The 72,089-nt window shown below is 43.4% G+C and overlaps 1 protein-coding gene across 1 annotated transcript; it reads right to left on the reverse strand.

Annotated features, from left to right (window-relative positions):
• Positions 1 to 6,748: 6,748 nt before the first annotated feature.
• Positions 6,749 to 53,780, reverse strand: CEMIP (cell migration inducing hyaluronidase 1). The gene is made up of 28 exons (XM_062501323.1): positions 53,705 to 53,780; positions 50,714 to 50,866; positions 49,920 to 50,058; positions 48,895 to 49,131; positions 48,336 to 48,515; positions 44,278 to 44,348; positions 43,435 to 43,530; positions 42,690 to 42,811; positions 40,413 to 40,554; positions 39,390 to 39,581; positions 31,345 to 31,520; positions 30,553 to 30,762; positions 25,001 to 25,206; positions 23,054 to 23,123; positions 22,162 to 22,290; positions 21,391 to 21,476; positions 18,560 to 18,691; positions 16,636 to 16,671; positions 16,318 to 16,473; positions 14,639 to 14,819; positions 13,171 to 13,386; positions 12,046 to 12,257; positions 11,404 to 11,589; positions 10,346 to 10,550; positions 9,525 to 9,611; positions 9,052 to 9,209; positions 7,501 to 7,601; positions 6,749 to 6,876 (listed from the first exon to the last, which is right to left on the reverse strand). Exons 1-28 carry the CDS (start codon positions 53,778 to 53,780, stop codon positions 6,749 to 6,751), a joined length of 4,083 nt encoding a protein of 1,360 aa, XP_062357307.1.
• Positions 53,781 to 72,089: the final 18,309 nt, after the last annotated feature.

Here is a 72,089-nt window from a genome sequence, read left to right on the forward strand (position 1 = left end):
CACTGCTCAGTGCCAGGCTTTAGCCAGGGACAGATGGGAAATGCTTTGTTCCTTTCCCGTGTGATGCACAACAGACCAGTGTTGATACTGCCTGGGTTATCAGTAGTGCTCTATCAATTGTTGCTGTGACAGGAAAAACAGATAGGTTAACTTAACAGTAATATGGTAATAATTCTTTTTTAATTGGTGTTATATGTGTTTATTACTATTACATAGACATTGGTATTTTGGGAGGGGAAAATGGGGCAGTTAAAGGAGCTTCAGCTTCATCCCCATCTTACGGGCAAAGGCTACAGCTTCTCAGAAGCAAAACCTTTTTTCCTTAGTCCAGAATTGTTGTGTCTCTGTTGCAGTGGGACAGAAGACACCCTTGTTTTTTTACAGAAGAGCATCTGGAATGTTCTAAATCATCGAGTTTATTCCCTTAGATAATTTATTGATACCTCCAAAAACCTGTGGGCCCATCTTTACTGCCTGTAACATCTGCTGCTTTCAAAGGTAATTTTCACTTGTGTCTGGGCAGAGGCTGGGCTTCTGTGTTGGCACCCTGCCCACTAATTCTGTGGGAAGCACTGACCAGAGCATTGAGCACTCATTAAATCATTAATATTTAAATGGGCTCGGCTGCCTTAGTCGATGGCAGCTTACATGTCATCAAGGCTCTGTGTGCATTGGAAAGAGGTGAACAGCAAAGCCCTGGAATTTGCAGGGTGTGAGGATTTAACAGCACCATGAAGTGACCTGCATCTTGCTGTAACTTTATATATAAAGTTTTCTCTGTAGGGAGGAAGGCTGAATTACACAGAAATAATTGTAGTGCAAGGGTGTATTGAAAACAAGATAATGGTTGACCATTTGCTGAGTCAATATAAAAATAAGCAAAAAGGTTTAATAGGTGTATTTATGTGAGCATTGCTATTATTTTGAGATTCATGCCTGCAGGCCATCTTGTATATTTGGGATTTTTCTAACTTGTCCTTCCTGCAACTATTTCATTCAACTTCTTTTTGCAAAAAAAAAAAACAAAAAAAACCCAGAAATTAATCATTTTCATCCCCTAATCTAAAATGATATTTCAGAAGTGTCTGAAATAGTGCATGTTTGAAATAACCTAAGACTTTTATATGAGTATTTTAATATTCATTCTGCCAGTTGTATCCACAGCCATACCCTGTGCCTTGCTAGCCCTTGATAGTCAGCTGCTGTCTTTCAGGTGCTGTACAGCATGTTAATCACTGTGTGGACTTTAGATAATTGCACTTATAATGGGATGGAGTTGCCAGGAGCTTAATGGAAGCACAGACATGCAAATGCTTTGGCATTTCAGACAGCAGTTGAGCACAAGACCTTGAAAAAACAACTGTCTTGCCTTTAATGTGGGTACCAGGTAGTTTGTTGTGAACTAATGAGCTGTGTAACCTAATGAGGGCAAGACCACTTTCCTTTTTATCACCACTCCTCTCAGCCTCTGTTCCCTCTTTAAGCCATACTGCTTAGTTCTCAGATATCCCAACTAAGGCTGTAATCTATTTCAGCCACGTTGCTATTTCTGGCAGTAGTGATAAGACAGGACGGTCTCACTTTCTGGGACGAGAAAATCAAGTTTAGATTTGTAATCAGAGCAGACCGTTTTCAAGAGATGTAGCTGTAGCACTTGAATATTGGTGCTGGTCTACAGGAAAGCGGAAGTAAATGAGCTGCATTCATTGCCTTGGGTGGTGCTGTCAGCTGACAGGCCCTTTGCTTTCAGGTGAGGTATCTGTGCTTTAAGAAACATTATCCTGTACTACTCACCCTACAGTAACATAGTAGGACGGGAGATGGGGTTATGGTGGGGCTGTAATTTCATTGTGATCTCACCTTACACCCTCTGGCAAAGGAAGAGAGAGACTTACTTGTAGGGGGCTTCCTCCTGAGCAATTTCCTGTCGAATCCTGTCACTTCTCACATCCCTTGCCATGTCCTGATAGTGCTGAAGCACTCCAGCTGAGCCTTACACTCCGAAATTGCAACTAGATCCGTCTGCAGATCTCCTGCAGGTGCTTTGTGAAGAAGCCACGTAAGAAGAAGGCAGGGTGGGGCCGCAGCCGTGGTTTGTGCGTGTCCCTCCCCATCCTTTGGTCACGGGGAGGGGCAGAACAGCCCCTGAGACAGCGGCTGGGATCGCCCTTCCAGGCCGGAAAAGCCAAACCACATCAGAGCAGAGGTGATGGAACGGTGCTCTGGAAGTCCGCAAGGGCTGCATAAAAAGCACTTAATTTGGGATCACGGACAAACAGAGTTTCCTCTGCTCCACAGGCTTGGGGAGAATCAAAGCTCTGTGGAGCATCCCTACAGCTCGCAGTGGGAGCAGGAGCTGTGACAGCTCCGCTTGGTGCTCGATGTCCGGGAGAGACTCTCGGGAACATCCCGGAGGGGCCGGGAGCCGATCCCGGGAGCGGCCACGAGAGGGCGCGCGGGGACAGGGAACGGCCTGGGCCGGCTAAAAATCGGTTTATTCTATTTATTCTATTCTATTCTATTCTATTCTATTCTATTCTATTCTATTCTATTCTATTCTATTCATCATATCATTTTCTCGACATGGTTTAGCAGTGGACTTTGGAATGCTTGGCTATGACTGTTGGACTCAATGAGCTTAGATGTCTTTCCCAAGGTAAACAATGCCATTTTCCTTTAGTCCATAATACTGTTTTAATAATTATACTATATATTATATGTTTTACATATATTATATATGATATAATATATTATCATATATTAATATATATAATTATATAATATATAATATAAATTATAAACTATGTATTTTAAAACACATTAAATTATGTTATATTTTTATGCTTTTCAGGTAACAGATCGACGTGGTCATCCCTAATCCCAAATACACAACTACACAGGCACACAGAGCAGCAATGGCTCAGCAGTGATGTCTGCCTGTGTGCTGGCAGGAGTTGAGGTGGGGGGGGACCCTCTTCACATTTCCCTTTGAGCTCCTTGTGTTGGGTGCATTTCCACTTTCCTGGCCTGTCACCCCGCCTGCCCCAAACACAGGCCTTTCCCATGGCTGTATTATCCCACTTCCCATTCCCATCTCCTTCCCTTCCTGTCCCACTCTCTCAGCTCCTGCAGCTGTGACAGGCACTGAAAGGTGCTGTGGTCTGTCTGGACTGGCCAACAAATACAGCCACGAGCTGCTTGGCCCATTTGGGTTTTGTCTTTTGAAATAAGTAGGGAGACAAAAATAAAATAAGAAATTTGCACTGAATATTTATTTTGATAAACATTGTGTACTCAGAACAACTACATGTTATTTCAGTTGTAAGCCACAATCTTTTGGAAACAATGTCCCAAGAGCTCTTGTCATCATAAACCAGACAGTCAATGCACCACCACAGTCTGTGGACATAGAGAGCTTTCAAGTGCAAAGCAGATTATCAGAAAAGACACATTGCCAACCTCCTTAACAAACTGGACAATGCTCAACTGCAGTAGAAATGCTTCATATGTCTGCAATTTAGTTGTCTTAGTGCCATTGTAATAAATTAATAGAAAATATATCTTTTTTTTCCATTGGAAAGTCTATAAGAAAATGTACAAACATCTAACTCCGAAAAAGGACCAGCTGTTTCGGTGACAGGTAAAACAAGCACTTGAACAGAGGCAATTAAACCCAAACATCCGAACAACAAAGAGACAAACAAACAAAATGCAATCAAAAAAAAACCACTCCACCAATGGCAACTGTGTATGCAAACATGGAAACATCTGCAGAAATAAAACCTTACAGAGAGGGTCACTGCAGCTTGTGCAGGGACTGTGTGGGGTGGGCAGAGGATGAGCAGTTGGGGAATTCACTGCTCAGAGTGTGCACGTGCAGTTTCTGGAACAGCCAGAGACTAAACAGGAATCGTTTGACACCAAGCTCTCCCTGACTGGCCACGGCCCCAGGCTCCATTCTGCCTCCAGAGGACACAGGGGTGGCTCCAGGCTGTGCAGGTCAGTGGGAGCCCTGGGCATTTCCCTGGCGTGGCTGTCCCTGCACTCTGCTCTCCCTCGAGCTGGCAGCCTGCAGTGATTCCCTACACAGCACAGACCCTCCCCAGCTCCAAAACAGGCCCCATGTGACAAACCCGGCATCACTGGACAAGCTGATTAAATTTTCTCTCTTAATAAGGTGAGATCTTTTAGGAAAGAAAAAGAAAAAAGTTTTTCCTAGAGCCAAGTCTTGTATTTTCACCCTGAGAATTCCCAAAACAGTAAAATCAGAAGCTACACTTCAGCACAAAGGCAGCATGCTCCTAGAAGCTGAACAAAATAGTCCAGGGGACAGACCCACCTGGTGGGATGCTCCTGGGTGTTTGCACACTTAGAGGGAGCAGGAGAGGGGAAATGGCCATGGCCAGTGGAGCACTGCAGAGGGCAACCCCAGCACTGGGGTTTGCACAAAGCCAGTTCCCACTCCAGGCACATCCCAAGCCTGGCTTTCCTGCCCACCATCTGCTAGGTGCTCATGAAGGAAATGCTCCTGCTTTGGTCCATCTCCTGGGAGCAAACGGGTTCCACCAACACTGCTGCAGTGGCATCAATGGCACTGGCTCAGGGCAGGGAAAAGGTTTAGATGACCCAAACTGCCAGACCCGAGGGAATTCCTGTTAGTCTCTTCCCTTGACTTCATGGATCTGGCACTGTTTTGGCTATCACAGGACATCAGATAAATGTTTTGGATTAGCATAGCTGAAATACCAGTGAGACTGACTCTTTCATGGAATAATTTGTGAAATTCCCAAACTGTCATAATTTTGCAGAACAAACAACCCAACTTACTTCCCTTTTACAAATGTTGCTCATTCACTCTGCAAATGGCACAAATGCCTTAAGGAGCATTAATTACCTGACTCTTATTGGAAAGCTGGGAGGGAACGCTTGGCTCTTCCTTTTTTTTCCTTTTTTTTTTTTTTTAAATATAATATACATGAAATTCAGTGAATTCAAAACAATTTTGTAGTTAAGTCTGAAAAGAACATTTCCAGTTTCAAAACCCAGGAGAGGCCTGAGGGGAATGTAATCTACAGTACTACCTAAATTTTTTCATGCTTGCTTTGACATTCAGAACAACAGATCTAAACCAACATCTGCCCAGCCTTTGGAATGACACACAAAATCCTTGCTTTTTAGTCTAACTTCAAAGTAGCATTTTTGATATTGTGGGGGGAAAACCAACTTAATTACGTAAACAAAGTAGCCATCAGCAGTTGGAATAATTTATGTGTCAGTGGGGACAGGCAGATATAAAGTGGGGAAACAAACCCAAGTCTTACTGGCAAGATTGACATTCTTTGAAAAGCTTGTCATGGTGTCTTTCACACTTCCCCCTTGCCTTCAGATTTCTTAGAACAGCCACAGCCTCCAGAAAGGCCTTTGTGGTATTTCTGGGCAACTGACAGAAATATCACCGAACACTAGAAATGCTTTCAGTGTTTTACAACATGTTTAACTTCCCACCTTCAAGAGATGTCCCTGTAAAGTCCTGATTCACTCTGATCTGCCTTCAGTATCAGGTATTGGTTTGAAGCAGGGGGAGAGGAGGTACAAGACATCCAACGAGTGCATTGGGCTTCCCACTTTAGTTCTTCAGCCACCTGGAAAGACCTCATCCATGTCTCATGTAACTCTTATAGAAAGACCAAGACATAATATCTTAAGCCTGAGGACAGGATCAGAAAGCAACACACAGCAGAGCAGTCTGATCTTGTTCCCTCTGATGTTCTGGGAAAGGTGAGGGCAGCTCACCCTATTTGATGCTGAATAAGGTAAGTCCCAGTATTCCTAGTCAAAAATCAGAAGCCTTGAATTGGGATGGCTTTAGCTGGCAACCATAAACTGATCCTGAATGTTGTTATACAGAGGGAAAGGCTGAATGGGAAAGGCTGAGAAAATACATTGACAGTGCTAATTGACATTGCTCTCCTTCTAGCCTGCAGCTGTTTGTTGATGGAAAACTTCCTATTTGCACAAACTCCTTGATCCATAGGAAAAATGCAGTTTTCTGAGGAAGCTGAAATAGGTGGTTCCATCAGTCTCTGCTGGCATGTTTTGTCCACTCCTTGTGTCATTTCTTCTCCAACTATGTGCCATGGGCTGCGTGTACAACACACACCCCGAAGAGCTTGATCAAACCTCACAGAAGCTTTAGGAGGAATGCTTACAGTCCCAGAATCCATTAAATCACTCAGATCCACCCTTTCGACCCCAGATTGCCAACCAGTCTTTGAACCAGCATCCATGTCAACTAGTTACACTATGGAAAAAAAAAAAAGTCTTCAGACAACTTAGAGGCTGGTAGAAGCAACAATCCATGACGGTCTTCAGACCAAGAACTCCCTTTCAAGAGGCAGCACAAATTTCAGTCTGTCCCAGGAGCAGTGATCAAAGCAGCACCTGGAGGAACAGCTCAGACCTTGCTCAGTCCCACCAGAGCTGGCCGTAGTGCAGGAGCCAGCCTGGGCTGGCCAGCACGGGGCACACGCTGGTCACAGGGAAGAGAGCCTTCCTGGCACGTGTGGCCACTCTAGCTACTTACAGTGAGATTTCTTTTTGAACAGCAACAACAACAACAGCGAAATGCTACACCGGTGGCGCAGGCGGGCGAGGTCTGCTCAGAGCTGTCAGTAGTCCGTCCATCCGTCTGTCCATCCGTCCGTCCCACGGGGCAGTGCTGGCGGCCAGCAGGCACAGCAAGGTGTCCTCACAACTTCATTTTCTTCACCACAGGAATTGGCAGTGCTTGGTAGATTTTAGCTGAGTCCTCGTTTGTGGCCAGCTTTACCCAGACGGGGCGGAAGCTGCCCTTGAAGCCAACAAAAGCCATTTTTTCTGCAAATCAGAGCAAATGTGTTTGGCGTGTGCCAGGACTGCACCAGCAGCCCACCTGTGTGCATGGCTATGCCTCAGGGCTGGAGGGGTGCAGGTGCACAGGAGCCACGTGTAAAACACACACACACAGAGATGGAATCCTGCCAAAAGCTCGTAGGGCTGGTTGCAGCAATGTGCACATGGAGCTGTATTCTAATGAAATATGGGACGCCCTGAAATCAATATGCTTTGTGCTATCAAGTCAGAATGTTTCAAGAGAAAACCAGCTACAAACAAGTTGAGACAAGGAAAAACCCTGGTTTGGGGCATTTAGTGGGTGAAAAGTCTCAATATTTCTATTATTAAAAGGTATTTATATCTAAAATTTATCTGGAAAATCAACCCCTCCCTGAATTATTTACTTCCAAGAGAAACTGCTAGCAGGTTTTTTCTATTTACAGTTTTATACAGAGCACGTTATCCAAAGCTGCAGCGGATACAACCTTTCTGAATAAATAAATTACTGTTTCCAGGATGTTTGAGCACATGCTAATAGAAGCAAGCAAGGCAAAGTTTAGAAGCAGAAAAAAAGTCCCTTTACTGGAATAATGGGAGGTTAGAAAGGATTTTTAAAAAACTGATTACCTTTTAACCTAAAAGCCTCTCCTGCTCCAAGTTTCTCCAGTACTTTAGTCCATGGTCCTCTTGAAATGAATCTTCCTTTAGATGTCACCAGCACTATGGAGCTGAAGGAAACAGGGAGATGTGTAAATGGATGAAGAGTCGGAACACGTTCCTTGCTTGTTTGTCCTGAGCACTGGTAACTCCTGCCTGTGTGTTCACACACCCATGAACTACAGTGGCTTCAGCTTTAATGCTTTTTAATGCTTTCCAACAGTTTGGTCATAGATTTTTTTTCCAGTCATGCAAAATCCATTAGAAAGCAGAGAAATCACTTTTAAAAATTATTGTTACACATGGTTTTCTAGGATGATTTAAATGTTTCCAACCTTCAGCTCCATCCTGCTTTGCTCATAGAGACCCATCTTCTCCCTGGGATGCCCTTAGCAAGTCTCAAGTAATTTCTTGTTCTTTCATTAGCAGATTGAACCTGAAGAAATTCACTTCTCTAAGACTTTTGTTGGCCTGATGTTTTTCCTTTCAGTGTGCTTCTGTTTAAAAAGTGTCTTAATATTATTACTACCATTCCTGATCAGGGACTGGATTTAGCCAGGATTGAGATTTTTGTAAAGCAGGGTGATGACCTCTCTGAAAAGACTTTTTATTTTTTATATGAAAGAAAAGTGAGAAATTACCATGCTTCCTTGAAGTAACTATGTGATGTTATTTTTGAAACCACTAGAATTATTTTAGAAAATAAAAACATGTGGGACTGCACCTGCAAGGCACTCAGCTCAAGCTTCCCCCAAGTCTCTAGAGTGAATGCCAGAACAATATCCTGTCAAACTGCTCACAGCTATTTCAGATGATTTGTCAACAAAGCACTCATATTTGTATTAAATGTTACACATCAGATTTCAAATCCAAACAGATTAAGTAACGATTAAATATATTCACTTCCCATGAGCTTTCCACAAGCTAGTGTGGGAACAACCCCTTTGGTTAATGGGTTTCTGATGTGGTTCCAATTCTCCTCCCAGCAGAACAAGCCATTGTCCTCGAAGATACAGGAACATCTTTTGGCTACTTACCACCTATTTCCAAAACTCTGCACTCCTGGCTGCCCATACTTAAAAGACAGAATAATCCAGCCTTTAGGTCTGGGCAGGGGAATGTGCAAAGGGGAATGTACTTTATTAGTTGCCATTACTTTATTAATTTTCTGCCATTTGAGAAAACATACATGCAGTAAAAAAGTGTGAGCTGTGCACATCTGTATGGATCAGTGCTTTGTGAATTTAAGTCTGCAGTTTGTCTGTAACCCACAACATAAATGTAGCTCTGCAGTTTGTTAATCACATGCAGCCCTGCAAATTATGTGGGGCTTAATCAGTCCCTGAATCAGAGTGCTGCCTGCAGGACATGCACACATTTGGGCTCTTTTGGAGCCGTCAGGCACAAAAATATATTGAGTGTAGTGCTCTGCATGTTGGGTGATAAAATCCAAGGAAAAACATGAGTGTTATGTAGCATTCTTGTACATTGCACCTTAGTGAGAACAGATTATTTACTCACTGATCTTTGATGTTGTTGACATAGTTCTCTATCTGTGCTGGGATTCCTTGTAGAATGGAGTTTTTGAATGTTACTCGATCAACAACTTTTCCATGGTGTCCATCAATCACAACCAGTTGGATACCTTCTTCAGTGAGAAAAAACCTGACACCATCGACCTGGGCAGGGGGCAAAATATTCTTGGTCTCTCACAGTAACACAATTGTAAACAACCACCTGTAAGAAACACTGGTAGTCTTGAGTCACAGGACTGCCGTTCGTTTCAAAGGGCAGAATTCCAGGTCTCTGAGGTCCTGCTATCCTGCCTAGTAGGACAAGATACAGCCTTCTTTTTCCTTTTTCTTTCCAAAATACAAAGCAGAAATTACCGGAATTTAACTAGCCGTGGTAACTTTGTAAGCAAGATTCCCATGAAGATAAAGCAAGTGGTATAGAATTGCACCCCACTGAGTTTGTCGAGAGGATTTGCTCACCTCAGTGTATGCAAAGTCATCCTTCAGGTGGAAGTACTGCTTATTGTAAGTTTCTATTTTCACTTCGATTAAGTGGTCCTTGCTCTTCTGTTTGCAAAATGAAATAAACAGGTTTTCTAGTGAAAATGTCCATTACCCGAATGCTGCATTTTCAATGAAAACATTTCAAACCTTGAAATTCAATCAACAAGGTAGCTACATAATAAGCACTGACTCGCCAAATTAAATTGCTAATGAAACTGGGCAGAATGGTGACCTCTCTGCTCATCCTGTCACCAGGTAAATTATTTCACCGAATGGCAGAGTGATTCTTACTTTGCAGAGCTGACACATAATTCTCCAAGGCTTTGCTGTGTATTCCTGTTTAAAGGATAATGAATGAAAAAGCCCAAAGAACAGATAAATACCCAATTTCCTCCCCCAGAACCCGACTGGGTATGGGAGATTGTGTTATGCATTATATAAATGAGAATAATTCGACTCCACTATTCAGTCCCCTGTCTGTCACTGCTGTTCTTACAGCCTGGAGGAGCTGGAGGCTCTGAAATCACATTCACTGGACCAACCTGTCTTCCAGCTCCCCAGTTTTCACCCTGTGCTCTCAAGAACATCAGAGCTCCAAAAGACCAATTATACAGCTTGCAGTGGCTCTCTGCACATTGCAAGAATCTGTTTAATTTAATTTCACCTGCCTGAACCATCCCAGAAAATTAGGCATCACGTCTTCTGACCCTGGCACAAAGTTTTTCTATGTCTGTGGGCACAATATGTGCCAAATTTACATGAGCAATGATTCTGTGATAAAAAATCAGCTGCTTTACCAGTTGTGCACTAGAGAGCTTCTTTGGCATTGGTACTTCCACTATTGGTGTCTCAATGTACTTGGGGTAAGCTGTGGCTTCACAGTCACTGACACCTGCTGTCTTTGGGATCACAGCTTTGATTCTTATTCGCTCACAGCCCTTTACAGAGCAGAAAGCAAATTTCTCCTTCTCATTTTGAGCTTTGAGTTTCAGGAAAAGCAGCCTGCAGGCAAGAGAAAAAACAAAAACAAACATCATCCTTCAAACTTTTTGTGCAAAAACATACTGAGTTCCTATGCTTTGCAATAATTTTCATTGCAGCCCTTGGTGCCATGTTTTATAGTGCCCAACATCCCACACACAAATAAAAGGGAGCATTCATCTCAGAAATGGTTCAGGGAGCTCATGGAAAGTAAAACAGAGAAATCAGATAGCACCTGAATGACTTCTGAGCTCTATTCTATAGTGATACATATATGTAGAAATACATCTTCTTTTCTTTTCTTTTCTTTTCTTTTCTTTTCTTTTCTTTTCTTTTCTTTTCTTTTCTTTTCTTTTCTTTTCTTTTCTTTTCTTTTCTTTTCTTTTCTTTTCTTTTCATTTTTCTTTTCATTTTTTTCTTTTCTTTTCTTTCCCTTTTTCTTCCTTCCTTCCTTCCTTCCTTCCTTCCTTCCTTCCTTCCTTCCTTCCTTCCTTCCTTCCTTCCTTCATTATTTTAATCCTGCTTCACACTTAGTTCCTGTGCATCCTGTCATGGTGTATATAAATTGTTGCTCAAAACAGTAAGAGCTGTGCATGTCTACAGTTAAGTTTCACAGTCTGCACATTGCTTTTGTCTTTCTTTCTTTTTTATTTGTATTCACTTGGAAAAGTATTTCCCAGAGTAATTGGAAGTGCAAGAGAGGCTGTGAATGACTGGCAGGCCTGGGAGTCCCAGTAAAATTAAACACTGGTCACAGTGCCAGAAAACCTTCCTGGTTTTGTTGCAATCCCTGCTAGTAGCATTAGCCAAACTGCTCACAATTCCAGCAGCATTCCCAAAGCCATGTCCAAACCAGCAAGGCCTGCTGTCTTACCCAGTGTCCTCATCCCAGTAGTAGTACCCTTTGGTAGGATATCTGTGCTCCAGTTTCTCCATCTGAGAGGTTCTGTAGAAGGTTCCAGTTTTGTATGTTTTCTTCAAGAGACGGTTGTGGATGTCTGAGAGAATGGAAAATGTCGTCCCTTTAGGATAGCAAAACCCTACTTGGATCCAGTCATTCCTAAAAATAGAAAAGACCCACATTGTAACAAGTTATAATGTAACTATTATTTTCCTCAGCATGCTAGAAGCCAAACTAAATAATTTACAGTAAGTTTTTTCCTGTCCAGTTAAAATTTTCATGGTTTAGAAGGAATAAATGCAACGTAAATTGGACTTAACAACCATGTGTGAGTTAAGCAATGTAGGGCAGATCTGCTCCTCACTTCTACACCTGTGACTTCCATGCACCAGGAATGAATTAGCTCTGAACTTCCAAAAATGGACTGTGTTATCTTACAGAGCTTCCTGGGGGAGGAAACAGGAACCTGAGATGGCTCATGAAAAGATGGTGAACTCAGTGGACTTCCTGTAGCAGGCATGTTCATTCTGGAAGAGCTCATGAGGTGATGACCTCACCCAGTAAAAATGTTCAGCTACATGACTGTACTGGAATGCTGGGATTCAGTTCACTCACTTGTTGAAGTTGATGAGCCATATGGCCAGCTCTTCAGGGGCTGTCTTGTCCCAATGGATGGTGTAGCCTTTCCTCAGAGTTATAACTGGCTGATACTGCTGGTAATGAGTGCTTTTGCTCAAAGCCCCTTCCAAGTAGAGTGGGTGATTGTGGTAGTCATTTTTTATTATTTTCATTTTCAGGTTGGCTGGCTTGTAGGCTTGGATGTATATCTAGATGGGGAAAAAAAACCAACCACCAAACAAAAAAAATCAGGAAGGGTTTAATAAAGTACAGTGAAAGGTTCAGATACTCAATAGATGTGAGCTAGTGCAAATCCTGTGTGCTGGGCAGGGACTGTGGGCTGTGCACTTATGTTCTGTTCCTTAGGCTTCCATTTCAACAAAACAAACTGCTTCCAGAAAAAAAATAAAATCCTTTCCTCATCCACTGAGTTCTGAGTTCAAGTGCATGTGCCAGAGGCTGCAGCAGGGCTGAGATATTCCACAGCATCCTGCAAACCTCAGCAGCAGGACAATATCTACCTCAGACATCTGACTTGTGCTGAACAAGGATCCTTCTGTCTGGATTTCAGAAGCCTGAAACCCGGCTCAGTGGTTAGAAATTGGCTGTGGTGGCACTACACACAAAAACCCCCAACTGTTGCAACACCCAAGACAAAACCAGGCACTCTCAGCAGAGGAAAGTGAGGACTCTCATGGCAGCAGGACTCAGGGCTCCTGTGGTGGGAAGAGTGGTTTGGTGGCCGCACACAGGAGGAAAGACCATGAAAGCTGAAGTCTAATTTCGACTCATCAGCACATTTCCCATAACACTGTGGGCAACACTTCCCTCCATAAATCAGGGAAAAATAACTAGCTGACAGCCCATGGATTTATGAATATTAATCTCTGAATGCTCATGGAGCTCTCAGGCAGAAGTTGCTGGAGCTGTCAGCAGCCAGGGCCAAGGTTTCAGAAAATGCACCACAGTATTTCTCATGTTCAAAGCCACCCGTACAGACATGCTGATAAGTAAACACTGAGCACTCTGAAGAAAGCCCATTTCTACAGGTCATGCTTTAAAGTGCCAAGAAATTTAAAATAAACCAAAGTGATAATGATACTGCAAGGCAAGCAGCCTTACCTGTGCAAAGTGCCCGCTGCAGATGGAGCCTCTCCAGTCAGGCACATCAATGCAGTCAGGGTGTTTGATTAACCAGTTATCTTCTTTGATCAGATATGAGCCTGGATATTCTGACACAGAACCATCCACATCATGAAAAACTGATGTTTTGTCACCATCCATATCCAGACCATTGAACCACGGACCAGGTTCTCCAAAGAAGACTCTTGAAGTAATCTAAAAATAAAAAACAACAGTGGGACAAATTTACATCTCCAGGAAGGAATTAATCACTTAGAGTGCAAGAAAAGGATGCCCTTGGTCACTACAGTGGCTCAAATTATCTCTTTTCTGACTTAAAACGTGTTTGACTTGTCGGGCAGAGCAGACACACATTTCCCTGCTGACCATGGGGAAAGGCTGAAAAACCACAATTTCAGCTTCACCAGTGGGAAGGTTTGTTATAAAATTCTGGAGGAAGGTTCAGGAGACAATTGCATGAGAGCCACTTTGCTCATTGTTTGCTAATGCAGTGTCAAAGTTCCAAGCCACATGAAGTCATACCCATGCGGGAAATAGTGAGCCCTGGGAAATGGCTGCTCAGGCAACTTCTGACTGGTATTTTTATCCAGAATAAATAAATACCATGTCACCAGCGTGCCTCATGCAATGTAAGAGTGACCAACCACCACTTCTAGGGGAATTTTGCCTTTCTCATCATATTTGGCACTGGTGAGCACTTTTCTGACCTGTGAGCAAGCCTGCTAATTTTTTGAAAATTAGGCAACACAAATCATTTCAGCCCAACCACTTTATTTATTTGTTTGTTTGTAATGTTTGGCAGCTGAATTTAACAGCTGCTAAAGGTGAACCTCAGTGAAACAGCACATATTTGTGCAGGCAAATACAAAAATAATTCAAAAGAACAGGTCCCAGGATGGGTTCAGACCAGCACCCAGAGGTTCACACTCCAATTCAAAATTTGGCAAACGCCTTTTGACTGGACTCTGCTCTCATTTATGTCTGCAGAACTGGAGTCTGGAATTACCCTGGTGTGCAGGGTTGCAGAATTATCCTGCATCAGCTCGGTTTCACTGGCTGTTCCCCAAAATCAGTATTTTCTGCTTCTAGGTCAGTCAGGTCTTTCAGAACAGACTTCCTTCTGTTGATTTAACATTATACCACTGTTGAAAATAAAGGGGGACTGATTCTTCAGTTTCTGAGTTGTACAGAAATAGAAATTATTTTCACTTCAACGTTGCTTTTTGGGTTTTTTTGTTTTTTTTTTTTTTATTTTTAACTGATGCCTTCACCTGTTTTACTGCAAACCCGACAGACAATTTTCCTGTTATTGCACCCATCATATTTCCTCTTTGTTTTCTGTTAGACTTCTGGCAAAGACGATGGGCAAGATCTTACATTTTCTCCTTTTTGCCCACAACCCTATTTCCAAGGCATTCTGGAGGGTTTTCTGGGAAGGGTGACTCACGGGGACATCCTGGAAGCGGATGCCAGTGACGTTGTTGTTGGGGCAGCTCTGCCAGGCGTTGTTGAGGCGGAAGGCGAGTGCGCTCGTGTGCCGCCCGTCCAGCGCCGCGAACTTGCGGAACGTGCAGTTCTGGACATTGATGGGCCCGTCGTAGAACTGAATCCCTCGGATAGGAAAATCCCTAGAATACATCCAGAGGAGACAGAGAGACTTGGTCATGACCCGTTAGCATCGGGAGGAGATGTATTCTAGACACGCACAGCCCCACCGCGCTTGTTTCGTGGCTGCTTTCATTTCTTGCAGCCCGTAGGATGACTCCTAAGTCCCTGCTTTAGAAGAGAAGGGATTTCCCTTCTCTCCAGCTCTGTAAAGTTCTCTTATCCTTGCAAGTTCAGCTCAAGTTCTCTCGTGTTGAACAGATCATCTTTATTTAGTCTGTACTTCTCCAGGGAAGGAAGTAACAGCAATGCCAGAGGATTGACCTAAAGATGAATAAATTCCTGTTTGCCATCAGAAATGAGTTCTGCAGCAGTGAAACATGAAACTCAGCAGAGCTGTGCAGACTTCTTGGGCTGAGTAATGGCAGGGCTAAAAGAAGTCCCACCACATCTTTCAAAAGGATTTGGAGAGAAGCATTGCAAATCAACTGCAATAAAAAAAAATGTTTTTGAAAACAAAGAAAGATCCTACAATGGATAGAGCTACGAAGAGTTGAAGGGGCAGATTAATTAATCTTTATCAGCCTTTTCTGATATCATCTGTAAGGTAAAGAAGACACCATTCTCACAGCAGTTAAATGAACAAGATGCTTAAGTAAGGTCTTTAAAGGGCTAAGATAAGACATTTCAAATTTCACTTATGATAACATAAATTTGATCTCTTCCTCATAATATCCCTTGGAGAATTCCTGCCTGCTGCAGTGTGTTTGTTCTGAGTTTCTGCATACAACATCCAAAATGAGGTATGTCCATATATGTATATGTGTAAAGGATATTAGGAGAGTCTTAGCAGAATGGGTTTTCATTATTGGTATAGTTTATAATAAGCCTCCAGCATCACTGCTGACAGTAAAACTGAGGCTTGCAAAATAGCAGAAAAGCATCAGCTGAGCTGTTTGCTCACTGTGGGGCTAGTGTAGGATAACTGAGTTTTTACAAAGCAAAAGCATTGCACTTGCAAACCAAACTGTAGGACTAAGGTCGAGGAAGAGGCCACACATGAAGTTCACTGGCCATTTCCAAACTGCTTAACAAAGGCATCAAAGTCCTTTGCAGGAGCACCAGTAACATCAGCACTGAGCACACCCATGACCACATGCAAGCCTAGGAAGGGGCTGCCATGAGCCTTCCTGGCAGCTGATGGAGCTCAGCTCATTGCTCAGCACTGCTGATCTCATGTACAGAGGTGCCCTGCTAGCACAGAGTACTCTTGCTGTCCTCTCAAATCCCCCTGCAAAGGGAAGGGAGGAGGAAAGAGGAGCTCGATCTGTCTTGGCAGCCTTCAAGGATGTACCTGCCAGCAGCAGCTGCACACTGAGGACTCTGGGACTGGGAGTCATGAAACAAAATCCTTTCTGTGTAATGGTTATTAAACTGAACAGTGCTGAGGAAACCACACTGGGCTGGAGCTGCTGCTGGGAACAGGAGCTGGGAGAGCTGTGATGTGCTGAGCTCACTTACGGGCCGATGGGCAGGGTCCTTCCCCTGTGATCCAGACCTCCAGGCCCCCAGATCTCATTGTCCATCGTCTCGGTGCCCAGGTTCCCACTCTCACCAACAAACAGGCTGTTCTTGATTTCCTGCTTTGAGCCATCGTCGTGAGGGAAGGTCCCACCACTGGGGAGACAAGGGATGGAGGTGAAAGGGCTGCTCACAGCCAGCCCCAGCACCCTGCCCAGCCTGTCCCACACAGCCTGTGTCACACAGCCTGTGTCACACACCCTGTCCCACACACCCTGTCCCACACAGTCTGTCCCACACAGTCTGTGTCACCCTTACCTCGCCAGGGTCAGCCCAATGCCATTGTCAGCAAACCTGCCAAGAGAAGAGAGATGCTTCAGAAAAATCTGGGATGCTTTGGTTTGTCATGCCAAACTGTAAGAAGCAAGCTAGTGAAGGACAGCAGTGTTTAATTTCATAGAATGCTCAGGGGGAACTCGGGTGTTTCAGACTTGTTCCCTGTCCAGTTTTAGAAGATCTCTTTCGGCACACCTTGCAGAATATGCAGATCACATGAAGCAGCAGACAGACACCTGATTGCTCCAGCTGGGGTTAAGGTGGTGATTACTAGCTATAGTTCACTTGCCTGATAAAGCTTTATCCCTTTGTCTAATGATCACACTTTTCTCTGGTAGATAAAAAAAAACAAACATGCTTATCTCCTACTCCAAGCTGCTTTTATTATTTAATGGTGCTTTGCCTTACACACTGTACTTCCCTGTCTTCATGTTTCACAAACTGCTTCCATAAAAGAGCTTTGCAAGGGGATATGAAAAGAGCAGCTTGGCTTCTCTTTCCTCAACAGAAATACAGAGATCAGAACTTCCTTTCTTCCTTATTAAAAATAAAAAAAATAGAATATATTTCTATTTTGCTGAAATTTCAAGATAACATAAATCACAGATGTTGGTCCTTGACTCCTGGTTAAAGAAATGCTACAGGGAATTGATAGTTTGAGTCAGTCTTGATGGTCTTCACACCAGCATCACTTCCTACATCTGTCACTGGTCCTGGCAGTGGTTTGGGAGCAGATCTCCTCATGTCCTGCTGTCTGTAGGTGGCAGTCCTTCCCACCCTATGGCCTCCTTGCTTCCTTGCAGGCCACATTAACGCTGGCCCTGTTAATGGGATACATAAATCTTTCTGTAGCAATAGAAATGGAAATGGCTCTGGCTATAAAGACAATTACACCTTGATGGCTGCTTCCTCCCATTCACACACACTCAGAGATTCGCTGCTGGAAAATCATGAAGCGCTTGGTGTTTGAGCACCCTCCACACTGCCTTTGCTCCATCAGCAATGAAAGTGTCCTAGTGACCTGAGTGGGATCTGTGAGGACAACGCTTGCTGGCAGTGGAGGGGGTGGATTCTCGTGGGGCATAAGAAACACAAACTGTATTGCTCAATATGACATTTCTGAATGTTCTACAGCCCTATTCTCACCAGGTCACTATTGGCAGCTTATCCACTGGGTGCTTTGAGAGGCTTGGGTCACTCGAAGGTAAGGCAGCTCTGGCTGGGAATTGGACACCAGATATCAGCGTGGCAGTCATTCCCACCGGGGTTATCACAATATGCCTCGGAAAGGGGCTTTTTCCTTTTTCTCCTCTTCGCTAGGATTGATATCAGGAGCCTGGCTCAGAAACAGAAACTGCAGCAGATCATCTGTTTCCAAGTTCAAAACAAATATCTTCTCTGGCCAGCACAGGAAATGGCCTTCAAAGAGCACAACACGCACTTGCCCAGACTCTCTCCCTTGCTGCTGTGATGCATAGTTTTATGTCTGCTTCATCAGTACCTGCTTATTCAGCATTACACTGAACCACATAAAACTGATCTGTGACCAGGCTGAGCCAGGAAAGGTGGTGCATTTCACTGTTTGCTTTTCAAAGCACCTAATATTTCATGTAAAAAAATAAAATTAGGTTTTATTTTTACTTATTTGCATCTGTGTGTGTGTGTGTATTGTGACCATTTATGAATGCTGGTCAGCATCACACAGAAAAACAACCTGAGGGATCCTCAGCTCAGACAAAGCAGGTTTTGTTTGTGTAAAATAATGCCTGTGGTGGCTTAACATTTCATCTTCATTTCCATCTTGGCCATAGGAAAGGTGCAAAGAGATATAAATAGTCTGAACCACAGCTATGCTCGCCATAAACACCAGGCTGAACTCTGAGAGTTGAAATAAGGCAAAACTCACTGGCAGTTGTCCAGCCACACATCTCCACCTCGCAGCCAGGCCCCGTGATCCTGATTCTTGTAGGCAATAAAGCGCTCAATTATTGCAGGTTCCCTGGGCTTCAAAGGATCAGCATCCTTGTGTGGGCTGTACCTGCAATCAGAAGGAGAGAGGAAAGGTTGGCGAGGGAAGGTGGCCTTGCTGCCTGCATGGCCCTGCTAAACATCTGGTTCATGGTAACTGAGGAACAGCTTTGGGACCACAGTCCATCCACGTAGCGTGTCTGCTCGAGCTGTGATGGCCAGACCCAGCTGCCAAAGCAAGGCAGGTCCAGGCACGGCAGTTGTTAAGAGCTGCTCCAAGTTTCCTTTCACCTTTCCGGTATTGTATTGCTGATATATTGCTGGAAGCATGGAAGGTTTATTATTGCTCCCAAAAGTTACAGATATTTTCTTTCTTACTGCTATACTTTAGCATGTTCCTGTTATTTAGATAAATATCCTTTTGTTTTCCCTTTTGAGCATTCTTATCTCCTAACTCTGGCTATACTGTGGCCATGAGTACCACTGCCAAATTTTTCTTGCTGTGGAAAGGAATTAAAAAATCTTGGAGAGGGGCTGCGAGTATGTCCTTCACTACTCCCACTACACAGGACACACGTACAAGATTTATTAACCCTGAAGTTCTCAGAATGATTAAATATTAGCCTGATTTGGTGAGGGAAAAAAAGCAGACAGAAGCAGAAACTGCAGCAATGTGTGCCCTCAGCTGCTCCCTGACAGCCACTGCTTGGGCCACAGGATCTGAGCGAGGTGATGCTGAGCTTGGCTGTCATTTACCCTGTCCTGGGGCACCACACTCCTTTCTGCTGTTGGAGAAACATCCTCCATCACACTGCACAGCTTAGAAAACCTGACAGATAAGTATCCAACTCAGTGCCAGCAATGGATGGTCCAGAGATTAAAATTCATTCTACACCATGGATAGCAAGGCCAAGCTGTCAAATTGCTAACAGATATTCAATAGCACTTTGCTTTGCTTAATAAGCCATCATATCAATCTAAAACTGAGCATCAGGCTGATAGGGTTTCAATAAATGAATATTGCTTTGGCAACTTCATCACTGTGAATTTACTTTCAGAGACAGATTTAGTATCAGCTCTTGTGAATTCCCCAGGCATTATTAAGTGCAGATATTTCAAGAAGGATTCCAATTTCATTCACATCCGTGATAACTGGAGGAACACTACAGGGTTCAGAACTTGACTTGGACATTTAATGCTGTAACAGAATGCAGAATAATCTCTCCAACTCTGTCACTGTCCAGCCTAGCTCACTATTTACTCCAGCCAGCCCAAGTTCAGTCCTTTATTTAACTCAGTCTTGACACATGAAAAGTGGAAAATGGGATAAATAATCTGAGCTGCAGTTTATGCTGGTGGGCAATCCCTGAGCCCATGAATGCATTGTGAATTATTTGGCTTCCAAGGGCCATTCCTGCCCTTGTATGACAAGGGAAAAATTACCTTTTGTAACCACTAACTACACCTGTGGCAGCAGGCAGCTCAGCAAGGCACATGTTCAGCTCCATGGAAAAGCAGCATCAGGTTTCCAAAAGCAGACTGCTCTTGAGTTATTTTTTCAGCAGCTACTTTTAGATTTGAATTAATCTCTTCAATTAACTGAGCATTAAAATAATGTAAATGACATTCACTTTTGAACATCTTTTAGCATCAGCTGCTAGCCAGGGCACCGTGGTGATGTAGACAGCTGATATCTGAGCTCCTGGCTGGGGTCTCCTGGGGAGGAAGATGGATCCCTGTAATGCTTGCCCAATGCATGACTGCAGTAGTCTGGGTAACCCACACCCCCAGAGATGAGAAGGAGATAAAATTGTCATTCTTCCCTGCTGAGCAGAGGCTTTCAGCACGTTTCTCTTCCTTACATAGTTTCTTCTGTCGAGAAATGCAGTTGTGGGGGTAGGTAGGTTAGGGTGCAACTGGAGGCAATTGGTCTGTTAGGAAAGAAACTATGAAATTTGAGAGCACTTTAAGTCCTTTTGCATGTCTGGGGGTTGACAACTAAGAGCCAGACTCCAGGTCTAATGAGATACAAGGGTGCAAGAGCAGCCCTTTCATCAGCCTCCTCTGGGGCCAGCTCTGAGGAAAGAGTGGGTTCTCAGAGGCTACCAGACCACAGTAGGTCTGCTGATATGATACAGTCTATAGAGAGGTTTCCATTATTTCTGAATTACTCCATTACACCACAGAGAGGCTGTGCACAGCAGCAGAAATGAAGGATTGCTCTGCATATTTAATTGTGATTGTAACTGCAGTGTCAGATTTGGAACTAGACTGAAATCTGAAATCAAAGCATGAGCTCCATGACATAAGCACTCTCTGTTCAAGTAGGTTCTAAAAGAATTAATAAAATCCATAGCATTCCCAAGAAATACTTAAGTTTCTTATTCCTAAGAAACTCTTTCAGCAAATTCTGCCCAGAGGGACTCTTGACCAGGCAGTGAATTTTCTTCCTTATCTAAAAAATTCAAAAATAAATGGAACACCCTAGACAGATGTAATATCCATGCCAGCTCAGCTCAGAACTAAAGAATGAGGATGAAACCAGAAGGGTGTGGGTGTTGAGAGTCCCTTATAAAGGAGAATGGGGAGATGAAGTCAGAAATGGCAAGGTGTATCTTGGAAAGGAAGGAAAGTGAAGACCCTTCCTCAAAAAGAGCCACCCCAAAGGCATTGCAATGATTCTTGTGAGCTTCCTTGGGGTGATTTCATCGCTTCCAGTCAGTGTTTTAGAGAAGTCTTTTCCAAATCAAACTACGCAAAACACTTTACCTCCCAGAAATCAATGTCAGGATAGGTCTTTTGTCCTTGGCAGAGGCTGGGGTGGTTTTAACGCCATTATCAATAATCATTCCAGCCTAAAGGAAAACAGAAATGCAGTTATCACAGTATATTTATTTTACAGCTCTTTCCATGTTCAGACTCTACCTCCAGTTGTTCTAAGCCCAAGACACCCACATGATGCTAGGAGCAGCTTCTGTTAACAGCATGTGAAACAGAGGGTGGCCAGGACTATCCAGACTTGCATATACTCCCCCAAATTGCTGCAAATTTCCAAAGCTGCACCTTTCTCATAATTGCATGTATTTCCATATACCTAAACCTTCTGCTTCAGTCTAAAGCCCTCAGTAACACACAGCCCCACAACACAGCACGCTAAGGAGTAAATAAGCAGAGAAGGCGATTAGACACAGCGGCCGTATTTATCCCTCTAGAAGCTGTTCAGTTAATTGCCAGCATTGGCAGTTGAGGTGTATAATTAGACAAGCTGCCAGCAGATGCTCCTGGAGGCAGTATTTTAGGAGCACAGGGGCAGGGAAGCAGCCTGAGCAGAGGGGAGAGCCTCTCTGGATGCCCAAGAGCCAAGCGGAGCAGGTGCTGGCTGGCTCCGAGCGCTCCCGCCTTATCTGCAGACACAAACAAGTGTGCAGGGCTCCCAGTGAAACACAAAGCTCAGGCACTAATAGCTCGCAGGCCCGGGGAGCTGGAGCCAGGGGATGGTGTTTGCTCCAAGGGCAGCGTTCCCGTTGCGTGCAGACTCACCCGGTAGTTGGAATGCGCGCGGTTGTTGGAGAATTTCCCCATGGGCACGTGCTCGGAGTAGCCAGGGGAGTACATGCCTGCCGAGGGGCCTGTTGGCACGTGGTGCAGGACAAACCAAAAACCCGTTTCCTGAGAGAGAGAAGGGACCTCTGAGGCTTTGCTAGCCCCAGGAGAGCTCAGCAAAGCCACAAGACGTATGACAGAAGATTTCAGGACAAATCACAGCCATGAACCCGCGTAACGCTCTGAAGCAGAGTTTAACACACATGAACATTGACATCCACCTTTCTGATTCTCAGCGTGCTTTAGGTTAAGCTTATCATCAATACTGAAGTATAAGTGAGACTTTGCAAAGTTAAAAATCAAATAAAACTTTATTTAGTTGCCTAAAACTTTATCAAGGAGTCCTAATATAGGTACTCAAGATTTGGAAGCTTTGTAAAGACCACATCTCTCTGTTTTAGGCTTGATTTTCTCGTTTTTATGTCTTCTCAGGACAATAAGGGCACCTGATGTGACCAAAAATGCCTGTGGAGTTAGCATTAGGGCTGACTGACATTTCAGAGCACCACGACTGTACTGCAATCAACAATATCATTGCCAAAGGCTTCTCTGTGACTTCACAGTCACATTTATTTAATTTATTCAGGCTGCACACTGTGGAATTTTGTTAAATCCATCTCTAGAAAAAGCAAATGACAAGAACTGTGGAGCAAAAGTAAGACCATTATTTTTATTGGTGGCACCAGCCACATTAATATGTGTCTCAGTCAAGTAGCTTCCAAAATGTCTGTGTCACAAAAACAGGTTTTATTCCAGTGAGAGCCTCCTTCAGCCCTGCAGGGCTGTCACTGGCCTGAGCCGTTACCAAATAAGAAACTTGTGCACTCACTTCAGATCCAGCAGCTGCACAGTTTATAAGGTTGTTGTGTGGGTTGGCTATCCAGAATGTGGATACAGCACTGCGGGTCAGGAAAAGAACAAATAACACAGAAATTACACTTTGAGCACACAAGAGTCTCCCATAAACTCCCCCAGTTCAGGCAGGGCTGATACCTCCCCAGATAAGGGGTCCTGCCCAGGGGCAAGAGGAACGTGTTTTTTCTTTCTCTTCTCATACCTCGTGTCCTCTGTGGTTTGACAGAGAACATGGCCTTATCTTTCAAAACACCATGTATTAAATAAGGAATTTCAACTGCAATTCCAAGCCTGCTATGAAGCTGTCAGATGTCAATCATGTTTTATGATAAGGTAAATATGTTGTTGCACAAGTCACAAAAAAGAACTTTGCCCCCACAAAGCCCTTGGGTTCATTAGAGACTTGTTTAATCAAGGAGCCCAATGAATTGCCTATTAAGGGCTTTCCACGTGTACCCCCGTACCTGCCTTTTCCAAGAGCTGCTGTGATTGATTAACTTTATTTGCTCCCACCCTCTTCCACATTTCTTTTGGGACAAAAGCATTCCATTTGTCTAATGCACATAAAAGACTCTTAATTGAAAGATTCCCAGCAAGGAGGACAGATCAACCCATCCATCACTGTCCATCCTGTGACATACAGAATTCATTAACCAACAGGCACGGGAAACATGCAGCCCTTACAGCCAGCGGGCTGGCCCCTGGATTTGCTGGGTGGGAGTTGTCCTTCTGCAGGATATGAACCTATGGAACCCTTATGTCTATTTTAATCTTGCCATGAGGGACTTCACAGGGGCTTTAGGCCAACTGATTTTGCTGATGCATTTCTGTTTGTCTGGCTTTATCATGAAAACATAGCAAAATTTTTCTATTCTGGGCATGGGACTAGCCTAGAAATAAACAAATTTGGATTATTTATAGACTACCTCCTGCTGCATAGGCAAGGGCAAGGACAGCATATTTCTACAGTGACCTGTCTTTCAGCCTAATCCCATTCTTCAGAGCCACATGGATTGGGCAGGTTATGGTGTCATTTGGCACAATTCCATTGTTTTAATTCCTAGCAGAAGCTCCCTGCCTGCCTCTCCCAAGCTGATGGAGCCACAGCTGGTGCTCATCCCCTGTCCCTGTACTGGGATTAGTGTTGGTGTACTCATTCCAGGCTGGATAAGGCCAGTGCAAAACAAGCTGAGCTGTTTTTTCTGATCAGACCTTGAATTCTTTTATAAAGGAAGACAGGGCAGATCAAAGTACCGTAACACTTTTCCATTAGAAAGCGCTCGTTCATAAAACAGACTTCAAAATGACACACAAAATATGCCCCTATGACTATTAAATGAACTATCAGTGGAAAATGAGCACAATGGCTAACTAACCCTTATTTTAAGAATGGGGACATTAGGTGAATTTTATAAACAAACACAGATGCGAAAAAGAGCATTGCATGAATTCCTCTCTCTCCCTTGCCAAACTAAAAAGTTAAAAATATCTTCATTTGAACAAAACCTCAGTTTGTTCTGACGACAAAATGGATGACACTGAAATCTTTTCAAAATCAGCTGCCATTTGAGATGAGCACACAAATGTCAGAACATGTCGCATTTTGAACTCAGCAACTTTTTGCTGAGTCACTGGGTACAAGACTGCACAAGGCAGGGCTGTGCACTTTGAAAGAAAGATTTACAATGTTTTAGGTGGGCACCATCTCAATGGACTTTATGCAAAAAGTGAAAAGCACACCCTAGATCTCTAGGCATCTGAACAGCACAAGGATAAAGACCCCAGGGAAAACTGCTCTCTCAAATTTGGGGTAAACGGCCCAGACCCCAACAGATGTCTACATAATCACATACACAGGACGCTGTCTGTTATGGCTAAGTCCTGCAAGGAGAAGGAAGAGAAAAGGAAAGCTCCCACTCACCTACAGTCCTGCCTGGGCTTAGGGATGTAGCCTGGGTAAGCTCCCTCTGTGATCAGCTTGCACATCCTGCTGTCCCGGTCGGAGGGGAGCAGGGTGCTGGGTTTAACCAGCAGTCCAAGGCAGTGGTCAAACGTGTTGCGCTCTTCTGGTCCATCCTCCGTAAAAAAACAATGGCCCAGAGCATCATAACCCACCACATCCTTCACCTGCATGTACAAAACAAAGGTCAGTGCCGAGGTTTTATGCCTCAGCCACTGCGCAGTTAGAACAAAGGTTGGTGTGATGGCACATAGGAGCCTCAGTACCTTTTTGAACTCAGGATCTATAACCAAAACCAAAAGCAGGATCCCCCTTTTAAGCCCTTAAGAGCTTATAGTTTAAGCAATAACTCTAACACTTAATTAGAATTTGTCATCACCTAGAAAATGCTCATTCCATTCTTTTCTTTGCCTGTGAAATCAGAGACTGTCTTAGCATGGGGCTGGAAAAAACACAGGGTGGGGGCTGAGGAGAGGAATTAGACAATCAAATCACATCTGGGCTCATTCATCATCATGTGGAGTTACATGAGCAGCTACATAAAACACAACTCAAAAATGCAGCCGAGATGAAAAAATATTTTTCCAGGCTATCAAAGAGGCAGAAAATTGTTTTCTAGACAGGCTGGCTTGTTTTAGGTTTGACCTGATCTTTTTTTTCCAAGTTGTTGACAGAAATTTTGCTTGACCCTGAGACAAATCAGCTGGTGTTAATCAATGCTGTTCTAGTTTTGGTTGGGATGCTGTTAACACTGGGACACCGCTGGCTGGGCAGAACAACACCCCTCACACCACTGCAAGATCTGAGAGCAGGAATGTGAGTTTGGAGCCTAAGGACAGTACAAGATGGGAAGCAACAGCCCTTGGACGTGCAGCAAGTGTGTTGTCAGTAGATATATCTGGGATATAGAAAATTAATTTCAGGTCTTCATTGACCAGGGGAAGGTCTGGATCTCCTGGGCTCTTTCCTTGCTATTCCCATCAGCCACCACCCATCAATCACCTTGTTCTCAGGTGAGAACCTAGAGAAGGTTAACCTGCCACAAACGGGTTCCTCTAAATGCTTCTGATCAAACAGTAACTGTCAGGGGACAAAGGGCAGTATTAACCTGGCTAGAAAACCTGTTCATCATGGTACCATTGAGAGACCAAGTGCTTGGGCATTCAAGTGCTTGAACTGCTTTTGCAAACAGGCTTGAGACTTCTTTGTCACCTTCATGCTTCATTCCTGGGGCAAGGAGCACCAATTTCAAATAAAATCCCAGGATTACTGTTGAAATGATTACAAATATGTTTTCACATGAAAACAAACACTTTGCTTGCCAAATTTATTACTGGCTTACAACCACACAGACTTCTATTATGCAACATCCATGCTTCAGTGTAAATACTCAAATCTCTGAGCACAAGTCATCACAGTAAATTAAACAATGCTGAAATGACCTGCAAAATGGTACATTCCATTAAGCTACCTCACTGAAATTCACTGCTACCTTCTAACTTCTGCTAAGTGTTAACTTCCATGATCTAAGAAAGTGATAGCTTTTGCAAAGTTTAACCTCCTTTAGTCAGGTGTAAAACATATGTACTAAACTGTATCCCCCTTGAAGAATGAACTATCCCAGCCTTGATAAAAGTTTACAGCACAGAACATTTGAGAAGAGTGAGCAGCATTCAGAAGAAGGTTTCCAACATGTAGAGGAAGTCTTGTAACCACAAAGATGTCAGAATTCCACAGAAACTGCCACCAAATCCTATTGGCTTTCCTTCACAGGACAGTAATACCAAAAAGACACATAAGCAATGGTGTTGGGACATATAGATGATGGAAGCAGTTTCCCTAGAGAAATGTTGGTCACTTCAACCATTTATCTTTCCAGCCAGCACAATCCTGCACCAGGACAGGGATGTGAAAACCTCCAGTGACCAGACTCAGCTGGGGCAAAGCAGGGGAGTGCCATCCCAGGGAATCACATCTCCCAGAACAGGGAGAGAGAACAGAAGCAGGGCCAGAGAGGGCTGTGCACTGGCAGAGAGGCTCAGAGCCAGCAAACGCCTGTCGTTCTCCTAACTCATCCCTGAAAGCCCACAGAACAAGAGGGAGGTATCAGCCAGGAGTCTGGTCCCTCAATTTATCACCTTCTCTTTGATTAATTATTTCCCCATAAGCCACCTCTCAGTCACCTCTGACTTGTTTCCTGTGCCTGTTTTCATGCACAAGCCCACTACTGGAACACTTGGATAGCAAACAAGATGCTTGTTCCAAAATCACTCTTCTAATGTATTTCATTTTTTCTTTGATTAAAACCTTGCTAATAGTCCATAATCTTACATTAACCATGAGTAATTTTGAGCCAGATAATTCCCTTCCTGGCAAAACAATTGCTATGAAGTATAGCTGGATTAGTAAAAGCAGATACCACTGAAGCTGTTAGCTAGCACAGCCTCTTATTCCATGAAGTACAGGTCTCCCCTGGATCCTGCCAGACTAATTACTGACCCCCATTTAATTTCCTTCCCCAGTGGCTGCTTCTATTTTAGCTTGCACACTGGGATCCAATGGAGAGAGTGGGAATCAGAGCAAAGTTCCATTCCTGGGTTTGCAGTGGTGTAACAAGGTGGTTTCTTGGTCAATATATTGCAGAAAACATTGGGTAAATATTGCTTTTTAAAACAATAATTATGGTGAGAAACTAATTTCTACAGATTTGTTTCCAGAAGGACCATCTGTACTTCTCAGCTAATATAGATTTACAGACATGTGTGGAATAACCCATCAATGAGGTGAGCTAACCTTGAGACAGCAACTTCTAACAGACTGTGCAAACCCACAGAAAAATACCTGTCACCAGAAGTAACTGGATACATTTTTTCCCCTAGACTTTTCAGTGTCTATGAGTATCTTGGAAGTGACCTGAGAAAAGTGACAGCAAAGCAAACAGGAGAGCCTGTATGTAAATTACCTGCCTTCTTTAATGACAGCAAAAAGCAACTGATGCCCATCTCCCATTTATTAAAACATTTGCATAGGTACTGTACAACACTAGTGCAAGAAGCACCTCTGAAATCAACAGCTTAATGTTAAGGACATCATTAAGTGCTGTGCTATGCTGAGGTTTAATAGTCCAGCTAGAATTTTTATGGCTATTTTCAAAGTGTGGTTTGTGGACATCATTAAGGCAAATTTTCCCTCAGCAAAGTAAACTTTGGATCTACCTGATCTTAGAGGGAATGAATGTTACCTGGGGAAAAACAGAGCTCATCTCTGTTTGCATGAAAGGTATTCTTGCATGTAGAAACAGGTGGTGCTGCCCAGCTGAAAAGATAATAACGGGGAAATGTATACAATAACTACTGCAGTCATCAGAGACCCATGTGGGTGTCTTTGAATATATCTGGGGGAGAAGGAAGAGGAAAGGAAGGAAATTAGAGTCAGAAAGCAGATGAGGAGATTGTGGTGGGATCACCTGATGAATCAAGGCATGGAACTGCTGATTGCAGATGAGTTCAGAGCCATGAAACAACACCTAAGTGATGCAACATTTGGAGCACATTTTCTGTGATGCAACTGAACAAACGTGATCAGACTGCTTTAGTTCACCAGCATTTTCTTTTCAGCCATCAGCAATAATTATGAGTTTTAAAAAAACAAAGCAAAACAAGTCTTGGTAGATCTTCATATTCACACGTTTTGATAAACTGAAATCAAGAGGGATTGTATTGACTAACTAATGTCCTAAATTATAAGGCTTCTCTCGGGTACCTTGTCACAGAGGCAAAATATGATCATTTAGGGAATTGTGGTTGTTCAGTAACAGCAAGAGAATCAAGTTGCTTTCATCAGCTACATCAGCCTGTCTAAATTTCACTCTGCCATCTTGGCTGGAAAAGCTTGAGCACATGGATTCCTACAGCACAGATCCCCCACGGCACAGTTGCTGCTCAGAGAAAGCACAAGAGACAAAACTATTTCCAAATTCTCTCCATGAACCCGTCCATCTGACTGATAAGAAAAATGCCAGGCTCTGGCTATTTGGTTTGGCAACAGGGAATGAAGATCTCACATTAGATCCAGAAGCAGCTGCAGCTCATAAGCAGCTGTGCAGCCTCTGTGCAGCCAGAGGATGTGTTTGTGGTGCCACTGGAGACAGTCCATCACAGCGTGGCAAATTAAACCTGCAATGCTGCCCCTCTGCTCATTAACTGTGTACTAAGCCCCTCTACTGGCAGCTTCAGACTGGGCAAATGCCATATGACCCTGAATGGCTTACATAATTTATACAGTAAAATGTCTCTAGTTCAGAAGCCATGTTCATTTGATAGGTTTTCAAGTTCATGCTATAAACTTAGAAGGACAGAGGTCAAACCCAAAACCTCAGATTCATAAATAGCAGATAAAAGCTGCTCTGCTCCTGGAACTGCAATTTAAGTGCCCTTTGTTCAACTTCTATACATTTTAATTATGCCTGGGACTCTCCCTTCCAATATTGGCACTTCTAGAAGCATGAACTCCTAATGCACAGTGACCAATGTCACTACAGCTGCCAATGATATGTTTCCACTTAAAAATCTGTTATATATAGCAGCAGGTCTCTTGACAGTACAAATTCTCCTCCCCAGGGCTCAGATACACATTTTTATTTTGGAATACACTGCCATGTCACTGAATGGGTGAGAGTCCTTTGTCTAGAGAAGTCCTGCAACTTTAAGATTTTCTTCTTGAAGATAATCCAGGCCCCTTGGACTCTTCTGCCCTTCAGGACCTGCATCTGGAAGGATTCCCTCAACCAGGTTCCCAAACAGGCCAAACTCTGCCCTCTGGAAATCCAGGGCAACTGTTCTGCTGACCCCACTCCTTACTTCTCCAAGAATAGAAAACTGCTATAATTTTGTGATCACTGTGCCCAAGACAGCCTCTAACCATCACATCACCCACAAGTCCTTCTCTGTTCACAAACAACAAGTCCATCATCCTTACCCCAAAAACAAAGGTACCCCTAGATCTGGGGAGAATCTGAACATGTTCTTGACATCTCTGGTGTGCTGTAACTTGTCTGGTAACCATCAGTCATTCTAGAGGTTTATCCTAAAGGATTTCTTGTTATGGAGTGCAGCTCCAGCAAATCACAGCTCTGTGAGTGCCTAATGTTATGGTTGGCATTGCAAATCCAAACCTTTATTACAGGAAAGATGAGGCACATCTTAAAGTTTCTGATTATCCTCTTTAAATAGCAAACTCTGTCTACAGAAAGATCCAACCATTCATTAGAGATGGGCTGGTCTGCAGACACTGCAGTACCCAGACAAATGTTCTGTCCACTCTGAGCCACACACAGCCCCCAGTGCCACACTGGTAGGTCGAGATACTCCTTGTATATTCAGGGTGGGAAGAGTCAGGCATTGGTTTTAACAATAAAACACACAATTCTGCAATAATTAAGTTGTATTCATGCTATGAGGAAGTTTTTTTCTGCTTTTGTCTTTATCTCTAAGGCAGACACTGGAACTTCTTACCAGTAAACCATTGGATCCATGGACTGTGACACAGCGGGAGAAGGTGTTGTGGATGGAGGTTTCCTTCACATACGTTGGAGGGTTGTAGCCTCCTTTCTCATCCACATCTCCAGCCATATGGAAATGAATTGGGTAATGCCCCATTGTCTGCTGGCCCATGTATTTCAGTTCTAGACCTTCAATGTGGGTAGCCTTAAAATCAAGACCAATCTGGAGAACAAGAGAACAGCAGTCAAGAAACACAGAAATCTGTTGAGGGCAAGGACAGAGAGCACAGGCATAAAAAGGGCTGCACTGTATCTGCTGGAAAGATTTACTATGGGGAGAGGAGCGTGTGGCTGCAGGGAGAGGGAGAGAGGGACATGGTGGCTAAGAAGACCAGAGCAGCTCTTTGATTTCCTCACTACTGCCATAGATACATTTAACTTAATTGTAGAAGAAAAGCAATTGATATTTATCATTTCCCATGGGTTTCAGCCAGCTGGGTTCAAATCGAACTTCCTGGGCTAAGCACCACCAAAATCTAGGGAAAAGTGGGATTGGGATGTGGAGAGTTTATCTCAGGTGTGTTGATCACCAGTCTTGCTGGCTGAGCAATGTCTGCAGGAGCAGGACATGCACTTCAAAGCTGAAGGACAGGCAGCAGCCAGAGGGTGAGTCTGCTGTGCTGTGGGGAGAGGTTGTTTGCTCCGTGGCTGGTGAGGAATTTTTCCCTTCCTGCATCTTGCCATCTTTGGTATGTGAAGGTGTGGCTGGAAGGAGGAAAGGACAAGCAAAGGGCTCCAGCCTTACCTTGATGTGTCCCCCAAAGGTGTCAAAATCAAAGAAGGAGCACAGCTTGCTGCTGTACTCGTAGCACTGTGGCTCCATCTCGCCCATCACCACCACGTTGCGGCTCAGCAGCCCCACTTCTGCCCGCATGTCCACGCCGTCCACCACCTCGCCCATGTGCAGGTACATGGCTTTCCCTAAAGGAACCAGATCCAGTTTCAGGATTACTCTGGCAATGCTGCTGGCTTCCTGTGGGCTTCCTGTAGTGGGGTTGGTGTGCTGATGGAAGGAGCAACCGAGTCAGCATGAACTGTTGGCTGAAACCTCAGAGGAGACAAGGCTGGAGCGCAGGTGACACCCAAGGTCTTGGTGAGATATTTGTAATGGAGGAAGTGGGATTTTTTTGTCCTGGGTTGCCTCATTTAACCAGGGAGTTAAACCAACAATCTGGTGACAAAACACATTTCCTACCTTGAAAAGGAACTGTGTACCTTGGATTACAACCGGCTGTGTATGAACATCCAATGCAAAAAACACTGGTGGTGCAGCTACTGAAAAGTCTAAATCACCAAGGTTAGCACGGCATTTCCCATAGTAAGACATGGGGAGCTGCTCAGACCCCACAGCACTACTCTCAAGCAAGCATCAGTCAGATCCTGTTTACACCATGGCTATTGATGCAAACAAGGAGCGGAGTGGGCTGAAGGCCTCATAGGAATTGTGGCTTGGGACAATCACAGCCCCTCACCAAGTTTGTGGGCTGTAAAACCTCTGACTCCCTGTCCTCCCAGACCTCTCCATTTCAGATCTACCCTCACGTCTTCAGCTTGGTCCCAAGGCTTCCTCCCACCCTGGTGTAGTTGGAGTCAATGGGATCTTCCATCTACCCCATGCCACGCTTCCCTTTGCCAAACCAAGTTGCTCATAACATCTTCCACACACACCCTCCTCCATGGAGGGGTTAAAAGCACTGAAAACTTTCCCTGGCCTGACCAGAAAGGGGGGAAGTCCAGGCAGTGGGGATGTCTAGAAAGCAAAACATCTCTGTTGTAATTTCATTCAAACATATTCCTACTACCTCCTTCCTTCCGCAGGTTTTTGCAGAGAAAAGTCAGTCAGGAAAAGGTTCACCTTACTGACTCCATTCTGCATTATTCCAGTAAAAATAAGTAATAAACTCTTTAAGTAAACACTGAACTTTAAGGAATGCTACACTTGCATGTATTTAATTTCCATGGAATCGTTCAAATCCTTAATTAGAAACATATGGCAAGCCTAAAGCCTGGCTATCACTGCAAAGCACTTTATGCTTAAGCAGAAGTGCCAAGTCAAGGGGAGGATTTTGAACACTGAAACAACATTATTTTTAACCAAAACATGATGCTTTCAATGTATAAAAAAAGAGAAACAAACACCATTCACTCCCTGTTGTCCTGAAGCTGGAAGCAGTGTAGTTTGATGGCAACAATGGGATTTGGGAAGGCTGAGTGCTCTGCCCTGCCCTGAGCCTGCTGCGTTGTGGGACACGGGTCACGCCACAACATGTGCCTTCTGCCTTGGCACCTCTGCCTTCAAAATCATCTGATCTTGTGAAAATCACTCTCTGTTAACTTGAGGAGTGGTGATGGCCAAAGAGCTGCATGCTTGTTTCAGAAATGAAAGGCTGCAAGAGACCCTGGATTTGCACCTCACCCACTTTTGCAATTGTCTCCCTAGAAATTCCTGGGCTTATCCATGCCCATGGTGTTGCCCTGCAGCCAGTGAGCCTCATCAGGTGTGTGGCCAAAACCAGACTCAACCCTTCCAAAAAACAGCAGCTTTGCTTCCTTTATTCATATACATGAGGAAAAAAAAATCCACTGCAGTGAGTACCCTCCACATGAGGATCCTCCATGCTGGAGCCTTGAGTCTGTAAAGGATCACAGTTTCACCTTATGGAGAGCATTTTTAAGCTGTTATTTTTCAGTTTTCCCCAGAGCTGACCTCTCCTTGATTTACTGAAATGCAGGAAGAATTTTAGATAATCATAAGAACATACTATTTGAAGCTACATCTCCAGGATTTGTGGCAGTGAAATTAGATAGGCAGTTTTGTTATTCCTGTGCTGAGCTCTAGAATAATAAATGTCATGCTTGCATGTATTTAATTTAATTTAACACCAGTCCAGACATGCAAAACAGGGTAAGCACTGACAGGAATGTTAAATATGGACTAAACAGTTTCTAAATATAACTTCTTGGGTGCATGCTTTTCACTCTATGCTTTTGCTGATTTGACATGTTTGGAGATAAAAGGAGAGACAGAAAGCAATCCCCTTCCAAATTAAAAGCGGATTTTGAATAATAGCTCCTTTAATAGAGTCTTGAAAAACAAACCACTTCTCAAGGCTGACAGAAATTCAAGCTCCTTGCAGCAACGGGGCTGAAAGAAGCTTGTGGGAGACAGCCTGGCATGGGAGTCTTTGTGTGCTGTAAATGACTGCTGGGAACCAGCACTACAACACTGGGCACTTCCCATGGGACAGGAGCACTGTGAGGGGCATATACAGACACGTGGCACTGCCGTGTTTGGTGGTGGGCAGGAAAAAAACCCACAAAAGAGTCTTCTCTGTGCTGAATTCAGTGAGTTCACACGAGGATGGCAGCGTCTCACTCTGCTGAGCTACAAGTTTGAAGTTTGGCCGCTGCTCACAGCTGGCACATGGAGCCTTCCCAGGGACCAGCCAGGATATCTGAGAACCCAGGGCACTGACCATGGGCAAACCCCAGCCAGGGGTTTGCAAATGGGCACTGAAGTGGTTTGATACTTAAAAGGCAGCCCTGTGCTTTGAAAGTGGGAGGAACGTGTTGCAGCCTCAGCATCAAAGCCAGAGCTGTGATTTCCCAACCACTAACAAGCCCTGAGGCCACTGCTTCGCCATCTCCTCCTTTGGGTTGGGGTTTGCTGTATCCCTCATGGACAGACTGCCCTGCCAGGCTTGTGCCATATTGTAATCTACACCAAACACAGCCTTGCAGGTACCCAGATCACATCTCCCCAGAACAGACTCGGGTGATGGACTAGGAAAAACTCCCTGGCTTTGCTGCTGCATGTGTCACAGCAGTGCCTCCAGTCAGCACAATGTAAAGGTAGAGGGAACACTTCCTCAGTATGTGGGCTTGCCTGGTGGAAGTCTTGAATCAGCAAAATATGAACGCATTTCCATTCTTATTACTCAAGACAGTGACTATTGAAGTCAGTTGTTGGTAAGGACAAGGTAATTATTAAAAGGAAATATACATTAAATAAATGTAGATGATCCGCTCATAAAGGGCATGCTTACGTCAACACAGCAATTCAAAGCAGAGTTTCTCCAAATGGTGCAAAGGAAAACCTGCCACATATGAACCCAGCCATAAAACCTGGGCTTTATCAAACCTGGGAAGGGTGGGATTTTTAAACTATTTCAACTGCTCTAAGTGTGGAAGAGAGCTCATATCTGATGAGTTCGATCTCTCAGAAAACCCTCCCAGGTACACTCATGCATTCCTAAATCCCTTGGCTCTAAAAGGCCCAAACTGCTTAATCTCCCTTTGAGAAGTGAAACCAGCACTAGAAGGTCTGGATTTGCTGAAGATAAATAAAGCTGAGATTCTCATAGAGAGTTTTTTTCTCTAAAGGGTCTTCCCCTTTGGGCTCTCTAGGGATTAGAGAAGTGTCTCATGGTCTTTTGATGTTTTCTAATCAAGTTTTTAAGGGAAATGCTAAACACAATTTGTCATGTTGTTCAACCCACATGATCCAGTGACAGTGAATCCTTCATGGCATCTTTAAAGTCAGTTCAAGTAATTTCAGATGCCAGCCCAGATCTGACAGATCTATCATTTTTGCCAAGCACTTGTCATCACTGGTGGTAAAGCTCCTATTGCTTATATTTAATAACAAACAAATGTTCACACTGGCATCTTTCAAATCCTCCTTATTCTGAATTATCTTCATGGGGTTTGCTGCTGCATCCCTAAGGCACAGGCCTGTAGTACAGCATGGTTTGGGTGAGCTGGATGGCTCCTTGAATCCCACAGTACAACCTGATGTCCTAATCAACAAATATTCCTCCAATCCATCACTTTTACATGGAAAATTTTCAGAAAATACACATACAACAATCAGGTACAAAGTCTACCCTTAAGAACTGTGTAAACCTGAATGAGATTCTGTCAGCTCAGCTCCCAGGCAATGCCCAAAGGTAGAAGGAGCTCTGAAAGATTGTTAGAAAGGACCATTTCACAAGATTTCCTGCCCTGCCCTGCCCTCAAGCACCAGGGTTGCCTTTAAAAAAGAGCTTTTGCAAGTTCCAGCCAAAATGATGCCAGCTTCTTAACAGAACACCCTAAATCTCTAAAAATATCTGAATTTTGATAGTGGAGTAAATTCTTCCGTCCTTACAGTACCAGATGTATGCTGACATAGGCTGTGAATTTTTCAGACAACTATGTATTTATACTTTTAATTCAAAGTTCTCTGCATGAACAAGATCACAGTAAACTCCTTATCTCTCTAATATTTGCAACCCAGTAAGCAGGATTTAAGAGATGTGTGCTTGAATTCATAGATCCACCAGTATGTGGGATAATTGGAACAATTATGCCAGGCACGAATAATTTTTTCATCCTTTATCAAGAGCATATAGGAGCACAAAAGAGTATTTCATCATTTCTGTTCCATGGTGAAACTTATCAGCATTAGTCGAAACTTCATACAGAGCAACCAAGATGAAGATAAGACTTGTTTCCCAGGGGAACTAGACAAAATAGTTGATCTTTCCTACTATCCAGTTCTATCATAACAACACAACCCTTCCTTCCTTCCTCCCTCCCTCCCTTTGCCCTGCACTGTCGTCCCTCCCCAAACCTTGTGAAGCTGGAAGATCAAACAGTTTTAATCTGTTCCCACAGTGAAAATAATCTTGGCACAAAAAGGACAAGTAAAAAAAAAAGAAAGAAAAAAGAAAGAAAAAAGAAAAAAAAAGAAAAAGAAGAGTTAAACAAAGAAAGCAAGTGGAGGGGAAAGTTCCATTTAAGTGAGTGACCATTTGACTGGGAGCAGGACCTGCAGATCTGGGTCCTCATGCAAACCACAGTTACCCATGGGAGCCACAGAATTTACACTAGGGCAGTTACTCCAGTAAAAGAGTGCAAAAGATCAGAGCCTGTGTGCCCTCCTTCGCTTTCTACACTGAGATTTGCAGATGTCCATAGCTAAATCTGCTTTCTTTGCATCTTCCTTGCAGATGTCCATACTAAATCCTCCTAGAACCTGATGGCAATTGAGTGTTAAGTCACTTAAGTTCTTTTGAAAAGCTCTAATCAATCCATTTCTAGCCAGTAAAGAAAGTATGAGTTTCAGCAGGAAGTATCAAATATAAATAGGACATGAGCTAACTAATGAGTTTGACTTATTTGGCACAATACACTAAACCATGTCTATTAAAATACTATTAAACTATGAGAGCATAAATTATTTGAAATCTTGGTATGCCAAGTGGCTGCCACGCCAAACTGGCTGTCCACAAAGCAGAGGTTTTCTGCCTTTTTTATAACAAAGAGACTCTTAAGTAGTTCAGATCTGACATTTAGGTTTCATTTCAAAAGTAAATAGAAAGGAAAAAACTAAAGATTAAAAGGGAAATAAATCATCACGGGTAAGAATGGTTTTATCATTTGTCTTTCAAAGAGCAAACTTTTGGAGTTCTCAGTTGCTAGACTAAACCTCTTAGGAAAATTAAGCCTTTTCACTTATTACAAATGACATCCCTCTGAGACCCTGTATATAAATGTATGTGTGGAAGGCTTCTCTCAGAAGGAGCAAAGCAATCTTGCTTACCTCCATACCAAAGGGCAGGCTGACATTTATGATGAATGTTCTTCTACACCCAAATACAAGCCTGGCCCAGGCACACAGGGCCAGGCTGTGTCAGGGCTGCTCACCTGTGCTAAGTCCAGGGGCCATTCATTATCCTGATTCTGGCTAATTACATGTCATGGCACAGGGCAGTGGATGGATTTACACCGTGGCCAGGGACAGGGCAGCTCAGGGACCTCCTGGCTCCTAAAGGCAGGGGACATCTCAGCCTTGCCAGGTTTTATTTCATCTAGACTGAACTTAGGCAGATTATTTTGTTTTCTAGTGTGAATGGGTTTTTGTTACGAGAAAGTTGGAAGTGATTTTTATAACTGGACTAGATTTTGCCTTGATTTATATAATCAGTGAAATCCCATTGACGTCAACAGAGTTGCCTGGATATAAGAAAGGAGAGACTTTGGCCCTGGTGTTCATGCCATTTGTGGTAATAAAAGGAATGTCCTAAATCTCCTAAAGAGCAATTGGAGACCAGGAGCACAATTGCTTTAACAAGTGTTTCCACTGCTTCTTTACTTGAAATTCACATGAAATTTTTTGTTGTTTTTAACCCATTGCTTGTTTCCTTAAACTAACCTGGCTGTCACTGCTGCAGAAGATGAATGTAACTACAGGAATTCCACAGATCCATTAGATTATGGGAAGCCCAAGACTCCTATGCCATCTTTATTTTTACTGGCAATCTTTCAAAACCATCCTCATGATGTGACTTGTATGATACCAGTCTGAGTCCAACAGCTCAAAAGTTGCTCAAGAAAAATATTCAGCTTGGAAATGTGTCTTCTTTGAAAGCACTAGACATTTGAAGTCATAAGACTATGATACATTCAGACTGTGAATAACATTTCTCTTGGCCTAATGCACATCTCCAACAATGAATGGCCAAAGCTCTATGGTGAGGCAGCTGCCAAAGGAAATGTATTGGTGCTTCCAGAAGAAGTTGCATCAGAGATAATGTTGAACTAGTTCATTTCAGAGAACCAAGTGAACTCCCTGGTGCATTGGATGTTCCGAGTGCCCTCATGGTTTCTCAGAAAGGTCTTACTGTAAATGCAGACGACCTCTGCCTACAGCAACAGCCAGTGTGCAAGCAAAGATAAAGTCACATGCATGATTTACCACCAGGTGGATGCTGCCTCTGAAAGACAGCCTCATCTACTACAGACTTTTATACTGTAAAATAAGATTTGCTTTTGTAAATTATAGAAGTAAAAAAATCCTAATCTATTCAGATGAGGAGCTATTCAGGTACTATTTCCATGCTCTGCTTATCAGTATGCCAAAACAAAGTTCTAGAAGGGAAAGACAACTACACAGACTCAAGTGAAGATTAAATCTCCCACTCTGGATTTCAGTTTTATGCTCATGCTGGTAATAGCCTGTGCTTCATCATGGTTATGCTTCTTAACTGGATTTGGTGTCTAGAGGCCATTCTACAATCATTTGACTACAAAATCTATTAATCAAAAGCAATTTGTTTTGCATTTGAGCTGATCCCCTACAAGAGAAAAATGCTGGGTCTCTGCAAAGGTTCCCACTCCTCCTTTTGAGGCTTGCTCTGGCAGCACCCTGCCACTCCATCCCCCAGTGCAGAGGCTCAGGACGACTCACTGGCTGCCAGAAATGTTGGTTAATACATCACCTCTATGAAATACTCTCTGGAGGCACAGTAAATGGGAAACGGTAGCTTCAGTAGTACAAAACAGTATTTCTAAAATGTATGATTACAGTTCTTTTTAAATAAAACTTAGGAAAGCAGCCAGCTGGAAATTACTTCATAGCCTTGCAGTCTCTCACAGTCTGCTCCTGCCCTAGGTCACTCTTCACATCAGCTGTGCTCATCTGCTTTCTAGCAAGTGGTATTTCAAATGCAGGTATTGAAAATAACAAATACATAAACGTATCTGTTTCTCTTATGTAAATTCATCCACTCAATAGTGCGCTTGGGGACAAAAATGGAGTCAGCTGTGAAAAGAGAAGGCAGAAAGCAACTAAAATCAAGTTAGATGGCTTTCAAGAATGAAAGTTAAGTATCCCAAAAGCATCTAACAACCAGCCATCAAGTTCAGTTGTCTTTCAACATTTTCCAATTCTTCTTGGAGTCAGGTCAGTGCAAAGGACAGGATTTGTGAACAGCAACACCAGAGTGATAAGATGAAGCACCTCACCTGCTACCTTGACCTGGGTGGGTCTGCAGGTTCTGCAGGGCAGCACTTGGAACTCCTCTGCCTGGTACATGGAGTAGTCAGTGCTCGCCACCACCAGCCTGTCTCCAGGCTCCCACGAGCTCACATCATCCACCAGATTCAGGATTGTGCTGTTCACGTTGGTGTCAATGGTTACTGTGAGCTTTGGCTTCACTGAAAAAAACAAAATGCAAGGGTGGAGAATAAGACAATTTCACCGGAAAAATCTTGCTCCTTCTTTTTTCTTCCCCCCACCCCTCTCCTTGGAGTGCCACCAAAAATTATGATTTTTCTCATGCTAAAAAGTAAAAAAAAATGTTAGCTCCTCCAAACATGTTTTTTACTGGCTTTGGCTTGGCAAGCAAGAAAACAGGAACATATTTTTCTTTAGTTGCAGGCAGGTGAATTTTCCACTAACCCCAGGTTAAATTTAAATGCAGCTCTTAGTGGCTCATTCTCACCACACCCACTTAGCAGCAGTTCTTGTGGGGCTGGGTGCTGTTGTTTACAACAGCCAAGTGGTCTTTAACCTAATGTCGATTTTTCCAGCAAAACAACAGTCTGACACCTTTCTTTTCCTGCCAGCACCAAAAATCCTAATGACCTGTCTAATGACCAGGTTAAGGACAGCGGTGTTGGAATGTTTAACTATAAAATGAAGTTTACGTTTCAAACCCTGTTGTCTTCACACGTTCTGATTGACTAATCCTACCTCATCCCAAAATGTTTTTGCAAAAGGCAACGAATTTACAGGAAAGAACTTGTCAAATACTTCCCACAGCCTTGCTGGGTATTTGAAAAACCATCCTGCTGCTTCTGTTAGTGCTCAGGAATTTTTCCTGAGCTAAATCTTCTTCCATCTTATCTGAGCTCACGTCCATAGCCCAGCCAAAGCTTTAGCTTGGAAAAATTACAGAACTTCTTCTGACACCAAGAAGGAGCGAGTCATGATAGGACAGGATTTCTGCTGTTCTCCGTTCTGGCTTTCAGCAATGGGACACGTACCAGATTTGCCACACAGGAACCTGACTCTGTAGTTGTGGCAGCCCTCTCCTGTCTGGTCCTTGCCGTGGCACAGAAATTGGTAATCATGGCCGCTCTTGTAGAAAACCTCAGTGGTTAAATCCTCTCCATCAAGCGTCACTGCCTGGAACGAGGATGGAAATACAACTCAGGTGCTGCTGTGAGGTGAAGGGATGTCACCAAAACATCTGAGCCATCAGAAGAGGCCTTTGCTTCGTTTTGGTGATGGCACAAGAACCATTGCGTAACAAACCCCTGTGACTGTGCTCTCCAGCCAGCATTTCCAGCTGCTCTCACACACAGCTGCTGCCTAGGTGCACACCTTTCTGCTTCTGTTCTGAGACCACGGGCTGTTTTGGGAGGAGTTTGGGAGCTTCACAAACAGCTGCCTTGGTGCCCTAGATTTTCTCTTGTCATTGGTTTGAGGGCAGATGGAAATATTGAACACAGATGCTTCCACCCAGATGAACTCATGGTTTCAAGCCTCTGCACTGCACTCATTCCATTGCTTGTGGCCAGGCTCTGTCTGAACCTTGCAGAAGAAAGGGGAAGGGGTTTTATTTCTCCATTGCATGGATCAGCCTCCCAAAAAAAAACACCCAAGGGTACTGCAATACTTCTGCCTGTTTCAAAAGAAACGAGAAGTGGCCTTTTCTCACAGGCAAGTACCAGCCTGTAGAGCTGCCTTGAGAAAAAAGGCTGTATGGTGCCAAGAAGCAGTGAGATATGTAACCTCTCTGGTGTTCCTGCTGGGGCAATGTCTCAGGGTCATGTCAAATTTCACATTCTGTCTCTAGAGCTTGTATTTCCCTTGACCCTTTCACAAAAATGTGGTGCATTGCATCGAGGAATCCAAATACCACCTGCATTTTGGCAAGGCACCACCAGGAGAAAAGGCACCTTTCAATGAAGGGTCTGATCCTGATTCTCTCACTCATGCAGGCTTTCCTTATTAATCCACCCTGCTGCTGTGTGTGGGATTAGCACCGTCAGCTGGAGGAATGTGCCTCTGGCTGTGCTGTGCTTCTGCTATTATCATCATATCTTCAATTTTCTCCCATGTTCCAGAGCTGGGTCAGGCCAGCTGCTATAAATCAGTGTAGCTTTATAAAAGCAATGAGTAGCACCAGATTACACTACCTGAGGATTTGCCCTAAGAAACTGAAAAATTTCTCGCTTTTAATATATATGGGGGGGAAAAAAAGTAACTTATTTCACAGAAGAGGAAAAAAATAAGGTTGTGTCTAGAGCAGAAGAACATATTTTTCTTCTTTTTTTAACACACATTCTAGAAGGGGATGTATCATAAGAAACATCCAACCCCTGTTTTGAACTAAGTTGTCACTTCTAATACACGTATATGGAAGCAGAAATGAATGTGGGTTTGGTAAGACCTGGCAGAAAATTATAGGGCAGTTTTTTCCTTTCTGTTCAAGAGAGATTCTTTATAACATTTAGCCCTGGAAATTTTCACTCATGGAGTCAGCATTCCCGTTTACTTCAATAGCCACATTCTTGTGAATAAGAACAACTCCATTGGCTCATCCTCACACAGATGTGAAGGATTTTACTGTCTTTCACTAGGCAATGCTTCTGCTATAGTATTTTTACCAGGTAGACATAAAAAGTATATGGTGAACATGTTAAAAAAAATACCCTCGTTTCTTGCTGGGGTTTTTTTGTACTTAAAGAGGTTTTTAGCAGTGTCAGAAAAGGCATCTGAGTGCTCCTCAGCATGCTGGCCTGGTGATATTATTATGATGCTTAGCCCCAAACAGAATTCAAATTTCTTTCCACAGAGATAAAACAATTGATTACAAGAAATGGCTGAAAGCTCACCAATATTTTTGACAACCTGCTACAGCTAGTAGTTGCACTACTTTGTTATATTTTGTGGTTAATTTTTTAGGTAGGATCCATTCCAGGACCATTAAAACCTTTGAAATTTTCATGTGCTTGCTCCTTTTAATCTTCCAGCAGGGAACCACATATTTCATGATAGCATCTGTGCAGTCCATGACCCCATCTGTACACCTTTTCATGCCAGGAGCCAGAATTTACTGAAACAATTCTAACAAATTTGTCTCAGAACAATACAAGACTGTACGCAGGATCTTGCTGGTTATGTATTATAATGGTAAAATAATTGGTGTGTTATATTTAGAAGAAAAAATACTGAAAAATCACATTTATTTTGGTGGTTCAGTGTTTGTCCAAAGAAGATTTACCCCCCCCAAAGTGAGTGGTAAGCCTGCCTACCTGGATGTCAATGGGCTGCCTGCAGATTTTGTCAGGATGAGCAGCTTTGAAGTCAGACAGCTTCTCCATGTCCTTAGATCTCGCTTTGTCAGGTTTCTCAAACCACTCTGTCCATTCTACATCTGGAGACAAGTGCAAACAAGTATAGTCATTTGAAAGTCAAGCTTAATGAGTGCAGCAAAAGTGCACGAAGAATTATATGATCTCAGATATCATTCACAAGTTTCTTCACTGATGATCTGATTCATGCCTCTTGCTGCCAGTCTGTCAGCCACTTTTAATGATGCTGTGAAGTGCAACCAGCCGAGGGAGAGCAGAGTTATTAAAAGCTTCGTAACTGGCATGTGCACTGTAAGCACTATTAATAGAGACAGATTTTGGATCTGTGTCTGCCATAGCTGCCTTCTGATCTCCAGATCAAGTTGCACCAGCTACTGTGTGTTGTCTGAAACATGGACATGATGACTGTGCAGTGAGAAGAAGAGGTTGTGTGTGATCTCTGAGACCATAGGAGATGGAATTTCATACCCAGTGCAGAAAAGGAAAAAGGATCCCAGTTATTCAGAGGGTCCTGGAGACAGCTGGGGAAGTAATCTGTGAGTGTTCATTAATTAGGTTAGTGACAACATAAATAGCAGCTAGCAAGTCCACTCTTCCCAAATGGAAAAGGATTGCAGGAAAAAGGATGATTCACCCTGTTTGCCAGCTGTCTACCACCAAGTGAAATAGCTCACAGACCTCTTACCTTGAACCCACTCACTCGTTGAAGAGACGTTAAAATGTTCTCCATTCTCAGCTTTGAATAGTTTGAATACTTTGGCCACAGCTGACCCTTTGTGACCTTTTAAAAAAAAAAACCAAAACATCGGTAAAATCATTGAAATCAATTGGTAAAATCATTGTATGCAACTTATAAGAGTAAGAACTGAAAATATAATTGTGTGTATTTGCATATTTTGACTACATTATTCAAAATTAGCCTTGCACAACTTCTAGAAAAATTTACTAATCTTGCAATGAGGCTTCAGACACTTTTGTAACTGCATGGATAAGGAGGAAGAAAAATCTTCAAAAGTCAAGAGAGGATAAAGCCCACAATTATTGTCATATATTGCTATTTTTATTTAATATTGTAGCAAGCTGTGTTATTCATGTCATGAGAAGACAGACTCTACAGTGTTCAGCTTGCAAGAAAATGGTTTCACAGGAGGATTTGAGGATCCTAATTCAGGAGACACTGATTAAATTTTCAGCTGGTGTGAACTGGGTCTGTTCCACAGATTTGTGTCTTAAGAGAGGCAATGTCTGAGCTCAGTGAAGTTACACAGATTTACCGTGGTGCAGGATCTCACTTTTTATCTAAAAGTTTGGATAACCTAAGCTATCCCTCACTCAGCTGCTTCAGATGCATTAGTGGGAAGAAGCAATACATAAAGAGAGCATTCAATTAAATATGTCAAACCATCAATTGCTCATAGTTTCAATGTAATGCAGTGGGAAGTAAAAATGCAATTGACCAAATTAATCTCAACTATAACTCCAGTAACTTCCAGAGAACACATCAAGACAGCATTTGTGCATTAAATACCTTGATATTCAATGTGGTCTTCAACAGAAGAGGAGGGATTTCCTTTAATGGTAATAAAACTCCATGGGTGCCTGTAAAATGAAAATGAGAAATGATAAAGTTATGTCAAGTATGAGATGTGTATTTCTTATAGCCCAATGTTGCTAAATTTCTGAGGCACCACATTCAAAGCAGTCTGATTAGTGCCACAAGCAGCATAATTAAAATTATCTTAACAGTCTATATTTCTTCAGTAAATACATCAGAAGAGAAGCAAATTTGAAGACAAATGCCCACTTAAAACATGCCTGTAACAAGTGTGTTTGTTTTTTAAATGTATATTTAAGGAAACTTGTGTATGACAGACCCAAAAGACACTGGCAAGTCCTTGGGGAGCCTGCAAATAAATCTTGTGTGTGTGTGTGTACATGTGTATACACTAAAGAATATGCAAAGAAACCACTTGTGTTTAAATAAATTTAGCTCATGCTGAAACCTTGTGTATGACAATTGTCTTTGGAATGACCCATGAGAATTTCTAATAGACAGACTGGCTGGCAAAGGACAATAAAAAATGCTTAGATAGTCTCTTCATATCTAGTTTCCTTCCTTGAACACTGAACAAGGATAAAGGTTTCTGGCTCTGAATTGTCTATTCAAATCTGGTCCCATGTCAGAACTCAGTTCATTACCACCTGATGGTCATTGATCAAGCAGGTTCAATAGCTATCAGCCACCCTGGAGAGTGACCACATGGTTGAGAAAGCAATGGAGATAGGGACTGAAGTGCCTCCCAGTCTTGAGGGTGAACCCAGTTAGCAGGGGTCAGGGGGGATTTTCATCTTCAAAGTAGAAGTAGTTCAGGCATATCTGCTCTTAATGACTAAGAGAATAAAAAAAATATGAGTTTAGGATGGTAGGGAGACTGTCCTGATTTTAGCAAAAACTCCCATGGATTAGGTCATGTCTCTATAGTTATAAATATCTGGTCACTTCAGTTGCATCAAGAGTCTTGCAGGTCATCTTACATCGGTTCAAGTGAAGTTCCAAACCACTCTGGTTTGGAACTCCCAAATAAAACACGTACAGACATTGGCAGAGAGCCCCTAAAGCACACCCAAAACACCAGCTGGGGTTTACTGGGGTTTGCTGCTCTGGGGGCAGCAGGGCAGGCTCGGGGTGAGCACTGGTGCAGCCCTTGCTGTGCCATGGCCCCAGTGGATGTGGCTGCTCGAGGGGACACTGTCCCAGCAGTGTGTCCTCAGCCCCAGAACTGGCCAGGCTCAGTGGAAGCTGCCAACACCACTGCCTCGGGAGCCTGCCAGCCAGCAGATGCTCCTGCTGGAAAATTTGCCTGTGTGCCAATTGCCAGAGGCACTGACGGGCTGTGATCTCCATCCAGGGAGAGAAGGGGGATGGGAGCAGGAAGGACACTTTATCACTCAGCAGTCAAGGTTTTTTTGGTTTAGTTGTTAGTATTATTTTGGTAAACCAAATTTGAAACAAATGACAAAAGTTATGATGCCTCAAAAATAATCTCAGAAATAATTTTAAAAAATAAGGATTTATTCACTTCTGCAACTCAAGGTTTGGCCACATTTCATGTGTTAAATATACTTGTTTCTCCCAGTTATTTTACCATTACAAATAGTTTTAAAGTTGTTCAACCCTGACACATAAGGACAATATGCAATCTGTTTGGGCTATATAAAATGAAGTGACCAGGAAGTCCAGAGCCATACAGGAAGTATTTGTGTGGAATTCCAAAGAGAACAACTATGTCATCAAGTGCAAAAAGGCTTTCTCTTCATTTATTAGTCAATGGGAAAAAATGGTTCACACTGAAAGAGTAAACCCAGTTTTCAGAAGGAAAACAATAGGAGAGGAATGCAAGATTTTCCTTTCATTCCTGATGTTCCGGACTCAGCAAATAGACAATTAAAAGAGATGCCAGAAGCACAGAAACATTTTTGAATAAATCAGCATTGTGCATCGGCTCTGCTACAGCAAGGGGGAGCAGCAAAACTTTACAATCTGGTTGAATATGGAGCAGCTGGAGATGGACAGGAATTTGCCCATTAACCCCAGCCAGAAACCAACACAATCTATGACTGCATAGCCTGACTCAGGTGGCACTTCACAAAATTTGAAGAAGAAATTTCCTAAGCCTGGGGTTTACACTCTTATTCTCTCAGGGATGCCCATGGCCAGCCCCAGCCTTCATCAGCTGAGAAGGTTTGACAGCCAGGACTCATCAGGACCAGCCAGCAAACCCCAGTGCTGGGCAGCGAGTGGTGACAGAAGTGTTAGAAAGAAAAACCCATCTGCTCTCCTCAGCCAGAGCCTGCCTTGGCCACGGAGGGTAATTTGTGTACATGTGTGTGTAATTTTCTCATTCCAAGCAATTTTTTCTAAGACACTAAAAAAAAATTTTGCAAAGCACTTGTGAAGTGCATACGTCCTTATTCATAGTTATAGATGTGTCTGAAACGTAAACCCCGATGTCTAAATCTTGTTACACTGAAGTGGAAGTTCAATTTGCTTTAGAGGAAAAGCTTGGATACATGTAAAGCTGCCTGTGTTCCACTGTGCCATCGAATTGCCTTTCTAAGTCTGGCCCCAGCTACCATCCAGACACTGTGGCTTTTGAGAATTGATGAACTAAAACTCTGAGAACACTCCTAAAAATATGTTATATTAAATAATGCACCAGATACTTTTCCACACACCAATATGCTGGTGGAAGACAGTGTTGACCAATTACTACCTCATTACTTATCCACATGTCTCTATAATTCATGGAATGCAATTTTGTGGTATTTCAGATAACAGCATGGCAAGGATTAGCCTCTTGACTGGAAACCATAGCAATGCTGAAAGTCACACTTCCATGGATGAATTTCTGCAGTGTTTCCATTATAAACAGTGATGGAAAAATTATGAGAAGGTTGCATTAAAACATCACAGCAGCCTAAAAAAAATCAAGTGCAATTTACTTTTATAAATATATGCAAAAAAATCCTTACTGTAGCACAACTGGGGAAAAAAAAGTATAATGTTCAAAAATCATGTTGTGTTTCCCTAATTCCAGAAGCATTTGTAAAACAAAACAAAAACAAAAACAAAACGAAAAAAAAAACCCAGCTGGCTACTGGGCTCTAATATGGGGTCTAGATTTGAGAGGTAGAATTGCACTGCTGGAGATAGCCTGGTTTTGGAGACCATTTCTGCCCTCCTTGTTGATTCTTTGAAATGTGTTGTCTGGTGCCTAGGAGCCCCTGTAACATCAACCTCTTCATCAACCACCACAGATCTTGCTCCATCTGTGTGTGCCCAGCTGACAGATGTCTCTTTCCACAAACTGCTGTACTGTAGCACTTCTCCCTACAAGCCAGATTCTCTGTGTGTGTCTGTGTGTGTTTTCTGCAGACACCCTCTTAGTGCCTCATAAAAAAAAAGCCTACATAAATTCAGATAAACACCAAAAATATAATGGCTACAGTTGGGTAAATAGCAAGTATTCTCAACAGTGTGTGTGCCAACACAGACCCTGTTTTGGCCACAGAAGTATTTACAGTCCACACCATAAATCCATGTTTGCTAAATTTCTGTGCTGCACAAGTCCCCAGACCTGTACTGGACAAGTTGAGGAATGTGCTGTATGTATGTCTGTATGTATGTAGCCAGGGCTACAGAGCAATTATTGTACTCTCCTTACTTCTCAGCCCATCTAATTCTCTGTGTGTATATAAATACGCTTCTTCAATCTTTAGAGGATGGCTTGAAAATAAATTGGAATAAGCAACCTGTGGGAACAGTATCTTGGAAAAACATCCTTTTTAATGTGAATCATATGCTATTCCTCAATCTGCTAATAAAAATACTTAATATAGACTCTGAGTGCATCTGAAACTATCTAATTAACTGCTAAAACTCCACATTGAGAAGTTTCTCTCTCTTTTTAATTTTTTTTTCCCATGTGAAAGAACTTTGTGACTTTGAAAGAGTGGAACTATTTGGACATCTCAGGAACATAATAACGCCTCTGTGCTGGGAGAACTGGCAGGACTGGCACATACCTAAACCCAAGGTGGAGGAAATGCTTGCTGCCCAGTTTGGTCATTGCTTTCCTGGCCAAGTCATCCAAGTTTCTGGATCCTTCATCATTCACTGCTACTGACAGGATCATGCCATTTGCAACTCTCCCCAGATACTGAGCCAGGCGGATACTTTCCTCTTTTGTTCTGTAAGTATCAAACCTGAAATGATAAAAAGTACCCAGAAACGTTTACTGCAGTGGTCACCACACCCTTATGTACTGACAAGCAAGTACTATAAAGAAAGTACTCTTTTGTATTACTCACTGTAATATTACCCTGTTGCAAAAGCACTTGTCTAGCAGGGTGTGTTAGGGGCTTCTGTCAAGCTAAATTGATTAAACTCTGTTTAACAAACTGCAAGGTGTAGCAGTGCTCGCTCTGTGGTTTTGGAGATTGCTGGTCTAAGAGAAATGGTACAGATATGCAATAACCCCCATTTGAAGAAGATGCTAAAATGTGTGTGTTTGAGCTTGCTGAGATGCTGTCCCCAGCCTGTTCCCAAAGACCCTCACATCTAGGCAGCCAGGAGGTCACTCACCGATCTGAGTGGACAACAGCCCCTGTCTTTGGGTCAATGACATGGACAATGACACCTCGGTGGCCCCAGCTCCTTTCGAAGTAATATCCACCTTCTTCCATGCCACCAGGATGAAGAGTCTTGTTTAGGAAAGTCCAGGACAGCTTTTTCTTTCCATGGATCTCAAGAGTGCCACCTTTGCTGACTCCAAGGTACTTCTGTCCAAAGTAAGGATTTGGCTGGCTGCTGTCATCCGCTCTAAAGCAGGAAGGGAGGAAAGGGACCAGGTTTGGGTTTGTGTCTGAGCCAAGGAACCTCTCTCCTTGTGCTGCTGTGACCCGAGGAGAAAACTCTCATGATTTACAGTGCAGTTCTTTCAGGTACTCCAAGAATCAGGAGCTGCCCAAGTCATACAGAAAATAAATTATTTTAAAAAATAGTAGCAGCTACCAAAGACCAAAAGTAATCTGGAACACAGCTTATACATGCTATATTCATTATATCCAGGCCAGAGGAGGCCTGGAGCCCAGACTGAATGCCACATCTGTGTTTCTGGGTTCTGGAGGCAGGCAAGACCCTAATCAGAAGCTAAGAAGTCCAGTGGTTGTTAAATATGAATTCAGCATCCTTGAAATTTTTAGAGATCCTGTACCAATCTGCAAGACATAAATGTATTATCCTTCAGCTCACAACTCCCATACAGAAAGAAAGGCTGTTTAGAGAGGAGAACTTTCAGACAAAAATAACTCCTTAGGTTTTAAGCCTATTCTAGAAAATCAGTTTGAGTTTTGGGAAGATGCTTGCTGATTTTCTGGCATACCTGAACACCCCAGTGTTCATATCTCAGTAGAAGAGGAAAAAAAAAAAACAAACCTGCACCAAATTTTGTGGGCCATTTAAATTATTTAAAAAGTTACTGAACTTTCCACAGAGCACTGATGATAAGTGGACCTGAGAACATATAATTTTAAGGAACATTTTCATTCCCTGATGTGGAAGAGAGATGCCAGAAGGTTCTAAGTTAGTATTTTATCATGCATACCTACCGCCCATATAAGATGATCACCACATTGCCTTGGTAAGGGCACAGCTCACTGCCAATGTGTAACTCTCCATCATTTTCAATGAGTATATGTCTTGTACGCAGAATGATGGGCTGCACATCATCTTTGATGACCAGTTTCCCTAAGGGGACAAAGTTATGACATCTGCTTTATCACACAGCAGCTCATGTGAGGTTGTGGTGTCATTGTGCTAAACCCAGTGCTGAGCTGTCATCTCAGTTTTTGAAAAATTCTGTTCATACACCCCAAAAGAGCACACATTATAAATCCTGAAAACATTGTTTTTTATTCAGTCCCGTTCTTGAAGAGTGCAATTAGGATTTGCAAGGAAGAGGATCCATTCAAAACTGAGACAGAAATTTAGAGTTAAGATGAATAAAAGCTATTCATGCCAGCAACACTCTGGCTCTGTCCTTTCAGACAAAGAGGGACATAAGCATTGCCCTGTCCTGAGGCCCTGATAACTCTGCAGTATGATGCTATTGGGCCAGTGGATGGTAAAAAATATGTTTTTGAAGCAACTTACAGAAGTAGAACTGATCATTACTCTGAGCTACTTGTGTAAACTCTCCAGACAGGACAGAAAATAGGCTGGTTACAACGGCTAAAGAATCTCAGCACCTCAGCTGCTTCCCAGCCTTGTACTGAGGTAAAGCTGTATTTGCCCAGTACCCACCCACTTCTCAGCAAGAAGCTCTCCCAGTATGATCCAGAATGATTTAAACAGTCCCAGGGGAGAGCAGACTGCACCCAGCCTTGCCAGCAGCACGTTTTACCTCCATCAGTGATGTGGATAGAGTGCACAGTCGCAGAAGAAGAGAGAAGCAGCTTCCTGCCATTGTGGATCTCAACGTGGTTTTCTTCGTTGTGACCTGGGTTCCAGAGTTCTAATTCAGGATCTCTGTCAGGACATGTGACAGCTGCTTCTGCTGGGTAAAGATGGAGAGGGAGGACAATCAGTGTTTGCTGGTGTGAGACAGAAAGCTCTGCACCTGGGCATCTTCACAGTATCATTCAGCATCTCACTCTTGGCTGACTCCCTGGGACACAGCAATACCTCAGTGCAGCAGGGTACATGTGGGTCACCACCGAAAGAAAACAAACAACAGCTTAAGCTGTATGGTTTTCTGTTTCCTGGAAGAATGGAAAAACCCAATGCAAAGGAGCCTTGCAAGGAATGCAGTTGCTAGAAAACTACTGAAAAGGGACTTTAACTGAGCCCTGCAGTGACATTTAGCTCTGTTCATACCACCTAGACACAAAGCCCAGGGAAGGTATTGATAAAAGGATTACACAACTACTCCCTTTTAAAATGCCCCCAAATCACCTACTTTGTTTAATATTTGTTAAAAAAATGTTTTCATTATATATTTTCACTGGAGATAGAAAGAAAAAGAGATCAAACTAACATGGAAACACCAAGCACCAAGAGATTGCCAATACATCCAGTAACAGAGAGCAACAGGATCCTCACAAGTCTGTCTGGGTTTGTGAGCTTTTCCAGGCAGAAGCAATAAAGATTCATTCACTTTGGGATCACACATCTCCAGTGTCCACAGACAAATTTGATGATGGGCTGCCATGACGTGTTAGTCTGAACTGCTTTCATACCACATCCAAGACTCTCATGTTGCAGCTATCCATTTAAGATAAAGTATTTCCCTGATACAACCTTGGCTGATATGCAAGCCTCATGTCTTACACTAATCAACAAAACTGTGAGTGAGAGTCTCACGTGTGATGCATATTCTCTGAGGGTAGAACCCTTTCTAATCCTAGGAAGCTGAGGTCAGGGGAAGTTTGAACAATGAGTCCTTTGCCTTCAGAAAGGGCTGGGAATTCTCACCAGCTTTCCAATTTTTACCCCTTAAAACAAAAACACCACGGAGAAAATTACAGGACCAACAAATCAGTGATGATGGGCATGGGATAAACACCTTGACCTCAGCAGGGTTATGTCTCTGGAACTTGGTACAGAAAAGTTGGGTGAGTTTTGCCCCACAAATACTAATGCCTCCAGGTAATGGAAAGGACAACGATGTGAACCCAAGCAATAAATGGGCAGTTGTTTTGTGATGCCACTCTGGAACTTGAAGGACATCTGTAATTCCACTGCAACAGAAACAAAATCTGTCCATCTGCATTCTGTTTCTCCTCACATTCCTCCACCAGCTTCATATCTTAAGAGAACAATAGAATTGGACGAGGCATGACCTTAAAGTCTCCAGAGCCCAAATAAAGATAAATTTTCAAGGTGAGAAAGGGATGTTTCATGTGAGCTGCATAGACCTTGTCCCTCTGCAAACTTTTCTCATATACATGAACTAAATCAGAGAGGACCAATAATCTACCAGGCAGCAAGTCAGATACAGATAAACATCCAGGACCTGATTTTGGTACCACTGTGCCAGCTGGAAGCTGGAATTGTATTAGTAATGTCAGAGGTACTCTCTCTGATTTATAGTAATTGAGAAAAATAAAGAGGTGTTTCTGGGTTCCTACCAGAAGCCACACAGAATTAATAAAAGAAAAATTAAATAGAAAATATAAATATTTCAGACAGGGAATGCGGCTTGCATTGCAAATAGATATTCCAATATAACTGCAATACACACTGACAACAATTTTTTTTAAAGAGATGTTATTTCCCTGAGAATAAGGGTAATAGAAAAATTTGCTCATGATGAGAAGTGAAATAAAACTAAAAAAATCAATTCAAATGTAAAGGTATAATTTATCAATTAAATTATACCTTAATTAATCAATTTAAATGTAAAGGATAAAAATCTTGTTCATTTTTCCATTTACTTGAATATGCTACACAAGAAGCTTCCTGCAGTCTCGAAAGATGACTTGTGCCCCCAAATTCAATATTTTGAAACAGAGAGACACACAGGAAAGCCTAAGATGAAACCAAGAGGAATTTAGGCCAGTGTTTGGAATGAAAAACAGCAAAAGCCAACAAACCAGAAGCAGAGGACCCAAATTCCCATTTTCATTAACCAATCTGTACCAAGAACTTTGCACATCACCATCTTCTGTGCCAATGACACCATCAGGCTGAGCATCTTCTGCTAGCTGGTCCAGCTGCTTGATTATTACTTTCACTGTCATTTTTTTTTTTAAATAAAAGTGCAAATTCTACCCAGCATAAGGAAGTAACTGAATGTTTGCTCCTTGACCGAAAGGGCCTGAGCATGACAATGAGAGGTTCCTTCATGCAGCTGTAATGTTTGGGGCAAGACATATGGTCTCTCTGTTTCAAACAAATACAAACCTCCAAATCAGCTGTATAAAGAATATGTAAATCAAACTCCCCTTTCCCCCTTCCCTAAACTGCTTAGTAATAGAACTGCTTGGAAGAGACAAACCCAAGGGACAGGGATGTCCCAGGCCAGAGCTCTTTGCTCTCCACATCTGGGCTTGAGGAATGCAGGAAAATGCTCGCCTTCACCTCCCTCAGCCACAGCTATTAGGACCTGAGGTTTCTTTTGCTATTTCTTTGTGGCAGTTTGTTTGGTTTGTGTTTGGTTTAATAATGTGTGGCAGAGTCTGAGGGATTGCTGAGGGTACTTTCACCTGCTCAGAAATTTCAGTCTTTGCCACTCCAGCTGCCTTTGACTGGGAATATTGGCACACCCGAAAACAGCTTTTCTCCTGAGTTTTTAGCTCTGTCCTTGACTCTTTTTATACAAAGAGTGAAAACTGGTCATATTAAAAATAGCACTACACACCATACCTTTTTTCGCCATGGCAAGGAAACTTACCTGTGCTTACTGAAGAGACTACAAACAGAAAAAACCCCAAACTTCCAGCCAGATACTTGGAGGTAGGTAGAGCCATTCTTCACAATTTTTAATTGTCTGTGTGGATAGCTGTGAAAAAAGAAAATCGAGAAAATGTCACTAAAAAACCCACACACACACACAAAAAAGTGAAATCCAGCTTTATGCCAGACCACATCCACTGCCGTTCAGCTCAAGGGCTGAAAACACCTTTGCATTGATTCAGGACCAGGCTGAACAGAACAAGGAGCCATGGGCAGCTCCTCACCCTTTGTTTGGCTTGGGATAAACCCACTTGGGAATCCAAATAGACACTCAGAAAGCAGCCACCAGCTGTAACCAAAAACGCCTTAGGAATGTGGCATAAACACATCCAGTGTCAGGACTCTCTAGGGCTGCATATTCACATGTGCTAAAAAGTAATGAAACACAACAGAGAAGGCGTTTGAGGAGTGACAGATTTTCACAGAGTAACCTTTCGGTGGCACCTCTCCCCCCCCGAAATGCCCACACATTTTTAGCAATGGTGTTTTGTGTAACCCCCAGATAAACTGTACTCACACTTCCAACCTGAAGCATGCCGTTTCTTAGATTTCAGATCTAAGAAAATATTGTCTATTTAATGTGCCAGCTCAGAATTTTCTTGCAAAACCAAAAGCTGCTTTTGAAACCAGTCTACCTAATGTTGTTTTGGTTTCTTCCGTGGCCAACCCCCAGCAAAAACAAACAAGCACTGTCATGAAAGTCAAAGTTAGAATTAATGTGATTCTCTCTGGTCTCCAGTGATTGATTCTGCAGCTCTGCCCCGGGCTCATGACAATTTATTGACATGTGTATTCACAGGAAGGCAAGGACACCCACTTCAGTATTCATAAGGCACCGTTTAAAATTCATATGTAGTCCTTGGAGTCTTTAGGTTTTATCATATAAGCCAGTGTCTGGGGAATATCAAAGACATTTATTTGTAGATGTCATGTCACATCCCACTGATGAAACAAGATAAATGTATGCATCACACAGTTTAGTTTGCCACAAAAATAAAATAAAGAAAGCATTAAAAAACAATTCCAGGGTGCCCCATTTTTTTAGGGCAAAAGCATGTTATTTTTCATGGCATTTGTTAATATAAGCTAAACAACAACAACAAAAACATAAGAAAAAGAATGGAAAAGCCAGGATTTATTCTGGAGCAAATTTTGTAGTGTGTATGTGAAACACATCTGTACTGCTTGTAAAGGTGACACAGCTCAAAGTAAAATGACAGGTTCAAAACACATGTAATCTAGTGATTACATTAAAAATAGCATTAGGCCCAGATTTTGCAGGTAATATTTTGCCAGGGAAATGTTTGTTTGCTTTGGTATAGTGTATTTGACAGCCCTGAGCTCTGGAAACAGCATAGACTCAGGGCTTGGTAGAGTCTATCAGGTGCTGAAATGCTGTTAGAGAGCAGTGGAGGAGAGGAATGCACTTAGCAATGCTATAACTTTGAATGATATACATTATCAGAGAGCAGGGCTGTCGCCATGGAATTTGTGCCAGAGCCAGGCTGCACGTCTGACATTTTAACAGCATTAACCATCAACATTGGATAAGCTGGAGCTTTTTCAAAGAAACATTATGAGAGGTATGCTCCAAGTACAGCAGTCACCATTAAAATGCCAAGATTTATTAGTGATTATTACACAGCCTGATCTGCAGACCCAAGCATTAGGCTCTGCTGTAACGATCAAGGAAGAACTAAACAAGAGGTAATACCACAGGATGGTCATTGCAGATAAACAGCATTTCTCAGAGTCTGGACACAACTCTGTGTTAGTGCTCCATAAAGCCAGATTCCAACCGGTGAGGCTTTGGTCATTAAATACATTCAGATGACATAGGAGTTCACAGCAATAAAAAGAAGGGACTGGTTTTTAGACAGTGGCGTGTATTTGCTCTGCTATTGCTGTGTGGGTAGCAAAGAAATGTCTTTGTTCTGGCCCATTAAAAGCTCAGAGGAGCATCTCTGTTCTGTCTAGCTCATGACCTTACCTCTGACACAAACCTGTAGCAAACTGGTAGGAAACTGCATCAAGAAATTTCTCAGCCTTTGCTTTCTTTAGAGCCAAGAGCTGCACAGTACTTACCATCACTTTGTGCAAAATGGCTTCTGGTTTCGTATCCCCTGCTGCTCACCAGGGAGTGCTTCCCTGATTGCATCCATCTTCATCAGCAGAGATCAAAACAGGTAATCAGACACTGGGAAGACATGTCATTTTCAGAGGCATCAGCTGTGTGCCAGGGCTTGGATGTTTTCGCAGTGTCTGATCTGCCACAGTCCAAAGAATATCCTGCTTATTTTGTGACTGAGGTAGGTTGTTTGATTCAGCTCGCACCGAGCCTGAGTTCATTGCAGTGTTGGTATTAACTGGCACTTGGGTTGGAAAGGCTGGGAGCCAAGAGAGCCAAGAGAGCCAAGAGGATCCGACTCCTCTGATTCAGCTCTGACTAACACCGGGCTGGAAAAACGCTACTCGGAGGATAATCTCAGGAATTTTCCTTCAAAACCTCTCAATTAAGCATCTTTCCCAAATACCGGGCGCAAGCAGCGGCACGTCTGGTGTGATTGTTCAGTATAAGAGGAAGAGATAGTGAGTCTCCTGATGGCTGTGTGGTGCTGGAGCAGGCTCAGGAGCAGTTCTCTCCTGCCAGGCAGTGCTTCCTCGGCTCAGTGCTGGGAGCCACGTGGGGATACAGCACACACTGCATCCTTGAACGGGCTCCACGTGGCTGACTCCAGCTCTGATGTAACCACCACTGTCAACAAATCTCCCTGAAGATATGAGCACAAGGGCCATGCAAGTGCCTGCCTAAGCCTATCATCTCCAGCCTTTCTCAAATACCATCTGGGACTTCTCTCTTGGGTGAGAAAACTTTTATATCTAGCCATTAAAAGCTGCCTGGCAATGGCAAGTGGGACTCATATCCTTGGATCTGGCAAGGCAGGCTCTCTGAAATGATTCCCAGCTGCTGAACCTTTCCAAAAAGTGAACAATAGCACCAGACAATGCTAAAAGTAGATGCAGGAAACCATTAGTCCTCAGCTGGCTGCTACCACAGGTGTCAGCAGTGATGCTGTATTAGAAAGCATGCTGCAGAGACGAACCCCTATCCACTGCCCTTCCCACACCTTTAATGCTGGAGACAGCACACTGTGGACAATTCTGAGAACAAAATGGTGAAAAAATGCTCTGAGGAAGCTGGATTGTCACAAGGTTCATGGTGGGTTCACACAGATACCCTGAATCTGAAGGGTCAGGGAGGAGGCACCACCTGAACCTGAATGTTTCAGTCATTCAGAAACACATGGCGTGACTTGCCCCCTTGCACAACTCTGGACCAGCCACCCAAACCTGGCAACAATATTTTTAAAAGTTACTCCAAATACTGGGTGTTTAGAAGTGCTTTTTAAGGCTGGCTTGACACCCTTTGGAGGATGTACCTTCAGCATCTGCTGAAGACAGCTCCTTTCGGTATGTCAAGCATGGTGTAATGGGATCATTCACAACCCATTAAAAATTACAACAAGGACTGGAAAAAAGCAGCAGTTACCTGATCTCTCCTGAAAAGGATGTCCAACAAGGGCAGCAAACCATGTGGCTTCTGCTGCTGCTACTGCCCAGTGAAAGAAACCACTAACCTGCATGGGGCCAAAGCGGGGATCTGGCAGCATCCCCAGAGAACAGGGAAAGCTGACAGGGAACAGGCACCTTTCAGCCTGATGGGGAATGAATTCTCAGCAGATGCTAAGTTGCCCAGTTGCTTGGGATGACCTGTGAGTAAAACACCTGTTCCCCAGGGGACCCTCTGCAAGGGAGATGCTCTCAGACCCTGATGGGTCAGTGGGGCACCCACCAAGCCCAGCCTCTCCTACAGCCCCCGCTGATGCTGAGGCTGCAGCAGCTTGGAGCCTTGCTGCATCTTTCATCATGCATATGCAGGGAGGCCAACATCGATTTGGAAGCTGATCCTGGGAGAGGGAGGAGCTGTTTAATTAACGCCTCTGCTCCTTTCCTGCTGACACTGCATGGCAGCAGGTCCCCTCGCCCTCCTCATGGAATTTTGCATTTTAGCTCCGGCTGGGAAGATGGATTTGAGGTGCACGTTTGCTTTTCTGGCCTGAGAACTTGCCAGCCCTTGCTACAGTGACATACAGTGGGGATTTTCACACACCCAGCCACAGGCACAGCTAAAGCCTTCAGAAAATAAACACACGAATTTCTGGGGATTGCTAATGGAAATGCTGTTCAGTCCCAGCGCATGGCAGCAGTATAGCTGCCTCTGCTCCACATCTTTTTCTTGTGCTTGCCACCCACACATCAGCTGCTCGTTTTTACTAGCAAGAGGAGGAGGATTAAACTCAGGAACAGACTTCAATTCTCAATGAATCAATACTGGAGTCAAAAGCAACATTCTGACTGTTTTCCCAGTGAACCTTGGTTTCTTATAAATTTATCTAATAACTTTCCCAGCAAGAAGGTTCTGCTCACATATTCTGTATAAACATCACTGCAAATTCCTTGGTTCCTGATGTCCACAAAAATAGATTCTCAATGAGGAGTAGGATTTAGAGGAAATTTTTGCCATGAATAAATTAAACTAAGGTGATTGCTTATTTGTTGTAATATTGGCAAACTATTTTGAGACAGAAATAAAAGGGGAAAAGTTGGAGGTTTAAAGTTATGCTTTTTTGAATTTTTTTTTTTGAGAGGCTTACAGACTTTGAAGACGAAAGGAAGCAATTTTTGGCTCTCTTTAAGCAAAATCATATGCAATTGCCATCTCTCCACCCATCCGAGGCTGACTCTCAATCTCACATGCTTTTGAAGTGCTCAGCATTTAACTGAATTAAACCCTCCTCCACCAAATGAAGTTTTCCAAGCACCAGAGTAGTGGGAAGCTGAGCCCCATTTGCTGAAGCTCAGGGTGCACTGACTCTGCTGTGCCTGCTGCCAGCCAAGCTTGTTCTTCCAGGGAATGCCAGAGCCACTGCAGAGATGCTCTGGGGATGGCCAGAATGGCCACACACCCTGAACTGAACGCATGGGATGTGCTGGACATACCTGGATTAGCTGCAAGTCCATGAGGACACGTGCAGTCCCCGTGAACTCCAGCATGTGGGTGGATATCCTCAGGAAATGCCCAGGAGGAACAGGGCAGCTTCTTTCAAACACAATGCCCACGCAGCACTTACCCCACAGCTTCATGCACACAGGCTCCTGGTGCATGCCAAGTTAGCAGCAGCCTTTGAAATCATGCCCTTGAATGTCCCAGCAGTCCCTGGAGGAACTGTTCCCTCTGCAGACCGTCCCTGGTTTGAGGGCTCTTTTCCCTCCCAAGGTAAGGAGAGTGAGTGCTGGGGCTGGAGAGGATCACAGCATCCTGAATCCTCTTCAAACTGCTGCTTTTAACTGCCCAAGTAACTGCATCAGGATGTAAATATTTTGCTTTTTGCTTTTGTGGTACTTCACTGTTTGCATCTGGCTCGCCACGGCTCCACGCCTTCCTCTCCAGGACATTTGCCATTTGCTCTCCTTCTGGGGCGGGAGGAGGAATAGAGATTTTTTCAGAGGTTTAGGCACATTCCTGTCCTTCCTTCACCGGGCTCTTCCTTTGCCAATTGTTTAGTCTCAGCCTGGGGTTAGAGCTTTGCAGTTTTATTAGGACCCAGGGTCTGGACATGTCACAGATTATCAAATAAATCTCCAAGAAGCTAAAAGCTTGCTCTGTAAGTATTTGTTCCAGTGCTGGGCTTATGCTTATGAGCCAAAAACATCTTGCTTTTTTCCCCCTGTGCAGCATCAGAAATCATAACAATTAGGTATTAATAGGAGTTTGAAAGGACTTCAGGGATCTCCCTAGAGGGTCAGTTCCAGCTGCTCAGACTATTGTACCAATTCTCATCCCCATGACGTCCCGTGCATCACGATTTATCTTACCTTTACTGAGCAGCATCACCGATTTCTTCACACTTTCTGTCAAGCCAGGACCTCTTCCCTGGCCAAACCCATGTCTCACCTCTCCTACCTGGTGTGGGGATGGAGCCACAGCCTCCTTTTCTGCCTGTAAACCTTCTGGGTGTCCTCTCACACCACATCCAAGGACCAGGGGCAGAAAGGATCTGATGGAGGCAAGTGTCCCATCCAAAGCATTCAGTCCCCATGCAGAGGCAATGTCAGCTGGCCAGCTTGTGGATGCCAGAGCAACTCACTCACCGGGGAGCAAAAGTCTGGCCAACAAAACACTAATCTTTCCCTGGAGCAACTTGTTTGGCCATTTCTGAGAATTCCAAAGAAACGATAGGACATCAGTTGCAAAACCTTCACCTACCTGTTTGAACAGCCCACGTTATACAATGACAGGAATGATCTGATATCATCTGTCCCTTCAGTGCTGTCATCAAGCAGCATGATGTTCAAACCCAAGTGACTCTTTCATCATTTCAGGGTCACTTTGTGCTTAACTGCAGTCAGTAAGGTCATCAGTTTTTTTCACTTTGCATATAAATCTCTATTTTTGTCTGTACTTCAAACAGCTGCAGCATAAACATAACGACAATTAGCCACCAATACTGACAATATTTCAGTCCTCAATGGGAGCTGAATGTTGATACAAGCATTGCCTGAAAGGAACACAAGACTTTACCCTAAGCAGCACATACTTTATCGTGGGTTTTATTCCTGTAGGTCTTTAATTAAATGTTCACGTCAGTTAGACAAACATCATTTGACTAGTCATTAGCTTCAGACAGAAACATATTTATATTTCCCTGTTGTGCTCAGTGTTCAGCTCCATTAGAAGACACTGTCACAAGATCACCACACACTGACCAAGCAGATATTGCCGAGTTCACCTAAGATGCCACAGCAGATGGACACTTTAAAAAAAAAAAAAATAGACATTAATGGATAAAAGCAGGAATGAAGGGAGAATTGCTGAAGTTTATGTTTCCCTGGAACTGCTAAATTCCCACACCAAATTTCATTTATAGTCCCATGGTTACCACAAAGCAGCTCTTGCCTTTAAATCTTACCTTTTGCTACCAAATCACAGACATGCTGAAACACTTCCCCTGGGGAAGGGCAGCCCACACACTGCTCCTGTCCTGCTCTGTAAGGCGCTGGTTGAAAAATAAAGCTCTACCGAGAGGGAAAGGTGAGAATATATTTATTGTTTATAAAATGTACAAGTGAACACCATGAGTTTGGTACAATCCTGTGAGAACAGCAGGTTTTGGTGGTGCTGCTGCTGCTGGGCTCTGCCTGCCTGGCTGGTGCTCCCCAGCAGTGCTAACCCCGGGGCACCCCAGCCTTTACAGGCATGTGCTCCAAGCAGCCCTGAGAAAAAGCAAATTTAAGCAGCTCAACGGTATTATCAGGACACTGATATTTTTTCAGCTTCAAGGAAACATAATGCTGTAGAGAAGCAGCTTTCTGATAACTAGCATGATTAAAGACTTTAATCCAGGATGGTTTGGCTTCTCCTTTATAGTCAAGCATGGCAGAACTCCCTGCAAAACAGACACAAGGAGAGAAGTGACCCTCTGGGTGTGGCAGTTCACTTAGCAGCAACACGGCTTGGGATCCCTCCACACAGCAGGGAAATTTCTTAGCCCTTCTTTTATTTCTTGATGTAAAGTAACAGAACATCCAGGAGAGAGAAAGGGGGGTGGAAGTGGGAATGAGCCTCACTGAAATTGTAAACTTGCTGCATCATGGCTCTGCTGGCATTTCAACAAGCTAAGCCAGGTACCCAGATGTCAGTTAGCAGGAATATTGTTTTACTCTTTATTTTTAAATAATATTGGTACTTTTTCTTATTTGGCTACCTGAAAATGATTAGACACTTTGAATCCTTCTTTTATTAGTTTACATCTGTTTCATCCTGTTATGCCTTAACTATCCCTCATGGGTCCTCTGCTGTCCCAAAGTAAAAAGGCATTATGTATCCTTCCATTTTAATAATAATGTCTTGTGTTTATATTATGCTTTTCATTGCAAAGACTCCCAAGGCTATTTGCAGCTGGCTGGATCCAGACTATTCCTGTAAACACTTTTAATTTAAATAAGGTTTTGCAAAACCAGGAAACAAGACCCTAAATCCTGATCCCACTGGGGTCAAGAGGATTGGGGCTTTTTTGGCATTATCCCTGGAAGAAGAAATGTGTGCTTGGGAGAAATGCTTCAGCCTGCCCTGAAACACAGCCCCCCCAGCAAGGAGCAGTCCTGGAGCTGTGAAGTCAAATAGTCCAAATACCTGAACCAGCAGGAGGAAGCTCATGGAGCAAACATAATTCCCCAGACTGGAAATTAGGGCAGGCACACGGGTGAGCACCCTTGCCCTTAGGAAAGGGAAAACAGGGGCAGCTTGTGATCAGCCAGCAGCAGCTCAGTCCCACTGATCAGCCAGGCACCAGCATCCCACCAACGTGGCAGGGCAAGGACAAGACCCCCAGCCAGAGTGTCCCTAGGATGGTGCTGGCACTGCTTGATGCTTTTTGTGTCCCTGGAGCAGTCGGGGAAGGAGGCTGAACTGAGCTCCCAAAACAGCCAAGAGGATGGCACAGGTGGTTCAGGGAACAAAGTTTGGCAAAACAAACAAACAAAAAATATTCCTTTTTACTCAAAAAATTCCTTTCAAAAGTATTCAGGGCTTTGATGAAAGACTAAAGTTTCAGGACAAAAACAGAAAAGAAAACCTCAAACTTCTGCTTTTCAAAGGATGAAAGAAGAAGCAGCTTCTCAGGAATAAAAATGCACCAAAATTAAATTGCTGCCTCTGCTGTAAAGACTGTATTGTCCTCCCCTGAAATGGTCATGGCAATGAGCTTTGAAATTTCAACCAGAAATTGATATGAATTTCAGTAAAGCAGTGGGGGAAAAGTCCCAAACCCCCTGTAACTCGCTCCCTCTCCTCCATCCCCAAAAATAAGAAGCTGGAAATACAGTCAATTTTCCATCCGATCTCTGCAGGAGGGCCTGAAATCTGCATCAAGTTAGGTAACTGTTTTCTTGATTTCCTTATCACTCACATTATTCATCCAAACCTGGACTCAATAGCCTCTAGTTTTCCAGTAGGAAATCCAGCATGGATTTTCTGGACCAATTATACCAATTGATTTCTTGCAGCAGTGCAAGGTAAAATTCTAATAAGGACTCTGCCAAACTTTCACTGCCCTTCTATCCAAAATAATAAATAGTTCTTATTTCACTACAGGCTGTTTTCTTTTTCATCAGCTTTTTAGGTTATGGTTGTTTTTCCTCACAAAGCAGTGGAATTTTGGAAAGGGAACCCTTATCAAATGATTCTCCTTTTTTTTCCTTTTTCCCCCCCCTTTTTCTTGTTAGAAAAGCAAGCTCCCTTTGGGATGAAAAATTTGCCACATGCAACTTCTCACTGGCAAAGTGGAGTCAAAATCCTGAAATAACTCTCCTATTTCTCACCATCCCTGAGTCAAGAGGTTTCCACTGGCTTGCACTGGCATACTGTGGTGGGAAATGTATTGATAAGCACTGTATAACTGCTTTGGGTTTGGATGGGACACACACCAGTAATTCTGCTGTGTTTTCCAACCAAATTAAAAGCCAAAGAAACATTAAAAGCAATAAAAAGCCAAAGAAACATGATAGAATAAATATATTTCCTTCCCCTGTGGAAGATAACAGGCTTTGCTGAACCTAACCTGACAAAAACAGACATTTCAGAGCATCCCATCATGTCTGTGATGTTTCTAGAGCACACAAGGACAAGTGATCTGAAAAGAAGAACAGTAATTATTGCATGTCTGCAAAATATTGCTTCATTAAGGATCCTCAAGACCTTTAAGCTCCAATTCAGAAAAGCATGTAGAAGCGTGCTTAACTTTAAGAAGGTCTAAATCCCCTTAATTTCAATCCCATGTAAGCTTTCCTAAGTTTAAACCTCCATTTAAATGGTCCTAGATTAAACCTGTGCTTCACATGGAATCAAAAGAAGCCCAGATGACTGTGAGTGCATCCCTCCCTAATGGGAGAGGGACACTCAGTTGCTGTGCAGTGCTGAGACTCTGAAACCACCAACATCCTGGCTCTGATTTTCAGTCAATCTTCAATCTGCCTTTGGTCCTCACAGATGTCCTTTCAGCCCCCAGTGAGTTGTACCTGCAGTGAATTGCAGGCACAAGTGGTCACATTCAGTCACATTGCAAAATCTTACCAGGAACACAAACTGAATGTACAGACATTGCACAGATATGTGTCACTTCATGCACCCTGATACATGTACACACTCATGTGCAGAAATGCAGATGTAATAACTCAGGAGCATTCAGCTGGTCATGAACTGCTCAGAAATGCCTTGGACTGAAAGTCTGTTTTCTGGTTACTTGACCTGCTTCTACCAGCAGTCAAGGATATATCTATCCATATCTTTTGTTCCATGTTTATGTGGCAACACATAAAACCACAAGGAATGTGGGACAGACACAAACAGAAATGGTCCAGACCACTGCCAGGACCCACACAGGGCAGGAAAGCCAGCATGCAGGGCAGGACTAGTCATTGAAAACTCACACTGGAAAATCTGGCACACCTGTGATTTTCATCTGTCACAAGAGGCAAAAACAATCAGTAAGAATAAACAGAAATGGTCTTGTTTCCAAAATGGAACACTGAATCACTGGCTGCCAGGAAGTGTCTGGACATGGGGATGGGTGCGTAGGATTGCAAGTGTCATTGCAAGGACCTTATCTACTCCCTGCTGGAAAATGACTGGCTTATTTAGAAGAAATTGCCAGTTTTCTAGAAAACCTGTTTCTGTCTGCTCTGATCTGTACAACCCTGGCAGAGAAATGCTGCTCCTCTTATCTGGCTGATGCTTGGGATTTGTACATGTTTAATTTGTGTCAGATTTCTTCAGAGCATAGGTTTGGTTATGAAATTACATAATTTTCCTTTCTTTGTCTATCAGTCACAGGTTGCTACAGGAAGCGGAGTCTTAGCAGTTTTCTTACCTCTCTTTTATGGATGTTTGAACATATTCAGTTATTGCACAGGCAGCATTTCCACTGGTCACTGTGTCAGAGTGCTGCCTACCCACGACTGCTGCTGAACATGCACCCAGCACCACGTGGAATATCCCAGTGCTGGTGAACAGGAACACTGTGCCGTTTATCTGGAACCAAAAAAGCAGAGGTAGGTTATGTGGAGGCAGGCTGAGGAGCCTTAGACTATGATCCTGTTCCTCCATAAGGGAGTTACAAACAAGGAAAATATCTACATTTTAAAAATACCTATATTTTTAAATGTATCATTAGTACAGATGAAGTGACATCATTGATTGTTGGTCAGTGGAAGGAAAGCAAAATTCCTTCTCAAAGGGGTACGAAACCAAGAGCAATGAGGTCATCAGCATCTTTTGTGGATTAGGTAGACACATATGGGAAGCCAACAATCCTGAGAGTAAAATGCTTAGCTCAGCCTTAATAGAGTTTCCTTTCATGTGGGGGAAATTACTGTCACTGGGCAAAGCAGATTTGCCCACGGAGCAAGGGAGAGGTGCTGAGACAGCAGACAGGAGAAGAGAAATGAAACATGATTTTTTGGTTGTTGTTTTCCCTGAAAATGTAAATATCCAAACCAAGGCAGGTCCCAGTGCCTCAAAGAAGTTGTAGCAGAAGTAGCTCTTGCTCTTCTCCTTTCCTACAGCAAGAACTCCTTCCCCAGGTTACACATCTCAAGATGTGCCATGGTATTTACTTGTTGAAAGCCAAAAGCTCTCTGCGAAGCCTGGCACTGGTGTCTCCTCCCAACACCTTGGGACAGCCCATCCTGAGAGAACACAACCTCCACCAAGGACAGCAACAGCACAGCAAGGTCAGCCTGTCAGAACACTGAGCCCAGGATACACAGGACTGCAATGTACACAGTCTTCCAAAGCCTGCAGGCACCAGGAATTTCACATCCCATCAAACTGAAACACGTATGTCTCCAGGGAATGTAAGGCCAGATTAATGTGGGAGACAAGTGTTAATAAGTGACTTTTACAAGATGTCAGAGGATTCAGAATGCAATATCGGGTCAAGGGTAAGGGAAACATGAATGTCCAGGGCATGGGTGGGCAAAGGGGAGTGAGAAGGAGCAAACACAGACAAAATCTTTTGCCTGTCCTGGCTGTCTTACCATCCTAAGTATGGGAAGTGTGTGAAAGTCTGGATGCAAGCACAGCAGAGAGCAACCACCCCAGCTAACAGACCTACATGTGAGCCACTGCCCAAGAGGCAGCTGTGATGTGTGTCCTGTCCTGTCCCATCTGCATGCTGCAGACCCCTCGAGGAGCCAGCACACAGCCCTGTGGGACCTGGGGCAGGGCACACCACAGCCAGCTCACTCAGCCTTTGGGGAAGATTGGATCAGAAATTTAAAACATCTCTGACTTTCTCATTTCATTCAGCAAAACAAGAACAAAACACATTCTCCTTCATTTTCCAAATTTTCTGTGCCTTTCAAGATTTAGGGCAAGAATCCCTCTTTAGGCATTAGCCTTTACCATTTGCCTATAGCAGCTTTTATTGCAGCCTTTACTGAAGCTAGGACTACATATGTTGAAATTTAAACCTCCTTAGAAAAACAACGCTTTGCATTAAAGCCTTAGAAAAGACAAAGAAGCTTTGAGGATGCCCCACCTGTCCCACGAGTGCTGCACACACAGGTGTCTGTGCTACACCACGGGGAGGATGCTGCCTCCACTAACACCTGCTTGCTAATGGCTTTGGATGAATTTTTCACCATGCAGCCAGTGCACTAGCAAGAAATCTTGGCTGCTCATATTCCTTAAGGATGCTGTACTAGCTTCGCTTGGCATTTTTTAGCATTAATTATAATTCAGTAGCACACAGGCATGTAAGCCTGGGCAGTGTCCTTGCAAGAATTATTACAGTATAAGGCATGTGCAGGGACAATATGACAGTTCCAAACCTCTTTAGTAGTGAAACACAGTTATTTTTATCTTTTAGTGCAATGCCAGCAGAGAAAAATTAGGAAAACCAACTTGTTCTTTTCCCCACATCCTTTGTAAACAATGGCTTCTAGCTTGCTTTTTCCTCCCCTTCCTCTACATTATGGCAGTGGTGTTAATTCTTCTGCTGAGGTGATAAAATACCATTTTTTCCCCCCTAAGAACTCAAATCCTCATCAGAATAGAATACGAACTCCCAGTGACTTTAATTGAGTTGACTTTAATTGTAAAGGAGAACAATGTACTTGCCTCTTCCAAGGGAACTTCCCATTTCCTTCTGCCAAGGCTCAGCAAGATTCTGCAGTAACTTTCCTTGGAGATAAAGTTTCCCCTATTTAACCACTACTCAAATGCAGTAAAACACAAAATATCTTAATGAATGCAGATGTAAAGTGGTTTTGTATGTCTGCCCTGCCAAGAGACTGGATCCAGATCCTTACATGCTCGACTGAAGGTGTGCTGATGACAGCAACCTGCCATTACACCAGAGACAACCTGAAAAATTGGTTTGCTAACTGGTTGTCATCAGCAAAATGACACTGGGTATCAATGCCCAGGTGTACATGGTCCCAAAAGTAAGAAACCTTTACTCAAACTGTGATCCTGATTCACATTTTAGTGTTCCTTATTTATAAAAGGGTTGTTGCAATGCAGTTTGAAGAATCCTCTGATAAACACTCTGGCTTGAAGTAAGTTGAGTATGGATTTCATATATTTTGCCTGGCTATAAAATCAAGTGCAGATCTGTGCTAGCCTGAAACAATTCTGCAGGATTTAGAGTGGGGTGAATTTACAGTAAACAAGTGGAAAAGCTGGCTCTAGATTTTCACTTATTCCTGTTAACCAGAATTACTTCCTGGTTTGAAACACAGCAGCAATGTTGTCCTTTGGAATTTAAAGCTAATCCAAAATAAGCCCTCACAAGAGCCCTTTTGTTCTGGTTTAAAAGAAAGAAATGGGGGGGGAGGGGATGAGAGGTACCATGTATGTGTACTCACATGCTTCTAGCTGAGCATTATCTTTGAGGCAATATTTGAAGCACAGCACAAAAGGCTGCAGAAAATCAGAGCAAAACCCCTTCTCTCTACTCTGGTTACGTGATGCTGGGCAGATTCACACGTGGGAATTCCCTGCATTTCATGGCTGCATGGACATTGTGTAACACAAGAGGCTGTTTCACCCATCAGATGGTACCTGCAGAGCCCCACATGCCTGGCAGTGAGACATGGGGTGCTGGGACATGGACACAGGGTGCTGGGACATGGAAACTGAGTGCTGGGACATGGACACAGGGTGCTGGGACATGGACACAGGGTGCTGGGACATGGAAACTGAGTGCTGGGACATGGACACAGGGTGCTGGGACATGGACACAGGGTGCTGGGACATGGACACAGGGTGCTAGGCAGCCACTGGCCTCTCTGGGAAAGGGTTGGGGCCACAGCTCTAGGAGTGCCCTGATTAAAATCGTGTGTGCCATGATTTTAATCCTTTCACAGCCTTGCTGGGAGCAGTAACTGCATTCTCTCCAAGCTCCAGAGGCTCACAGGTGAACAAACAGGTACCTACAAATGGCAGCAAACAGTGGGATCAGGGCCCCCTGTGCTTAGAGGATAAACTGGATACGGGCTGGAGCTGCACTTGCTAAATTACACTACCCCTCACATTTCCCAGCGTCAAAAACCAGCTCCAACAGTTAAACATGGCACATCCATTGCCAAATCCTGCAAGATTACACGTTGAGCTCCCCTCTCCTCCTGGAGTGATGAGACCTGCAGCACCTGCAGCCCACACCCCGAAGCAAGCAGTGTGTGGGGCACACCCCACTGCACACCCCAAGCAGCCCTGCTGTCCCCAGGCATGCTGACATCCCACCAGAGAGGGAGCAGCAGCTGGGCTTAGGCTGCTGTGCAGAGGGACACAGGTTTGCTTGGAGTTACCAGCATCAGTTCTTTCCAGAGCTCAGCCCAAAGCCATGAATGACAGAAGCTCCAAGGCAGCCAGGTCTTCTGGCCTTTGGAGTTATTTTTTATTTCTTTCTGTTCCAAGCATGTTTTCAATCCTGTCCATTCTGCAATTCAGGCTGAGGATATAATAAAAACAGCTCAGTTCAGCTCTGGGATCAAAAAGATACATGAGCTTTACAGGGATTCTTCATTCTATTTCTTTTAAAACTAAATATTTTTTCTATTTATCTGAAAGAAAGAATGAGTAAGCTTGGTTCTTTTCCAAGGATCCAGCATGTGGGGTTAAAAAAAGAAGGGGAAACATCCCACTCATTATGAAACAGTCTAAAAAACAACAACAGGAAAAGAAAAAAGCCAATCCCGTAGCTTCTGGACTCTGAAAGGCTACAAAAATAACTGCTGAACTAAACAGAGAACCAAAATGCTGATACTGCCAGAACTGAGTCAGGTTAGACCCATCAGTCTGCATGTGCCAGGTCCAGCTGGCTGCTGGCAGCTAATGGCTCTTCCCCCACAGACCCACATGTGCAACCATTTCTCCCGCTATTTAATAGTAAACAACCTGTTTACAGAATTTGGGAATACTTTTTTTTAATTTTTTTTTTTAAAGGAGGATTAATTCCCAAATTGGTGTTTCACAATTCCTGGGATGAGAGAGACCTGGCCATCATCAAGGAGCATGGTTAGCAGGGAAGGCATTCCGGGATTTGATTGCTCATGTGTTATGGTTGAATGAATAAATATATCCCATATTATTTTCAAATCTGGCATTTGTGGATTGATTCCTGAAGTAGCTGCTTAGTCAGGTGAAGCATCATGGGACTCATGGCTAAACCACAAAACACTTTTTTCCTGTCTATTTTAGCTGACTGAGAAACACAGTTTTGTAATATGTTTTTTTAACCAAAGGTGTCCTCGAGTCTCATAAAGACAGTGCAAGGGTTTCAAGTGTCTTCAAGCCTCTGAAATAAGAGATGTGCTTTGGTGCTCACCTTTTTTCACAAAATCTGATTTTTAGAATGGGATTATTTTAGAAATCTCTTTTTGTGGGCATATGAAGAAGTTGAAGAGTCACAAATTGTCTCAGTGTTGGTCACAAGAGGAGTCTCTCTCATGGCCCTTTAGGGTACAATGGGTTTAAACTAATATTTACACCATGCCCACACCTGCAGCAATCTAAGCAGCAGGGATACACAAGGAGCCCAGTCCAGCCCCAAAACCAGCCCTTTTTTCTGAGCAGCACTGCAAATCTCTGCTCAGGTACAGATGCAGATCTACCCCAGGTCCTCCAGCCTGGAAACCCATTTTGGCCTGAAATCAGTGAAGAGAGTGTGCAAGGTAGACAAACCTGGATTTTGACTACGAGAAAAAGGAAAGAGTTGCTGGGGTAACAAAAAGACCCCGAGGGCTTGCTGCCCACCCAGGGCAGAGCAGGGCTCAGCCCGGAGATCTGTTGGAGTGGAAGCGCTGCTCACCCCGGAGGGAACATGTGCTGGACACTGTGCACTGTCCCTGTATCTGCCACCACCTGGAAAACAGCTTCCCTGGGATTGCAGAGGGCAACACACAGCCAGTCTCTGTCAGCAAAAAGGGCAGGCAGGGGCACAGGGAAAAAATGCACTTAAGGGCTTGAGCACAAGAGAGATGGTCTGCAGCCAAGAGTAGTCTTCAGGGGAAAACAAAGAAATGTCCTTTGAGATTCTCTTTCTGCTCTAAAAAAACACAACAAATCCTCAAAGCCAAAGAAAACCAGATTTTTTTACTTTGTCTGGAAACAACGACTGCTTATTACGAAGGTCTGATCCAGGGACCCCGGCTGACCTCCGAGGACTTTGAGTCAGGTGCCAGGATGGCTTAAAACCAGGGATTTTCTCTTCCTTGCCCCATAAGGCTGAGGTACAGCCAGTCACATACCCACTGGTGTCTCCTGAGGCAGCCAGCTCATCCGGAGCTGCAGGACAGGGAACCAGCATCCAGCAGACATTTCACCAGGGGCACAGATTCAGGAATCAGAAAGTAATCTCTGACTTGAACCAGAACCACAGTCTAGAGAGACCTGCTTCCTCCACTTTACAGAGAAGTTTATTATTATGGTTTCCACTAAAATCTCCCTCTCCCTGGCTGTTTCTTCAATGTCAGTTTAGAATAACTAAGGATAAAGTTAAATCATCTTTTAACTCCTGTTTCTCCAAATTTGAGCATACACATTTACAAAAGAGTTGCCCCTATGTCTTTCCTTCATCCTGTGATTCCCATTGCCACCCTCTTTCAGAGAAAAATGGCTCAGAAGTAGAAACTTTTGGTAGAGCCTTAGAGCCAAAGCTGCAGATATAGTGCAATTACTGGTAGAAAGGATTTTCCACAAAAGATCCCAGCACCTATTCCTGCCTGTGAGCAGCACTTGTGCTGTGCAAAGCAGAAAGCCACATGAAGTTTGCACTTAAAAAGAAAAACCAAACACCAAGATAATTAGCTATTGAGGTTTTTTCTCCTCCCTCTCCTCTTAAGTGGCTCAGCATGTAACATCAAGATGCCTGAACCATGTTCTGCTTTCCTTGTGTCACCAAAACCTTCCAGGATTTAAATATATTCTTTGAACTACCTCTATTCCTTGTAAAAATGGAAAATATAAATTTGGCTTATAGAAAGAAAGCACCACCTTCATCGTCTGCCTATCTGCATTCTATAAATATCAAGAAGTCAACATTTTTCCAAAGGATTCTCTGAGGTGACCCACCACTCATCCTTGCCTGCAGAGGGATAAATGAGGGGAAACAACTTCATTTTGGTGAAATCAGGGGGTCTGCATGCCTGGACCTTTACCCGGCTTTACACATCGACAGCAATAAAGGAAAGCTACTTCCGATTTGTTCTGGTTTTTTCATTAAAACAAAACAAAGCTATCTACAGGATGGAAGAGGGGACAGATTGTTCTAAAATAATAAGTCAAAGTCACACAAAGACCTATCAGCTTAAGCCAGATACTGCCCTCTAGATTTTAACCAACTCCAGCTGTGTCATAACGCAGGACAGCTCAAATATGGATATATTTTCAGATGATCTGGCCTCTGACTAGAGGAAATTAAAGAAATGCACCAGAGCCATATTCGTGGAATATTTTTAGGATGGAGTCCCAAGACATTTGGCTGCTTCATGATGGTGATTTGCATTGCGTTAGCACATTTCATCCCCTGAAGTCACCATCACAAAAAGATGTCAATCCCCCAGATGCTGGGAAACAGCTTTGGTGCTGTACTGCACTGACTGCCAGCTCCCTGGGGAATGACAGGCATCAGAAGACAAAACTAGAGGGTGAAAGAATTAAAAAAAAAAAACAACAAACCAAAACCACAGCTGTGACCTGT

The sequence above is a fragment of the Cinclus cinclus genome, chromosome 13 (genome assembly GCF_963662255.1).
Source record: "Cinclus cinclus chromosome 13, bCinCin1.1, whole genome shotgun sequence".
NCBI classification, from domain to species: Eukaryota; Metazoa; Chordata; class Aves; order Passeriformes; family Cinclidae; genus Cinclus; species Cinclus cinclus.

Excerpts from the sequence above, each read along its gene's own strand:
- CEMIP (XM_062501323.1), bottom strand. The coding sequence starts at position 53,780 with ATGGCTCTACCTACCTCCAAGTATCTGGCTGGAAGTTTGGGGTTTTTT. Across the intron at positions 40,555-42,689 it reads GGCAGCCCATTGACATCCAG|GCAGTGACGCTTGATGGAGA; the intron begins GTAGGCAGGCTT and ends TCCTCGTTCCAG. Across the intron at positions 16,672-18,559 it reads GTGTGGCTGGACAACTGCCA|GTTTGCTGACAATGGCATTG; the intron begins GTGAGTTTTGCC and ends TTCTCTTGGCAG.